The sequence below is a fragment of the Lolium perenne genome, chromosome 2, assembly GCF_019359855.2.
Source record: "Lolium perenne isolate Kyuss_39 chromosome 2, Kyuss_2.0, whole genome shotgun sequence".
Lineage (NCBI taxonomy): Eukaryota > Viridiplantae > Streptophyta > Magnoliopsida > Poales > Poaceae > Lolium > Lolium perenne.
In genome coordinates, this window is record NC_067245.2 from 304,072,890 (window position 1) to 304,144,492 (window position 71,603).

At 45.3% G+C, this 71,603-nt stretch overlaps 4 protein-coding genes and 1 long non-coding RNA gene across 10 annotated transcripts; 3 read left to right on the forward strand and 2 right to left on the reverse strand.

The window, feature by feature from the left end:
• The first annotated feature begins 34,862 nt into the window (after positions 1 to 34,862).
• Positions 34,863 to 44,521, forward strand: LOC127336982 (DNA polymerase I A, chloroplastic). The gene is made up of 12 exons (XM_051363842.2): positions 34,863 to 35,259; positions 36,105 to 36,981; positions 37,390 to 37,587; positions 37,981 to 38,648; positions 38,977 to 39,403; positions 39,542 to 39,637; positions 40,200 to 40,292; positions 40,381 to 40,575; positions 41,890 to 41,982; positions 43,318 to 43,530; positions 43,610 to 43,699; positions 43,994 to 44,521. The coding sequence occupies exons 1-12, from the start codon at positions 35,138 to 35,140 to the stop codon at positions 44,153 to 44,155; spliced, it is 3,234 nt and encodes a 1,077-aa protein (XP_051219802.1). The 5' UTR covers positions 34,863 to 35,137; the 3' UTR covers positions 44,156 to 44,521.
• Positions 44,522 to 44,873: 352 nt separating this feature from the next.
• On the reverse strand, positions 44,874 to 46,673 carry LOC127336979 (uncharacterized). 2 transcript variants are annotated; one of them, XM_071826783.1, is made up of 2 exons: positions 45,565 to 46,673; positions 44,874 to 45,185 (listed from the first exon to the last, which is right to left on the reverse strand). In XM_071826783.1, exons 1-2 carry the CDS (start codon positions 46,626 to 46,628, stop codon positions 45,179 to 45,181), a joined length of 1,071 nt encoding a protein of 356 aa, XP_071682884.1. In that variant the 5' UTR covers positions 46,629 to 46,673; the 3' UTR covers positions 44,874 to 45,178. The 2 variants fall into 2 exon arrangements, with proteins under 2 accessions (XP_071682884.1, XP_051219800.1); XM_051363840.2 differs by lacking the exon at positions 44,874 to 45,185 and adding an exon at positions 45,330 to 45,394 and having other exon boundaries at positions 45,483 to 46,673.
• A 328-nt stretch (positions 46,674 to 47,001) lies between these two features.
• LOC127336980 (homeobox protein knotted-1-like 2) lies at positions 47,002 to 49,435 on the reverse strand. Its single transcript, XM_051363841.2, has 2 exons — positions 48,935 to 49,435; positions 47,002 to 48,161 (listed from the first exon to the last, which is right to left on the reverse strand). Exons 1-2 carry the CDS (start codon positions 49,245 to 49,247, stop codon positions 48,115 to 48,117), a joined length of 360 nt encoding a protein of 119 aa, XP_051219801.1. The 5' UTR covers positions 49,248 to 49,435; the 3' UTR covers positions 47,002 to 48,114.
• A 1,992-nt stretch (positions 49,436 to 51,427) lies between these two features.
• Positions 51,428 to 52,724, forward strand: LOC127330845 (DNA damage-repair/toleration protein DRT102-like). Its single transcript, XM_051356923.2, has one exon. It carries the CDS (start codon positions 51,509 to 51,511, stop codon positions 52,448 to 52,450), a length of 942 nt encoding a protein of 313 aa, XP_051212883.1. The 5' UTR covers positions 51,428 to 51,508; the 3' UTR covers positions 52,451 to 52,724.
• A 12,477-nt stretch (positions 52,725 to 65,201) lies between these two features.
• Positions 65,202 to 69,499, forward strand: LOC127336978 (uncharacterized). Of its 5 annotated transcripts, none has more exons than XR_007873590.2 (7): positions 65,202 to 65,783; positions 65,936 to 66,521; positions 66,611 to 66,672; positions 67,342 to 67,401; positions 67,511 to 67,555; positions 67,940 to 68,132; positions 69,276 to 69,499. It is a non-coding gene; the product is annotated as an uncharacterized lncRNA (long non-coding RNA). The 5 variants fall into 5 exon arrangements; XR_007873593.2 differs by having other exon boundaries at positions 65,215 to 66,063; positions 66,438 to 66,521; XR_007873591.2 differs by having other exon boundaries at positions 65,216 to 66,063; positions 66,462 to 66,521.
• The last annotated feature ends 2,104 nt before the right edge of the window (positions 69,500 to 71,603 follow it).

Consider the following 71,603-nt stretch of genomic DNA (forward strand, 5'->3'; position numbering starts at 1 on the left):
ATGATCGAATCGGTTCTTATAGGGCATGGGAATGCCACGCTAACTGCTAGCAGTAGCGGCGCTTTCTCTGGGTTTATGCCAGTTTTCTTACTGCAAATTAAGCATATCCCTTGTATGGCATGTTTATTTATAGAGTTCCGAACAATGGTAGTTTGTGGGAATTTTACGGGTTTAGATTCATAAAAGAATTTTCCCTAGCTATGAGACCCTCTGGATTGTAGGAATTTCACAGGTTTAGATTCATAAAAGAATTTTCCCTATGAGACCTATAACCTTTACGCTAATAGATCATTGCAGAAAGATAGACGGAATGCAATATTTGTTAACGAGGTTTAGTAACAGACCTTTTTTCCATTTACTCTTTTTTGAGATCTTTTCCTATGAAAGCTTTGCAAATGGAAATCACAAAAACCTCGTAACTATGTTGTCACTGCGGTCATGTTCGCACCCAAAACGGTGTTTGGAAATAGTCTACTCTATAGGTTACACTAGAAGGACAGTGATTTGAGAGAGGTTTGAAATAACTAAAACCAAAGAGCTAAACAAGAACAAAGTAAACTAAAAATAAAAGTAAACGAGATGAATTGTACTTGTAGGATTAAATAGAATAAAAGACGGTGTTTAGGCTTTTAGTCTCACTATTACTAGAGGGGCAACTATATAGCCATCTATTCCAAATACACAAGATAATATTTTAGATAAATAAACGATCACCTCTTAATGGTTTCCTGTTGTCACAAGGCGTTGACTACTTTTAGGCTCACGTTGTCACTACGAAAGTCAATAATACACTCCGGCCCAAAGGATCACATGAACTCATCTACCTCCTCTTTGGCATGTGAAGGTAGAGTAAATAATAGATGAAACACAAAGTCTAATATTGCACACTAGATCATACCTCAACCTATAACTGAATCAATTAATTAATCAAACATAGATGAATAGAAATACAAATAGTAATTCATGGAGATCATCATGTTCAATATTACAAATACAAAATCTAAAACAAGGGAGAGTGAGAGGTGGAGACGCCGTTGAATGATGCACACGGTGAAATGGGGACATCTCCTTCTCCTTCTCTTGTTTGCATCTTGTGGAGGTGTTGGAGGAGATATTGATCTTGAGGTGTGCGGCGGCTATGGAGGTGACGGAGCAGCAGGGCTCCGCCCCGGAGGCGTGTGAGGCGTGTTCCCCTCTTTAAATAGGCATTCTGGAGTTCGGTTCCGCGAACCGATAGAGCTCGGGCCGAATATACCCATAGGGCCTTCACAAATGTTATTCCGTTTGACGAAACAAAGCAACGGAGCCCAGTACGATAGTATGGTACGAGCGGAGTCTGTACCGATGGTTGCTATTCGCTCTGTACTTTCTGTATTTTGTTCGTCATTTCTGCATACGGACTCCAGTTGAGGTATTTTCGGCTCGTTGGACTCGTATGGACGAGGGATACGACACCATGACCTTATATCTTAAATATAAGATGGTGGAAATATCACTTTTCCCACACCTCATATGGCTTAGTTTGGTGCATGTAACTCTCCCATATTATATCTTCTTGGTCACTTTTGCCTTCCTTTATCATAGTTGTCCATAACACATGCACACATGTCAAAGACAAAAGGAAAAGTAATAAAATCCTACTAAAACTACTAATTGTGCAAATTTCATATGAAAGTGAATAAGGACTTGTAGTCATGCATAATAGGCATAGTTGTAGCTAGATGGAGCATGAGATGAGTAACACTATGATTGTTTTGTATGCTGAAATATGCATCATATTTGGACTCATGAGGTAACAACAATGGAGACACGAGGATGTATTCACATGGTTCCTTCCTTTTGAGGGAAAGTACGTCTACATAAGACATATGTGGCGCCACGAAGGCTATGACCACAACAAATGCCTCACCTTATTCTCCGGTGAAAGAATCACAAAGGTTAGTTCACGCTCCACTAACGGTGGCTTTGAAAGCGGCGACCAAAACATTTGCAAATAAGGTTGCTGTAAGGGTACATTGCCCCTATGTGTGGTTTTGGTAATTAATGACAACCCCTATGGACTAATGTTTTCATTGAGTTTATATGAAGGAATATTCCATAGGTACTACTTGTACTCCATGTGTTGGATTCAAGTATGGATGCCATGAAGATAAAGGTATACCTTACCTTGTGTATTGGCATCAAGATCATCGGTATGAAGATATATATGTGATATGATCAAGAAGAAGAAATTAAGATGGAGTTCTTATGTGGAACTCAATATTAGCCATGCTCTATCTTATGTGAGTATGAGAAGATACAAGGTTGAGTTGGGCAAGTTCAAGATGAGCATCTCAAGTGAATCACATGCTTGAAGCTTGCCATCCATTTGGTGATAATGGACTTGTGAAGATGTGCATCAATGGAGCTTTCCCATCATAGTGTATGGGGGAGCATTTGTGAGCCTTCACGAAGCAACATTGGTCAAGTGAGGCATTTCGGCTTGAGTGAAGCTTGAAGAGTTATCATCAAGATCAAGCGGGATGCGCAAGGCAAAGGTATGACCTTGCTAGATTTTCCTTTTACCGGTCTCAAGGTGGATGTTGGGAGACCGGATTATAGGATAGATAGCCGCACTATTAAGAGGGGCTTTCGGTTGAGTAACTTGATCACATCGTCTTAGAGAGCTCAATCCTTTGCATACTTTGCATATCCTTATTGCTTCTTGGTGTTTCTCTATGTGAGGTTCTTGAGCTTGTTGCTAGCTTTACAACAAGCCCAAGTTCATCGAAAACGGAGTCCGCATGCATCTTCTTTTGCGTTTTCGAGTTTGGACGTCTTCACCGTTTCTTGACGGTGGGAGACTCCCTCTCTAAAATCTTCTAAAATGTTCTGTGAGGAGTCTCCATATTTCCAACAAAATTGGTTCTTTTTTGGGGTTCTATTCGTCGTTATCTTTCCAACAAAATTGGTTTCATGACAATCGGAGTTCGGGAGCATTAGTTATTAAAGAAAAGGAGAAAGCATATAAAAAGAATAAAGAAAAAGAAAAGGAAAAAGGGGAGGGGCTGCCGGCCCACCCGGCCGAAACCGGCCCGGGCGCTGACGCCGACCGGGCGGCATACTGTGCCGCTCCCGCCCTCATCCGGCCCAGGCTCCGGTTGCCTACCGGGCCGCCGGCGCTGCCCCGGCCAGGCCGGCCTCCCAGCCGGCTGGGCCTCACTCGCCCCCGCGTGGCCCACCTGCCCCACGCGCCTCCTGATGTCTACGTTCCCCCTCCTTTCCTGTAGACAGTGTTGGGCCTCCAAGAGCAGAGGTTTGTAGAACAGCAGCAAGTTTTCCCTTAAGTGGATCACCCAAGGTTTATCGAACTCAGGGAGGAAGAGGTCAAAGATATCCCTCTCATGCAACCCTGCAACCACAAAGCAAGAAGTCTCTTGTGTCCCCAACACACCTAATAGGTGCACTAGTTCGGCGAAGAGATAGTGAAATACAGGTGGTATGAATATATATGAGCGGTAGCAACGGTGCCGAGAAAATAGCTTGCTAGCGTGTAGTTGATGGTGGTAGTATTGCAGCAGTAGTAACACGGTAAAACAAGAAACAAGCGTAGTAACGCAAGAAACAAGTAAACAAGCAGCGATAGCAGTATTTAGGAACAAGGCCTAGGGATTACACTTTCACTAGTGGACACTCTCAACATTGATCACATAACAGAATAGATAAATGCATACTCTACACTCTTGTTGGATGATGAACGCATTGCGTAGGATTACACGAACCCTCAATGCCGGAGTTAACAAGCTCCACAATTTGTTCATATTTAAGTAACCTTATAGTGTAAGATAGATCAAAAGACTAAACCAAGTACTAGCATAGCATGCACACTGTCACCTTCATGCATATGTAGGAGGAATAGATCACATCAATATTATCATAGCAATAGTTAACTTCGCAATCTACAAGAGATCATGATCATAGCATAAACCAAGTACTAACACGGTGCACACACTGTCACCTTTACACACGTGCAGGAGGAATAGAACTACTTTAATAACATTGCTAGAGTAGCACATAGATAGTAGTGATACAAACTCATATGAATCTCAATCATGTAAAGCAGCTCATGAGATTATTGTATTGAGGTACATGGGAGAGAGATGAACCACATAGCTACCGGTACAGCCCCGAGCCTCGATGGAGAACTACTCCCTTCTCATGGGAGCAGCAGCGGTGATGAAGATGGCGGTGGAGATGGCAGCGGTGTCGATGGAGAAGCCTTCCGGGGGCACTTCCCCGCTCTGGCAGGGTGGCGGAACAGAGACTCCTGTCCCCCAGATCTTGGCTTCGCGATGGCGGCGGCTCTGGAAGGTTTCTGTGGTTTTCGTCCAACGTATCAGGGTTTTCGCGACGGAGGCTTTAAATAGGCGAAGAGGCGGCGCAGGAGGGCTTCTGGGGGGCCCACACCATATGGCGGCGCGGCCAGGGCCTGGGCCGCGCCGGCCTATGGTCTGGGGGCCCAGTGCCCCCTCCCTGGTGGCTCTCGGGTGTTCTGGATGCTTCCGGGCAAAATAGGAACCTGGGCGTTGATTTCGTCCGATTCCGAGAATATTTCGTTACTAGGATTTCTGAAACCAAAAACAGCAGAAAACAGGAACTGGCACTTCGGCATCTTGTTAATAGGTTAGTTCCAGAAAATGCACGAATATGACATAAAGTGTGCATAAAACATGTAGATAACATCAATAATGTGGCATGGAATATAAGAAATTATCGATACGTCGGAGACGTATCAGCATCCCCAAGCTTAGTTCTGCTCGTCCCGAGCAGGTAAAACGATAACACAGATAATTTCTGGAGTGACATGCCATCATAACCTTGATCATACTATTTGTAAAGCATATGTAGTGAATGCAGCGATCAAAACAATGTACATGACATGAGTAAACAAGTGAATCATAAAGCAAAGACTTTTCATGAATAGTACTTTCAAGGCAAGCATCAATAAGTCTTGCATAAGAGTTAACTCATAAAGCAATAATTCAAAGTAAAAGCATTGAAGCAACACAAAAGAAGATTAAGTTTCAGCGGTTGCTTTCAACTTGTAACATGTATATCTCATGGATATTGTCAACATTGAGTAATATAATAAGTGCAATAAGCAAGTATGTAGGAATCAATGCACAGTTCACACAAGTGTTTGCTTCTTGAGGTGGAGAGAAATAGGTGAACTGACTCAACATTGAAAGTAAAAGAATGGTCCTCCATAGAGGAAAAGCATCGATTGCTATATTTGTGCTAGAGCTTTGATTTTGAAAACATGAAACAATTTTGTCAACGGTAGTAATAAAGCATATGTATCATGTAAATTATATCTTACAAGTTGCAAGCCTCATGCATAGTGTACTAATAGTGCCCGCACCTTGTCCTAATTAGCTTGGACTACCGGATCATCACAATGCACATGTTTTGACCAAGTGTCACAAAGGGGTACCTCTATGCCGCCTGTACAAAGGTCTAAGGAGAAAGCTCGCATTGGATTTTTCGCTATTGATTATTCTTCAACTTAGACATCCATACCGGGACAACATAGACAACAGATAATGGACTCCTCTTTTATGCATAAGCATGTAACAACAATTAATAATTTTCTCATTTGAGATTGAGGATATTTGTCCAAAACTGAAACTTCCACCATGGATCATGGCTTTAGTTAGCGGCCCAATGTTCTTCTCTAACAATATGCATGCTTAACCATAAGGTGGTAGATCTCTCTTACTTCAGACAAGACGGACATGCATAGCAACTCACATGAAATTCAACAATGAATAGTTGATGGCGTCCCCAGTGAACATGGTTATCGCACAACAAGCAACTTAATAAGAGATAAAGTGCATAAGTACATATTCAATACCACAATAGTTTTTAAGCTATTTGTCCCATGAGCTATATATTGCAAAGGTGAATGATGGAATTTTAAAGGTAGCACTCAAGCAATTTATTTTGGAATGGCGGAAAATACCATGTAGTAGGTAGGTATGGTGGACACAAATGGCATAGTGGTTGGCTCAAGTATTTTGGATGCATGAGAAGTAATCCCTCTCGATACAAGGTTTAGGCTAGCAAGGCTTATTTGAAACAAACACAAGGATGAACCGGTGCAGCAAAACTCACATAAAAGACATATTGAAAACATTATAAGACTCTACACCGTCTTCCTTGTTGTTCAAACTCAATACTAGAAATTATCTAGACCTTAGAGAAACCAAATATGCAAACCAAATTTTAGCATGCTCTATGTATTTCTTCATTACTAGGTGCAAAGTATATGATGCAAGAGCTTAAACATGAGCACAACAATTGCCAAGTATCATATTATCCAAGACATTTTAGCAATTACTACATGTATCATTTTCCAATTCCAACCATATAACAATTTAACGAAGAAGAAACTTCGCCATGAATATTATGAGTAAAGCCTAAGGACATACTTGTCCATATGCAACAGCGGAGCGTGTCTCTCTCCCACACAATGAATGCTAGGATCCATTTTATTCAAACAAAACAAAAACAAACCGACGCTCCAAGCAAAGTACATAAGCTGTGATGGAATAAAAATATAGTTTCAGGGGAGGAACCTGATAATGTTTTCGATGAAGAAGGGGATGCCTTGGGCATCCCCAAGCTTAGACGCTTGAGTCTTCTTGAAATATGCAGGGATGAACCACCGGGGAATCCCCAAGCTTAGAGCTTTCACTCTCCTTGATCATAGTATATCATCCTCCTCTCTTGACCCTTGAAAACTTCCTCCACACCAAACTCGAAACAAACTCATTAGAGGGTTAGTGCATAATCAAAAACTCACATGTTCAGAGGTGACACAATCATTCTTAACACTTCTGGACATTGCCCAAAGCTACTGGAAGGTAATGGAACAAAGAAATCCATCCCACATAGCAAAAGAAACAATGCGAAATAAAAGGCAGAATCTGTCAAAACAGAACAGTCCGTAAAGACGAATTTTAAAATGGCACCAGACTTGCTCAGATGAAAATTCTCAAATTGAATGAAAGTTGCGTACATATCTGAGGATCACTCATGTAAATTGGCATAATTTTCTGAGTTACCTACAGAGAATTAGGCCCAGATTCGTGACAGCAAGAAAACAGTTTCTGCGCAGTAATTCAAATCTAGTATTGACTTTACTATCAAAGACTTTACTTGGCACAACAAAACACAAAACTAAGATAAGAAGAGGTTGCTACAGTAGTAAACAACTTCCAAGACACAAATATAAAACAAAGTACTGTAGCAAAATAACACATGGGTTATCTCCCAAGAAGTTCTTTCTTTATAGCCATTAAGATGGGCTCAGCAGTTTTAATGATGCACTCATAAGAAATAGTAGTTGAAGCGAAAGAGAGCATCCAGAGGCAAATTCAAAACACATTTAAGTCTAACATGCTTTCTATGCATAGGAATCTTGTAAATAAACAAGTTCATGAAAAGCAAAGTAACAAGCATAGGAAGATAAAACAAGTATAGCTTCAAAAATTTCAGCACATAGAGAGGTGTTTTAGTAACATGAAATTTTTTGCAACCATATTTTTCTCTCTCATAATAGCTTTCAGTAGTGTCATGATGTCTACGTTCCCCCTCCTTTCCTGTAGACAGTGTTGGGCCTCCAAGAGCAGAGGTTTGTAGAACAACAGCAAGTTTTCCCTTAAGTGGATCACCCAAGGTTTATCGAACTCAGGGAGGAAGAGGTCAAAGATATCCCTCTCATGCAACCCTGCAACCACAAAGCAAGAAGTCTCTTGTGTCCCCAACACACCTAATAGGTGCACTAGTTCGGCGAAGAGATAGTGAAATACAGGTGGTATAAATAAGTATGAGCAGTAGCAACGGTGCCAGAAAATAGCTTCTTTGGCGTGTAGTTGATGGTGGTAGTATTGCAGCGATAGTAGTAACGCAGTTGAAACAAAGAAACAAGCAGTAACGCAGCAGTATTTAGGAACAAGGCCTAGGGATTAGACTTTCACTAGTGGACACTCTCAACATTGATCACATAACAGAATAGATAAATGCATACTCTACACTTTTGTTGGATGATGAACGCATTGCGTAGGATTACACGAACCCTCAATGCCGGAGTTAACAAGCTCCACAATTTGTTCATATTTAAGTAACCTTATAGTGTAAGATAGATCAACATAACCAAATAGATCACATCAATACCATCATAATGATAATTAACTCCACAATCTACAAGAGATCACGATCATAGCCTACGACAAGAACCACACGGTGCACACACTAGTCACCTTTACACACGTGCAGGAGGAATAGAACTACTTTAATAACATCACTAGAGTAGCACATAGATGAATTGTGATACAAAACTCATATGAATCTCAATCATGTAAAGCAGCTCATGAGATCATTGTATTGAAGTACATGGAGAGAGATTAACCACATAGCTACCGGTACAGCCCCGAGCCTCGATGGAGAACTACTCCCTCCTCATGGGAGCAGCAGCGGTGATGAAGATGGCGGTGGAGATGGCAGCGGTGTCGATGGAGAAGCCTTCCGGGGGCACTTCCCCGTCCCGGCGGCGTGCCGGAACAGAGAGTCCTGTCCCCCAGATCTTGGCTTCGCGATGGCGGCGGCTCTGGAAGGGTTCTGTGGGTTTCGTCGAACGCCTCAGGGTTTTCGATCCAGGGGCTTTATATAGGCGAAGAGGCGGCGCAGGAGGGCTGACAGGGGGGCCACACTATAGGGCGGCGCGGCCCCCCCTCTGGCCGCGCCAGCCTGTGGTTTGGTGGGCTGTGGCCCCCTCGACTTCTCTCGGTGTGTTACGGATGCTTCCGGGATTCTAAGATCTTTGGCGTTGATTTCGTCCGATTCCGAGAATATTTCGTTACTAGGATTTCTGAAACCAAAAACAGCGAAAACAGAACCGGCACTTCGGCATCTTGTTAATAGGTTAGTTCCAGAAAATGCACGAATATGACATAAAGTGTGCATAAAACATGTAGATAACATCAATAATGTGGCATGGAACATAAGAAATTATCGATACGTCGGAGACGTATCAGCATCCCCAAGCTTAGTTCTGCTCGTCCCGAGCAGGTAAAACGATAACAAAGATAATTTCTGGAGTGACATGCCATCATAAACTTGATCATATTGTAAACATATGTAATGAATGCAGCGATCAAAACAATGGTAATGACATGAGTAAACAACTGAATCATAAAGCAAAGACTTTTCATGAATAGCACTTCAAGACAAGCATCAATAAGTCTTGCATAAGAGTTAACTCATAAAGCAATAATTCATAGTAGAGACATTGAAGCAACACAATGGAAGATTAAGTTTCAGCGGTTGCTTTCAACTTATAACATGTATATCTCATGGATAGTTGTCAATGCAAAGCAATATAACAAATGCAATAAGCAAGTATGTAAGAATCAATGCACAGTTCACACAAGTGTTTGCTTCTTGAGGTGGAGAGAAATAGGTGAACTGACTCAACATTGAAAGTAAAAGAATGGTCCTCCATAGAGGAAAGCATCGATTGCTATATTTGTGCTAGAGCTTTGATTTTGAAAACATGAAACAATTTTGTCAACGGTAGTAATAAAGCATATGCATCATGTAAATTATATCTTATAAGTTGCAAGCCTCATGCATAGTGTACTAATAGTGCCCGCACCTTGTCCTAATTAGCTTGGACTACCTGGATTATCACCGCAATACATATGCTTTAACCAAGTATCACAAAGGGGTACCTCTATGCACTTTGTACAAAGGTCTAAGGAGAAAGCTCGCATTTGGATTTCTCGCTTTTGATTATTATCAACTTAGACATCCATACCGGGACAACATAGACAACAGATAATGGACTCCTCTTTTAATGCTTTAAGCATTCAACAATAATTAATTCTTTTCTCATTAGAGATTTGAGGATGTTTGTCCAAAACTGAAACTTCCATCATGGATCATGGCTTTAGTTAGCGGCCCAATGTTCTTCTCTAACAATATGCATGCTCAAACCATTCAACTCAGTGTAGATCGCCCTTACTTCAGACAAGACGAACATGCATAGCAACTCACATGAAATTCAACAATGAAAAGTTGATGGCGTCCCCAGTAAACATGGTTATCGCACAACAAGCAACTTAATAAGAGATAAAGTGCATAATTACATATTCAATACCACAATAGTTTTTAAGCTATTTGTCCCATGAGCTATATATTGCAAAGGTGAATGATGGAATTTTAAAGGTAGCACTCAAGCAATTTACTTTGGAATGGCGGAAAATACCATGTAGTAGGTAGGTATGGTGGACACAAATGGCATAGTGGTTGGCTCAAGTATTTTGGATGCATGAGAAGTATTCCCTCTCGATACAAGGTTTAGGCTAGCAAGGCTTATTTGAAACAAACACAAGGATGAACCGGTGCAGCAAAACTCACATAAAAGACATATTGAAAACATTATAAGACTCTACACCGTCTTCCTTGTTGTTCAAACTCAATACTAGAAATTATCTAGACCTTAGAGAAACCAAATATGCAAACCAAATTTTAGCATGCTCTATGTATTTCTTCATTAATGGGTGCAAAGCATATGATGCAAGAGCTTAAACATGAGCACAACAATTGCCAAGTATCACATTACCCAAGACATTAATAGCAATTACTACATGTATCATTTTCCAATTCCAACCATATAACAATTTAACGAAGGAGAAACTTCGCCATGAATACTATGAGTAGAAACCAAGGACATACTTGTCCATATGCTACAGCGGAGCGTGTCTCTCTCTCCCATAAAGTGAATGCTAGGATCCATTTTATTCAAACAAAACAAAAAACAAAAACAAACCGACGCTCCAAGAAAAAGCACATAAGATGTGATGGAATAAAAATATAGTTTCAGGGGAGGAACCTGATAATGTTGTCGATGAAGAAGGGGATGCCTTGGGCATCCCCAAGCTTAGACGCTTGAGTCTTCTTGATATATGCAGGGGTGAACCACCGGGGCATCCCCAAGCTTAGAGCTTTCACTCTCCTTGATCATGTTGCATCATACTCCTCTCTTGATCCTTGAAAACTTCCTCCACACCAAACTCGAAACAACTCATTAGAGGGTTAGTGCACAATATAAATTGACATATTCAGAGGTGACACAATCATTGTTAACACTTCTGGACATTGCATAATGCTACTGGACATTAGTGGATCAAAGAAATTCATCCAACATAGCAAAAGAGGCAACGCGAAATAAAAGGCAGAATCTGTCAAAACAGAACAGTTCGTATTGACGAATTTTAAAATGGCACCAGACTTGCTCAAATGAAAATGCCCAAATTGAATGAAAGTTGCGTACATATCTGAGGATCATGCACGTAAATTGGCTTAATTTTCTGAGCTACCTACAGGGAGGTGGACCCAGATTCGTGACAGCAAAGAAATCTGGAACTGTGCAGTAATCCAAATCTAGTACTTACTTTTCTATCAACGGCTTAACTTGGCACAACAAAACACAAAACTAAGATAAGGAGAGGTTGCTACAGTAGTAAACAACTTCCAAGACACAAATATAAGACAAAGTACTGTAGCAAAATAATACATGGGTTATCTCCCAAGAAGTTCTTTTCTTTATAGCCATTAAGATGGGCTCAGCAGTTTTAATGATGCACTCGCAAGAAATAGTATTTGAAGCAAAAGAGAGCATCAAGAGGCAAATACAAAACACATTTAAGTCTAACATGCTTCCTATGCAAAGGAATCTTGTAAATAAACAAGTTCATGAAGAGCAAAGTAACAAGCATAGGAAGATAAAACAAGTGTAGCTTGAAAAATTTCAGCACATAGAGAGGTATTTTAGTAACATGAAAATTTCTACAACCATATTTTCCTCTCTCATAATAACTTTCAGTAGCATCATGAGCAAACTCAACAATATAGCTATCACATAAAGCATTCTTATCATGAGTCTCATGCATAAAATTGTTACTCTCCACATAAGCATAATCAATTTTATTAGTAATAGTGGGAGCAAATTCAACAAAGTAGCTATCATTATTATTCTCATCATCAAATATAGGAGGCATATTGTAATCATAATCAAATGTATCCTCCATAACAGGTGGTACCAAAAGACTACTATCATTATAATCATCATAAATAGGAGGCAAAGTATCATCAAAGAAAATTTTCTCCTCAATTCTTGGGGGACTAAAAAGATCATGCTCATCAAAGCCAGCTTCCCCAAGCTTAGAATTTTCCATATCATTAGCAACAATGGTGTTCAAAGCGTTCATACTAATATCATTGCTACTAGCATGCAAATAAGATTCCATAGGTTTTTTAATTTTCGCATTAAACCATTCATGTCTTGACTCAGGAAATAGAATAAAAAGCTCACAGATGTTTTCCATTATGCCTTACTAGTGTAAACAAGAAACAAAAAGTTGCAATTGCAGGATCTAAAGGAAATAGCTTCGAGTACTTACACAATGGCGCCAGAAAAATACTTTACCTGGAACCGAAGTATGAGTGCCTTTTACCTTTCCTCCCCGGCAACGGCGCCAGAAAATAGCTTGATGTCTACGTTCCCCCTCCTTTCCTGTAGACAGTGTTGGGCCTCCAAGAGCAGAGGTTTGTAGAACAGCAGCAAGTTTTCCCTTAAGTGGATCACCCAAGGTTTATCGAACTCAGGGAGGAAGAGGTCAAAGATATCCCTCTCATGCAACCCTGCAACCACAAAGCAAGAAGTCTCTTGTGTCCCCAACACACCTAATAGGTGCACTAGTTCGGCGAAGAGATAGTGAAATACAGGTGGTATAAATAAGTATGAGCAGTAGCAACGGTGCCAGAAAATAGCTTGCTGGCGTGTAGTTGATGGTGGTAGTATTGCAGCAGTAGTAACGCAGTGAAACAGTAAACAAGCAGTAGTAACGCAGCATTATTTAGGAACAAGGCCTAGGGATTAGACTTTCACTAGTGGACACTCTCAACATTGATCACATAACAGAATAGATAAATGCATACTCTACACTTTTGTTGGATGATGAACGCATTGCGTAGGATTACACGAACCCTCAATGCCGGAGTTAACAAGCTCCACAATTTGTTCATATTTAAGTAACCTTATAGTGTAAGATAGATCAACATAACCAAATAGATCACATCAATACCATCATAATGATAATTAACTCCACAATCTACAAGAGATCACGATCATAGCCTACGACAAGAACCACACGGTGCACACACTAGTCACCTTTACACACGTGCACGAGGAATAGAACTACTTTAATAACATCACTAGAGTAGCACATAGATGAATTGTGATACAAAACTCATATGAATCTCAATCATGTAAAGCAGCTCATGAGATCATTGTATTGAAGTACATGGAGAGAGATTAACCACATAGCTACCGGTACAGCCCCGAGCCTCGATGGAGAACTACTCCCTCCTCATGGGAGCAGCAGCGGTGATGAAGATGGCGGTGGAGATGGCAGCGGTGTCGATGGAGAAGCCTTCCGGGGGCACTTCCCCGTCCCGGCGGCGTGCCGGAACAGAGAGTCCTGTCCCCCAGATCTTGGCTTCGCGATGGCGGCGGCTCTGGAAGGTTTCTGTGGGTTTCGTCGAACGCCTCAGGGTTTTCGATCCAGGGGCTTTATATAGGCGAAGAGGCGGCGCAGGAGGGCTGACAGGGGGGCCACACTATAGGGCGGCGCGGCCCCCCCTCTGGCCGCGCCAGCCTATAGTTTGGTGGGCCTGTGGCCCCCCTCTGACTTCTCTGGTGTGTTCTGGATGCTTCCGGGGATTCTAAGATCTTTGGCGTTGATTTCGTCCGATTCCGAGAATATTTCGTTACTAGGATTTCTGAAACCAAAAACAGCAGAAAACAGGAACTGGCACTTCGGCATCTTGTTAATAGGTTAGTTCCAGAAAATGCACGAATATGACATAAAGTGTGCATAAAACATGTAGATAACATCAATAATATGGCATGGAACATAAGAAATTATCGATACGTCGGAGACGTATCATGTCATGAGCAAACTCAACAATATAACTATCACATAAAGCATTCTTATCATGAGTCTCATGCATAGAATTATTACTACTCCCAACATAAGCATAGTTATTCTTATTAATTGTAGTAGGAGCAAGTTCAACAAAGTAGCTATCATTATTATTCTCATCAAGTGTAGGAGGCATAGTATTATCATCATAAAAATTACTCTCCATAGTAGGCGGCACTAAAAGACCAATATCATTATAATCATCATAAATAGGAGGCAAAGTATCATCAAAGAAAATTTTTTCCTCAATGCTTGGGGGACTAAAAATATCATGCTCATCAAAGCCACCTTCCCCAAGCTTAGAATTTTCCATATTATTAGCAACAATGGTGTTCAAAGCGTTCATACTAATATCATTGCTACTAGCATGCAAATAAGATTCCATGGGTTTTTTAATTATCGCATTAAACCATTCATGTCTTGACTCAGGAAATAGAATAAAAAGCTCACAGATGTTGTCCATTATGCCTTACTAGTGTAAACAAGAAACAAAAAGATGCAATTGCAGGATCTAAAGGAAATAGCTTCGAGTAATTACAACGCCGGAAAATAGCTTAGTAGCCGAGATACGGAGTGTGAGTACCTTTTACCTTTCCTCCCCGGCAACGGCGCCAGAAAATTAGCTTGATGTCTACGTTCCCCCTCCTTTCCTGTAGACAGTGTTGGGCCTCCAAGAGCAGAGGTTTGTAGAACAGCAGCAAGTTTTCCCTTAAGTGGATCACCCAAGGTTTATCGAACTCAGGGAGGAAGAGGTCAAAGATATCCCTCTCATGCAACCCTGCAACCACAAAGCAAGAAGTCTCTTGTGTCCCCAACACACCTAATAGGTGCACTAGTTCGGCGAAGAGATAGTGAAATACAGGTGGTATGAATATATATGAGCAGTAGCAACGGTGCCAGAAAATAGCTTGCTAGCGTGTAGTTGATGGTGGTAGTATTGCAGCAGTAGTAACACAGTAAAACAGTAAACAAGCAGTAGTAACGCAGTAAAACAGTAAACAAGCAGCGATAGCAGTATTTAGGAACAAGGCCTAGGGATTACACTTTCACTAGTGGACACTCTCAACATTGATCACATAACAGAATAGATAAATGCATACTCTACACTCTTGTTGGATGATGAACGCATTGCGTAGGATTACACGAACCCTCAATGCCGGAGTTAACAAGCTCCACAATTTGTTCATATTTAAGTAACCTTATAGTGTAAGATAGATCAAAAGACTAAACCAAGTACTAGCATAGCATGCACACTGTCACCTTCATGCATATGTAGGAGGAATAGATCACATCAATATTATCATAGAAATAGTTAACTTCGCAATCTACAAGAGATCATGATCATAGCATAAACCAAGTACTAACACGGTGCACACACTGTCACCTTTACACACGTGCAGGAGGAATAGAACTACTTTAATAACATTGCTAGAGTAGCACATAGATAGTAGTGATACAAACTCATATGAATCTCAATCATGTAAAGCAGCTCATGAGATTATTGTATTGAGGTACATGGGAGAGAGATGAACCACATAGCTACCGGTACAGCCCCGAGCCTCGATGGAGAACTACTCCCTTCTCATGGGAGCAGCAGCGGTGATGAAGATGGCGGTGGAGATGGCAGCGGTGTCGATGGAGAAGCCTTCCGGGGGCACTTCCCCGCTCCGGCAGGGTGCCGGAACAGAGACTCCTGTCCCCCAGATCTTGGCTTCGCGATGGCGGCGGCTCTGGAAGGTTTCTGTGGTTTTCGTCCAACGTATCAGGGTTTTCGCGACGGAGGCTTTAAATAGGCGAAGAGACGGCGCAGGAGGGCTTCTGGGGGGCCCACACCATATGGCGGCGCGGCCAGGGCCTGGGCCGCGCCGGCCTATGGTCTGGGGGCCCAGTGCCCCCTCCCTGGTGGCTCTCGGGTGTTCTGGATGCTTCCGGGCAAAATAGGAACCTGGGCGTTGATTTCGTCCGATTCCGAGAATATTTCGTTACTAGGATTTCTGAAACCAAAAACAGCAGAAAACGAGGCGGCACTTCGGCATCTTGTTAATAGGTTAGTTCCAGAAAATGCACGAATATGACATAAAGTGTGCATAAAACATGTAGATAACATCAATAATGTGGCATGGAATATAAGAAATTATCGATACGTCGGAGACGTATCACCTCCCAAGCCTATCTGCCGCCCGTGCGTGCTCGCCGCCCCGTCCGGTCGGTGGGCCGGCCCGACCGGACGCCTGGCCGGCCTCCTCAGCAGCTCACCCGGTCAGCCGGCTGCCAGGCCGGCTGGGCCACTTTTTGGCCCGTTTTTCTACCTATTTCTTTTGTCTTTTTCCCCCAACGGTTTTATTTGCCCCCATGCTATAAATAGCTCTTTTTCCACCTTGAGCTAGTTAGTTCTTCCCCTTTCTTCACCTCCTGTCGTTGCCTAATCGACGGTACCCCGGAGGAGGGATCCTCATGAGGGGGAGAAAAGGTAGGGGCCATAGGGCGGAGTGCACACGGGACGGTGGTACGCGAGTTACCCAGCTTCGGAACACCTGCACGATGACAGGGCCTACTGCTGCTTGTCTGGTATTATTATCCGGGCGCTTTCGCGTTGTTACAATGAGTTGTGGTTGTGCCTCTAGGGCTCCCGGGATCCGGCTTATAAAGGCGCACGGATCTAGGGTTTACATGGAGAGTCCTAGCCGGATTACAGATAGCCTAGCTACGGTACAATATCTTGCCGTGCACGTCACGGATCCGCCTACCATACACGTCGTACTGGATCCGGGTTCCTCATGGGCCTCCCTGGATCCGGGTCACTCCTAGGTCGGTACGGATCCGGCCTGCTGATCCTGGGCTGGACTTCTTCCTTCATGATCAACAGCAACTGGGCCGCCCGATGGGCCACATGCCTCATCACCATCTGTGGGCCACCCGGGCTTGCCGGATCTAGGCACTGTCGATGGTACACCCATGAAGTATACCCACAACGGTAGCCCCCGAGTTCTCCGAGTTTCCCCTGAGTCTCCGTCTTCTTTGGTCCATCATGATCTCCGGCAAACGTTGGTAACGCGGAGAAACTTGAAGAGCTCCAACTTTGCATTTTCTTCTTTTTCCAACTTATAGCCGGAAAATGCTCCCATCCCGAGGGACTTCATCCATCGACGTTCCAAAGAACATTTCCGGGTTACTCCCTGCTTGAACGAAAGCCAATCTTATCTTCACAGAATCACCCGGAATCTTAAAAGACTCTAACGGTTTCGGAAATCCTTCATCTTCAGATCATGCTTAACAACGGAAGTTCCGTATTTCCCGCGCACAACTTCCTCATTTCCCGCACTAAAGTTTCGCAGATGCAAATCTTCAACCGGAATTTTCGGGAGTGCATTGTTAAGTCACCTCCACGTCGTTTTACCGCATTTGACCTAAACACGTGTCATCCATCCAACGGTGCGACCGTTCAGTTTCCACCGTTGGATCCGGATCCCGAATCTCCGAGCGCAGCCTATAAATACCCCGCGGCCGGTAAAAATTCATTCTTTCACCCCCTCTCACCACATCGTCTTCCTCCTCGCGCCGCGCCGCCCGCCAGATCTTGATTCCGGCGAACTTCGCCGGTGAACTTCGAGTGCCGCCGAACCAAGGCTTCCCTCGCTCCAAGATTCTCACGTTTGAACGGGAAACTTGCTCCGCCGCCGATTCGTGGTCACGCGGGCCGATTTCCTTCAAGTTCGGCGACCTCATCTTCCGCCGGAGCTCCGTCGCACCACCGCGCCATTAGCGGTAAGTACGCGGACTTGTAGAAGACAACCTAGTGTAGAAGATAGGCTTAGTGATCCGGGTACTCGGACACTTTGTATGGGTGCAGCCGGAAGCATGCCACTCGAATCGTCACTTTGCACTTTGGTAGCTCTTCGAGTAGCCCGGATCCCAACCAAATAGAACCCATATGCCCGGATCCTATATCATTCCTGCCACCGTATGTTTCCGACATCGGACTAGCTCAACCTTTTTCCGCATCTTCCCGGCCACCGCTCCAAGCCGGATCCCTACCCTCCAAGAGCTCCAAGAAGAACTCGAGGGACAAGCTCGGATGGCCGCAAAGGTGCAGGAGGCGGAAAACAAGAGGGCGTCCAAGGCCCGGATCCGTGAAGGAGAACGAGGTCAATGGTGGCCTTGCGCAACCACCGACGTGGAGCTTAGAGAGCTCCAGAACGAGGGAATGATCTCCACACACTGGAGTTTCGTTCGTGACTCCGACGCCCCCAAGCCGAGCGGAGAAGTTGTCATGACCAAGGCTTGGGTGGAACGCGGTCTTTCACTCCCTTGTTCGGAATTTTTCCTCTCCATCCTCAACACCTACGGGCTCCAGCCCCACAACATTTGCCCCAATTCATACCTTCTCTTGTCCAACTTCGTGACTCTCTGCGAAGGACATCTTGGGATCCGGCCAGATGTCAAGTTGTGGCAATTCTTTTTCCGAGTGAAGAAAGAAACTAAGGACAAAGCAATGGTGAACTGCGGAAGCATGACGTTTATGCTCCGCCCTAATCGTATGTATCCTCCCCACGATTCACACGAGTCCGTCCCGTCTTGGGAACGCCGGATGGTTCTACGAGAAGAATGCTCTGTTCCGGATGTCCACGAAGGCCTTCCCCGATTCGTCAACGAACCTCCGGAAGAACTTGCAAGCTGGAGCTTCGTCCCTCCACTCGCCACGACTCCAACCTTGGAGAAAGCTGCGCGGAGAATCTCTGGCTAGTCCACGACGGACTTACCGGAGCCCAGCTTACACTTAGCTGGTTTTCCCGGAGAATCCAGCCCCTTCGCTACAACGCGCGGTTGATGTGCTCTTACACCGGGGCGGATGATCTTCTCCGGGTTACCCGCCATGATCTTCGGCTGACTCTCCGAAAAGAAGACTCAAGACGCTGGTGAAGATTCCGAGGGGCCAACAGGTCCCGGAACTGTTCAAGGATATCTACACGAACGATCAGTGTCCTCCGGTAAGCTTCGTTCTTTCCGTTGCTTCAAACTTCACAAGGATAACTCTAACTTCTGTTCATTTTCCTTCCAGCTCAATACTTTGGCGGAGGACAACTTCCGCACCATCATTCGCGTCCCCGTTACCGGCGACACGGCGGAGGAGGCTCGGAAGACGACGAGGAGGAAGAGGACCAGGCACCCCGCAAGGCGGCTCCTCGACCTACAAAGCGTCCCCGCGCCAAGGCTCCCGGCTCAAGCCGGAGCTAGCGGCGAGGCCTCCGCCAAGAAGCCAAAGACGACGAAACCACCTCCGCTTGACTCAAGGAAGGCGGAGCGTGCGCGTCTACGGATGCTCTCGACGGCTGGCCGGGGCACACGCCCCATCATTCCCGGTGCCCCGTGAGTTTCCGAGCATGATGCGATTTTTACTTAGCGAAATTATTTCTTGTCTAAACCCTTTCACTTGTTTGCAGGAATCCGAAAACCGCGCCACGCGGACCACCAGCCAGGAGCCCATCACGAAGTACATGAAGAAATCTCCGGCTGTTGGTCCCTCTACTCGATTCCACCCGGCGCTTCCCACCCAACTCCTCAACCGTCGCCTCCTCGGGCTGACCCATCTCCCCCGCTTTGCCGCAAACACTCCACCGGAGATAATTCCGGTTAGCGGCGGGCACACGGAGGAAGAAGATCCCAAGGCCAAAAGCCCTGCCCAAGAAGAGGCGGAAACACAAGGCCAAGGAGATGCGGAAGTCACTTCCGAGAAGGCTGGAGAGGGCGGCGGCGACATAGTCGTTTTTCCGAAGAACTTCGGAGATCCGGCGGACACCACTTCCACCCCCAAGGCGTATGCCACCAAGTTTTTTAACAAGCTGACCGAGGCGGAGAAGTGGGAACTTGAACAAGACCTGCTCAACGCCATGCTGAACAACGCACAGGGGAAGCCGGATTCCGGGACATCGGAGATCCGGGACTTCAAGAAAAACATTGGCCGGTTCTGCGATCAACTTATCTGCAAGCAAAAGGTACTCCCCGGTAGCCCCCAAGCATGTAGGCGGAAACTCAAAAAGTAGTTAGCGCTTAAATGCTTAGAGAAAAATTACTTCCGGGAAAGTTATTAAGAATGGACCAGTAGCCCCCAAGCATTATGGCGGAAAAGTTCCGGCAATGATGCTTTATAAGAAACCACTGCTACGGGCGGAATTTTTACTCCTGCACTTGTTTAAATTTTACAGAACAAGCGGCGCTGCACTACGAGCTGCACAAGAACATTGCCACTGCAGCGCCGCGTTACTACGAGTCGGGCGGAAAATATCCGGACCACGAAGGATGAGAATGCGGAGCTGGCTAAACAAGCGCGTACGCCCAAGGTTGGTTTCCACCTTCTTCGTTATTAACCAAATTCCGACTTCAAATTTGTCGTTAACGTATATTATTATAGGCGCATCCTCCTCCCTTGCAACAGCTTCGATCGAACTTGAGAACCTGCGCTCCTCGTACCAAGAATTGGAGACGAAGCTAAAGGAGGCGGAACTTAAGAGGGAGCAGGCCGAAAAGCAGGTGGCGGAGAAAAACTCCGAGCATATCGGGGAGAAGGGCGAGCTGGAGCTGAAAAAGAATGCGACGGCGAGACCATCGGGAGGCAGCAAAAGGAGCTCAACGGACTCCGGAAATTCATGGAGACAGCGGAGCAAAGACTGGGACTTGCTCAATGAGAACATCTTGGGTATGATATCGGAACCTTGTCAAGATATTTGCTCCGATTCTTTTTTACTTTGCGCTCAAATTGCATGCCTATATCCTGATTATCTTTTTATGTAGAGCCGCTTGGGTACCGGAACAGCGCCGGAATTTGTTCCCACGAGACGATCTTACGCAACTCGCGGGTGATGACTGCAAGGATCTCATCTCCGCCTCCCGCAAAATATGCCATAATTTGAACATCAAAAGGAGCCGCACTTGTGACGTGCGCAAGCTTATTGGTAAGATGGACGTTCTGCCGAGCTGGTGATTGATCTACAAGCATCTTCAGCCCGAGGCGCAGCTGCAATGGCCTTGACCATGTGCCTAGCACATACTCCGGGTCTTGATCTTGATGAAGTGACCACGGGCGTTCCTCCGGATGCGGACGTCGGCGAGCTGCTGGATGCAGTGAGCGGCTACGACACCCGCATCGCGCGCAGGATCCGGCACGAGGAATTCTACGACAAGGTCGTCCTCGCCGCCGACGAGGCCTTAGAAGCGGAACTTTTGAAGGATCTCGACGCCCGGGCGCGACCTGCGGAATCCGGAGCCGAGTTTACTGGACCAGCTCCAAGGATGCGCCCCAAGAAGAACCCAAGACCAGCACCTGCTTCCGAAGAAAAGGAAAGTGAAGAAGACGTATCTTCTCCGGCCGAAGGCGCCAAGGAACAAGATCCAGAGGGCAAAACTTCTCCGGCTAAGGGGGAGTGAGAACTTTTATTCCTGCGGGAAAAGCAATGCATCATTTTGGCCCCAGCGAGGGTTTGTAATAAGACTTTAAATTCTTAAGTAGCTAGGAACGAAACAATTATGCATGGGGCGGAAACACTTATCCTGCTATCCGTTAAATATTGTGTGCATGTTTCGTTTTATGTCGGAAAGCAAGTGCTGACTTCGTTATTTTCCGGCTTGCTCGCTTGACCTTCCACGAGCCGGAAAACCTTAGCCGGAAACGCTCGCCGCGGCGACGAAGCCCAATGGCAGTCCGTCCATAACCGTGGAAACAAGCCCCCGAGGCATAGGTGCCGGAAATCGCTACTAGGAATCCACGAGTTCGCAACAGATAACAACTTTATCGGAAAACTTAAGCTTACGTCCTAAAGGACGATTTTGAAAATCACAACTTTCATACACGCCTAGGCGGAAAAATCCAGCTCTGCGGTTTTAGTTGGAAAAAACATACACGATCTAAAATGAACAAGTAAAGGAGGTAAAAGACTCAAAAGAGTGAACCAGAAGCTTTATTTCATTGATCATGTATAACTATTACAGAGTTTAGAACTCGGAAAATATATGCTAAGTGTAGAAAGGACGTAGCTGTGCGATATTCCAAGGGCGATCTGTTTCATCGTAGATGTCATCCGGATCCTCACGCTTGCGTTTCCGGTGCCAGTTAGCGAGTCTATCCCTTAACTCGCGGAAATCGACAAGGTAGTACGACCCGTTATGAAGCACTTTGCTAACGACGAAGGGTCCTTCCCATGGAGATTGCAGCTTATGGTCTTTCACTGTCGAAGGCGGAGGACCAGGTCTCCTGCCATAAAGGAGCGTTTCCGAACTCGACGACCGTGATAACGTCGGAGCTTTTGCGATAGATGGCGGATCTACGATCTGCTAAGTTCCGAGCTTCCTCGATCAGGTCCACGAGATAGCTGTCTTGCCTCGTCATTGTTTCTTCATTGTAGGCGGAAACTCGCGGTGAATCGTGGATGATGTCGGAGGAAGTACGGCTTCGGATCCGTATACCAGGAAAAAGGGGTAAACCCTGTTGATACGGTAGGGGTAGTTCGTAAACTCCACAGAACAGCCTCCAACTCATCAGCCCAAGCTCCGGCTGCTCGTCGCAGACGGTCCTTCAAGGCGTGGTTTAATTCCTGATAATATTAGGCCGTTAGCCCTTTCAACCTGACCATTGGACCGTGGATGAGCCACGAGATGCGAGGTCCGATCGTATCCCCATTGTCTCACAATAATCCCTCAATTCTCCTTGAGCAAAGTTCGTGCCATTATCTCGTGATTATCTTTGTGCGGGATGCCGAATCTCATCACGAGGCTGCAGATGAATTTTAGTGCCGTAGCACCGTCGGCTTTTCTCACCGGCTTAGCCTCGATCCATTTCTGAACTTGTCAACAGCGACAGGGAGGTACTCAAAACCGCCGGAGATGATTTTTTTAACTTACCAACCATATCAAGCCCCAGACCGCAAATGGCCAGGTGATAGGTATGGTCTTCAGCTCTTGGGCTGGAGCGTTTGGTTGAGTAGCGTAGTCTTGACAACCTCGGCAGGTCTTGACTATTTTATCAGCGTCTTCTTTAGGCGTAAGCCGATAGAAACCTAACAGAAAAGCTTTTGCAACGAGTGATGCGGGAGCGGCGTGATGCCCGCAGTCCCTGCGTGGATCTCTACGAGGATTTCAATGCCATCTTGATTGGAGACGCATTTAAGAAATACCCCTGCCGCACTTCGTTTGTAGAGCTGTCCATCAACTATTGTGTAGGTTCGTGCTCGCTTTGACGATACGTCGTGCGAGGACCTCGTCCTCTGGCAACTTCGATCGATGAGGTAGTCCAGGAAAGGCTGGGTCCAGGCCGGAATGATAGCCATCACTTCCCTAGCCGGAGACACCGCCACCTCTGGGTTTTCCGGGTTAGCGCCCTTAGCGAGGGTATCCGGAGATGCTCCAGGAAAATGCCGAGGCGGAATTGGTTTCTGCCGGATCCGAGCTTGGATAGCATGTCCGCCGCTGTGTTATCGTCTCTCTGACGTACTTGACTTCGTATCCGAGGAAGCTCTTGGCAATCTCGTCAACTTCGTCTCGTAGGCCGCCATGACGGAATTTACGGCGTTCCAGGTTCCGGCTACTTGTTGTGCCACCAGGTCGGAATCTCCATGACATATGATGTGCTTGATCCCTATTTCCTTAGCGATGCGCAGACCGTGTAGTAGAGCCTCATATTCCGCCATGTTGTTGGTAGCTTCGAAGTGGATGCGAGGAACATACTGCAATTCTTCTCCGGTAGGGGACTTCAGGGTGACTCCGGCTCTGAGCCTTGATGCTGCTTGGATCCGTCGAAGTGCATGACCCATGTTTACGGTTCGGCTCCGGACTTGCATCCGGAGCTTGTCCAATCTGCAACGAAATCTGCGAACACGAGATTTTACCGCAGTCCTTGGCTTGTAAGCGATGTCGAAGGCGGATAATTCGATGCCCCATTTAGCCGTACGTCTGTTGCGTCGGCGTTGTTGAGAATTGTTGACAGCGGAGCCTTGCTCACGAATTCTTGGATGCTCTTGGAAATAATGCCTCAACTTCCGGCTGCCTAGGAACACGCCATAAGCTAGCTTACGAAAGTGAGGATATCTCTGTTTTGATTCCGTCGGCACCTCGCCGATGTAGTAGACAGGTCTCTGGACGTCATATTCATGACCTTCTTCCTTTCGCTCCACCACGATGACGAGGTGACGACTTTGTTGGTAGCTGCCAGGTAAAGGAGCATTGGCTCTGACTCTGCTGGAGCTGCCAAGATAGGCGGGGAGGTGAGTATCTCCTTCAACCCTCGAAGAGCTGCATCAGCTGCGTCGTCCCAGACAAATTTGTCTGTTTTCTTCAGCAGCTTGTACAGAGGTAGTGCCTTCTCGCCAAGACGGGTGACAAACCTGCGATTGCTGCAACACAACCAGTTAGTCGTTGCACATCTTTGAGACAAGTTGGCCTTTTGATGCACGGGATTGCCTTGATCTTTTCCGGGTTAACCTCAACCCCTCAGTGAGAGACTATGAAGCCAAGGAGTTTTCGGTCTGGCACGCCAAAGACCCACTTCAGCGGAGTCAACATCATCTTGTACCTGCGGAGGTTGTCGAAGGTTTACGTGAGATCGCTGATCAAGTCGGATCCTTTCCGGGTCATGACCGCGATGTCGTCGACGTAAGCGTGCACGTTCGGCCAATTTGGTCCTTCAGCACCGCCGCATCGTACGTTGGTAAGTAGCACCTGCATTTTTCAAACCAAAAGGCATAGTAACATAGCAGTAAGTACCAAAGGGGGTAATGAATGAAGTCGCCTTTTGGTCGGATTCCTTCATCCGGATACTGATGATACCGGAATACGCATCAAGAAAACACGAAGTTCCGCCGCCGTCGAATCAATGACTTGGTCAATGCGCGGCAAGGGGAACGGATCCTTCGGGCAATGTTTGTTCAAGCCGAGTAATCGATGCACATTCTTAGTATTTCGGTGTTCTTTTTGGGTACAAGGACGGGATTCGCGACCCAATCGGTATGGATAACTTCTATTACAAAACCTGCTTCTAGTAACTTTGCTAGTTCCATTCCTATGGCGCGGCGCTTCTTATCTCCAAAGCGTCGCATAGCTTGCTTCACCGGTTTGGCCCCGGATTTATGTTGAGGTAGTGCTCGGCGAGTTCCCTAGGTACTCCGGACATGTCGAGAAGGTTGCCATGCGAAGATATCCATGTTAGCGCGGAGGAACTCGACGAGCGCGCTTTCCTATTTGGGGTCCATGTTGGCTCCGATCGAAACCTGCTTGGAAGAGTCACCTGGGATGAGGTCGTGCTTCTTGGTTTCTATCGCGGGCTTGAAGGAGGTTTTCTGCTCGGAGATTTGCTTCTTGGTGGTCTGCATCTCGGTCGGATCCACCGCGGCTCTGTAGCCTTTCGGCTCTTCTCCGGATATCACGGACTCTGCGAAGGCGGCTTCGCCTAACTCGCACTCATGAGCCTTTTTGTAGTCTCCGGATACGGTAATCATACCTTTAGGACCGGAATCTTGAGCTTGTTGTAGATGTAGCACGCTCTTGCGTGGAACTTGTGGTAGGTGGGCCTGCCGAAGATGACGTGGTAGGAGCTCTTGAAGGGCACAACTTCAAACGTGATCTTCTCTTCGCGGAAATTATGAACATCGCCAAAAGCCACGGGAAGTGTGATGCTGCCGAGGGAGTTCGCCTTCTTACCGGAACCACGCCATGAAACTCGGTGGTCTTGTGTTTGAGCTGTTCCTTGGTGAGGTTCATCCGCTCTAGAGTCTCCGGTACATGATGTTCGGGCTAGCTCCACCATCCATGAGGCACTTGGAGAAGTCATACCCATCGATGCGGGGACTTACAACCAAGGCGTAGCATTCCTTCGGCACAATTGCGGGATGATCCTTCCGATCAAATGTGCACGGGATTTCCGACCACTGACGTCTTGCGGCACGGCGGAACTATGGCGTTCGGGATCCGGGTAGCTGACTTGGAGGCGCGTCTTGTTGGGGTTCCGAGGAAAGTGTGGTAGGCCCCCACGCTCTTATTGTCGAATGGGTTGGATTTTCCTGCGGATCCTGTCTTGGGATCCGGCGAGTTATCATCCTCATCCATCGCCTCGGAACTATCATCCTCTTTGTCCTTATTCTTGCCCTTGCCACCTTTGCCGCGAGGGCGGTGCTTCCGGGCGCGCTTGTATCCGGCATCCGGGTCGTTCTTTAGATCATTGACCCACTTGCGGTTGCGGTTGGTATGGGTGGACTTCCACGTAACCGGATCCGGATGGGCCGAGCGGGGCATGTCTCTGTACTCCTCATAGGTTTGCGGTGCGCGGGATCCGGCAGCGGTGACCTCGGAGGTATGCTTTGCGACCCTGCCGGCTCCGCCTCCGCGTCCGCGTCCTCTTCCGCCTCCTGGACCTCCGCGTTGAAACGCCATGGCGACCATCTCGGATCCGCCACTCTTCCGGTCATCGGGGTTCTTGCGCTTATGGCTGCTGCTGCCGCCGTTGTCACGGTTCTTCTTTTGTTGGTGCGGGGATTCTTTGTGGGCTGCGAGATCACCGCTGCGTCGTCGTCGGCGGCGGTGTGATCGCTAGCGATGGTGATCATGTCATCCAACGTCGGTTGATTTGCATTGACCATGCGGGTTAGCTTGTGTCGCAGCAATCCTCCTCGTTGCAAGCCCCCAATGAAGGCGTGCATTGCCGTGCGGTTGTCAACGTTCTCGCACTCGTTTACGCATGCCAACCATCGGGTAAGGAAATTCCTTGATGTTTCGCCCTTCTTACGGATGCAAGCACTGTGGGTCGCTTGTTGTGGCAGGTCTCTTGTAGGTGCCCCTGAAGTGTTTCTCAAAAGCGTTCTTCAGGTCGAACCAGCAAAAGATGGAGTTCTTCTCGAGGTCGGCCGAGCCGGATCCGGGCTGGACCTACAAGGTACAAGCTGGAGCATGCGGCGAGGCGATGTTAGGGGTTCCTCCGGCGAAGGTTATGACATTGTAGTAATCCTCAATCCAGGTATCCGGCCTTTCGGTGCCATCATAATGCTTCAGATTTCCGGGTAGCTTGAGGTTCATCCTTGGCTTTGGTTCCTCTCGAATCATCCTGCCAAAGCACTTCGGGCCAATGTAGTCGGTTACGTACTCGTTAAGGCGGTCCCGCGCGTCGCGCGAGCCGTGGCGAGGAGACTTTGAGCGAGAGCGAGATCTCCGGCCATTGCCTCCGCCTCCACCTCTGCCGCCACCGCTAGGTGGTGGGGAGGGAGACCTGCGAGGTGGGCGGTCTGACTTCTTGCTTCCGCCATCTGAATCTCCTCGGCCTTCCTGGTGCCGACTCCGGCTCTGTGGCTGCCTTCGCCTTGGCGCCGGCTGCCTGGTCGTTCCGGTGAGGCTCGGGTCACGGCTCCGACGAGGCTACGGGTCCCGGCTCCGACGAGGTTACGGATCGCGGTTCCGGCGAGGCTACGGACCGCGGTCTTCATTCCGACTCCTCCTGGGCTCGGGCTCATGAACATTGTTACGATTCGGCGAGGTTCCGGCGAGCGCTCCCTGTTCTGTTTCTTGGCGGCACGTTGTCGCGGATAACAAGCGCACCATGCCCTACGGGCCTGGTGTTTCCGGCTGGACTACGGCGGCGAGGGGGTCGCGGGTAACCGTTGGGTGGAGGTGAGGGGTTGCGGTATTTGCCTCTTCCGGAGTACATCGCGTCCTTTCCCTTCCTTGGATCCGACGGAGGCGTCTGTGACGGAACGGGGATCGGATTTGGGTGCTCCCTTGCCCTTCTTACTGCGCTCCGACGATCCGGTGTGCGATTCATCGTCCTTCTGCGCGGTAGATACACGATTATCCGGATTGGATTCCAACCTCGCGCGAAGTATCTGCCTTGTTCTGCTGCATTCTTTGAGCGACAAGTGTGCGGAGATAGTTGATATCAACTTCTTCGTCCTTCTTCTTCAGCAATTCCGCAGCTTTACGCATGTTGTCCTTTGGAGTTTCCAGTGGTGGTGATCTGCGGGCGTGTTGAAGGGTATTCTGCGAGGCGGAATTGCTTCTCTAACAATTCGATCGGCCTCCGCTGCGCATAGGTCATCTTTACCTCCCACTCAGCCCTCATGCTCTTGACCTGCTCGAGTGTGGCAGCAATCTCGCGGTCTGTCTCTCGAAGTTTTCCGTCCAGTGCATGATCTGCCCTTCCTATCCTTAACGCAGCTTCGGTATCGGCGAGCCTCTTGGCCGTGGCCAGCATTTCCTTCTGGCGGTCTCTAGGGCCTCCCGGATCTGCGGCGTCGCCCGGGGTTATAGGTGTGTTAAGAACTGCTCGCGCGGCCACCTCCTCTCGCGACAAGATTTCCTCCGAGGGAGAATCCCTTTGGGGTCGCACTCGAGACATTGGAGATCCTTGATGGGATGGTTGGGGGTCGATTGGCTGACTTGGTCTCCGGATCCGGTTTGTCCCAGTGCTACCGTTGCGAGAACCTGCTTGGGCTGGGCGGAGTCGACTTCAGGCTGATCGCCGTATCCGTACTCCCTTATCTTGCGAACGAAGTCATCGGATTCCGTGGACGGGGTGTCGCCGGAAATTGGGCTCGGATTGCCCAAAATCGACTCTTCAACCGGAGCTTCGCTTTCTCCGACAAGCTGAGCCTGATCCGGATCTGCGCCGCTTTCGGTGCCTCTACTGCTCGGGACCAACTCCGTCTTCTTGAGGGGCGGTTCCGGCGGTATGGGCCAAGAAGTGTACGAAGTGGCACCTCTGCTTTTCTAACACCCGGGAAACCCGGGCGGATGCATTGGTCTTCCACCTTTGTTTCTGCTCGGGGCGGATTGGGTGGGCTTTGAAATTTCCAGATCCGAGGCGGAATCTTCCTTGGGAAGCTCTGCATCTCAGATCGGATCTTCGCGACAGCGTCCGGCTCTGCGGCGGTCGCGTCTGCGTTACTTACCGGTGGGTTTCCGTCGGAATCGACGGTTTCCCCGATGAAGATGTGAATGCCGCCAATTGGGACGATGGAGAGCTTGACGGGGTTTGTCCTAGCCGGAATCCAGCACTCATCCGGAGGGACGATCGGCAGATTTCCGGCGTAAAGGACGCGCCCCACAGCGATGGTGTCGTCGTAGCTTCCCATGGCGGAACCCTCCCGGTTCCGGCCTCCAGACGCCACAGGCCCCACGGTGGGCGCCAACTGTCGTTGCCTAATCGACGGTACCCCGGAGGAGGGATCCTCATGAGGGGGAGAAAAGGTAGGGGCCATAGGGCGGAGTGCACACGGGACGGTGGTACGCGAGTTACCCAGCTTCGGAACACCTGCACGATGACAGGGCCTACTGCTGCTTATGCAGTATTATGCAGGCGCTTTCGCGTTGTTACAATGAGTTGTGGTTGTGCCTCTAGGGCTCCCGGGATCCGGCTTATAAAGGCGCACGGATCTAGGGTTTACATGGAGAGTCCTAGCCGGATTACAGATAGCCTAGCTACGGTACAATATCTTGCCGTGCACGTCACGGATCCGCCTACCATACACGTCGTACTGGATCCGGGTTCCTCATGGGCCTCCCTGGATCCGGGTCACTCCTAGGTCGGTACGGATCCGGCCTGCTGATCCTGGGCTGGACTTCTTCCTTCATGATCAACAGCAACTGGGCCGCCCGATGGGCCACATGCCTCATCACCATCTGTGGGCCACCCGGGCTTGCCGGATCTAGGCACTGTCGATGGTACACCCATGAAGTATACCCACAACACCTCCATTGTTGCTCTTGGAAGAACTTGCTCTCCCCTTTGATTCCTCCCATAGTTCTTGCTAATTCTTGAGGGATCTAAGAGAGGAGATCTAGATCTACACTTCCACCAATCCATTTCTTCTCTAAGTGAGAGGAACTCTTGGGATCTAGATCTTGGAGTCTTTTGTTGACTTTCCCCATTGTTCTTCCTCTCCAATCTCATCCTAGCATTTGTTGTTTGGGTGGGATTTGAGAGTGAAGGATTTGAACACCTCTAGTGTTCTTGCTTTGCATCATTGCATAGTGTTGAGCTCTCCACCACGATTAGTTTGAGTGAGAGACCGTGAGCTTGTTACTCTTGGAGGGAAACCTCCTAGTTGGCTTGGCGGTTGGTGCTCCGGTGATCTCTTCAAGAAGATTGTGAAGAGGCCCGGGCTTCTCCTTCGTGGAGCTTGTGAAGTGGTTGTGGAGCTTGCCATCTCCGGAGCGGAGGAAAAGCTAACCATAAGGAAAGGGCCATTATCCTTCGTGGGTGTGGTTCGGAGAATAGGGTGAGCCTTCGTGGCGCGGGGAATCCTTCGTGGGACCTCCACTCCTCCAAACGTGACGTACCTTGTTGCAAAGCAAGGGAACACGGGAATACATCCTCGTCTCCGCGTGCCTCGGTTATTTCTATACCCGAGCTCTCTTTCCTTGTGATATCCATCGTGCTTGAAGTACATATATCTTGCTATCACTTGTGCTACATATATCTTGTGCCTATCTTGCTTAGCTCTAGTTGCCATTGTTACACTTAGTTGAGCTTAGCATATTTAGGGTTTGTGCTTGTAAACTAAACATTAGTTTAATTCCGCATTCTTACAAGACAAATCCGCAAGAGTTTGTAATTGCCTATTCACCCCCCCCCTCTAGGCGACATCTCGATCTTTCAGTTGCAGATAATTTCCACAACTCAACTGGAGGCTCACAACACGACCAATAAGGTCTACACCACAATGGTTGAGTTTCTAAGATGGCCTCTTCCGTCTAGGGCTCCAAGGAACCCAAGTAACAAAGATCCACTAGGGATTGCAAAGGGAATCAAGTTTTATGTGGTGAATATATAAATCTAGGTCTTCTCTCCCAAATACCAAAGTGTAAGGAGTTCGGGTGGCTAGGGAGAGAGATCTAGGGAAAGAAAGCTCAACAACAATGGATAAGAGAGGCTATAAAAGATGTAATTTACACTTGGAAGAAGACCCCCTTAAATAGGCTCCATTAATTTCCAACTGTTGCATACAAAATTTTGCTGACTGGTAGTACCGCTTGGGGTGGGGTGGGGGTAGTACCGCTGCAAGGTTACTGCCGGATTGAAAAAGAAACCACAATGCGGTAGTACAGGTCCAGTACCGATTATATCTATCAAAATAAATACGATTGTTATTTCCGAACCAGTACCGCAACAAGTTTCGAGCGCCAACAAAATCCTCAAGCGGTAGCAGGGTGGTACTACGACTGGCACTACCGCTCCTTGAGAGGAGCAGTTGTACTGGCGTGGAGGTAGTTCCGGTACCCTCATACCGTTAGGCTAGACACTGGTAGTCGCCTCCAAGAGGATAGCGGTACCACTGCTGGCCACACCGGTACTACTGGTCCTACAGAAAAATCGTGAGTAAGTTAGAAATAGGTTGAAACTCGACCATGTTTTAGGAGGGCTTTGGAGGTGCATTTGATTTCGCGTACATGAACTTGATCCCACCCCATACCTTCCTTAGCAAACCCCCTCTTGATAGTACGGATTTTCCTACGACTTAATGAAGAAAACCCCGAAAACTCCGCATTCTCCTCAACCTTTTTGAGGGGCAATGAAACGTCTTGTGTCATCATGCGAGAGTAGATATTAAGTTGATGCACATGATTAATCAATAATTGTGTTGTCATCAACACCAACATACTAAGGGAGGGAAATGCTTTTTTCACATGTTCTATTCACTTTAGTTAGTTCCAAAGGTTTTTGTTATTTACTTTGTATTTCTTATTTTCGTGTTTGTTGCAACATCATTTTTATTTGTATATTTGCATGCTTGTTTTTTGTAATTGCATGGTACAAAAGTGAGAAAAACTTCTATAATTTAAATGACATAGGACCTATGAAACTCCCTCGATATAATTGTCCATTCACAAAAGAAAAATAAAGGAACATAATAATTGTAACCACACAACAACTTCATTGCACAAAATTTTAAGCATAATTCTAACACAAAATGATCCACACTTCTTCCCACAAAAGTACACATGTGGATTTTCTCAATATCTCTTCTCAAAATTTAGAAGGTATGTTTTTTTTTGAAACATGCACATAATTAACTGATCATCTATGTACAAAGATAGTCTGCTTTCCTACTTCTAACGATTGTAGTTGGTGGTGAGTTTACTTACACTACCTACCTACGCTTACATGTGGAACCTATTGCAATAATCGAATATTGGGTTATCAGTTAAATGATGTACAATAGTCTCCCTACTTATACCGTCGAACGAACCCTAGTAGCATGACACAAAGTGTGAACAATGTTTATTAAATTACACCACACTTTTTTTCACCCCGACGTCTCCTCAGTGGCCGATTTTCCTCCTAAATCTCCGGCAACAACAATAGGCCCATAGGTTGAATGATCAAGCTAGATGTGCATAACCAAAGTGACTATCGGTTGAATGGGAAGGCTAGAGGTGCACACACAAAATAACGATTTGTTAAAGGAAAAAAATAGCGCGCTATAACAAAATAGCGTGGGTCTAAAAATACGCTATTAGCATGCTATAGCGTGCTATTAACGCGAATAGCGCGCTATAGCGCCGAAATAGCGTAGCGTCGGCTCTGCAGATATGCTATAGCGTGCTATTAGCGTTAGAATAGCGCGCTATTTTTTTCCATGTCATTTGTTACATTTGGATGTGAGGCAAGTAGCAATAATTTATTCACAAAATGTGTCCAATGTCCATCAGAACTTGGATTAGTTATTCAAGAATCGTGCCCTTCGTTAGTTCATGTTCACTATTTATAATATGTTGACGAGTGTCGAGGTTTCTCACTAACATCAGATGGAAGGAATATTTTGAAAGTGGGTTTCTCTAAACAACAATTAACCTCCTGTTAGTTGTAAATTGGCATCAACACGAAGAATCTGCATGTAACCCCACTTTAGGATGCGATGTCGCGCCGGCTTTGGGAGAGACAACTACAGTTCCATGATACTGCAATAGGAGATACATGTGTAGTTTTGAGGTGTTGTGTCTATAAGACATTATTGGCGTCTTACAAAATTGTCTTAGCTTCACAGACTACGAAGTATGTAATTATTATGGACCAAATGACTTGCTTCTTCAAGTAATGTTTCTCCAAATGGAACCTATTTTATCCCCAAATGAAGCTATAAATTTGATTATTTAACAAAAATAATACATTATCTAGTGATCCTTTTGTGTGATTTTAAAATGATTTATTAAGCTATAAGCTCACAAGGTTCTGCAGTTTCAGACTCTTGGATATATATGAACAAACAGACATAAATGTAATGTAAGTTGTGTGATTTTAATTTTTGTTTTGATAGGATTGTTACATAATGTTGCATTTAGCATAACTAAAATTGGGTGAAACTCAACATATTTCTAATGTTGTACAACCAAAACCAGAGTGAAGGGTAAGGAGATTGAGTGGGATAAACTAATGTTTTTTTCTAGGTTTGTTAGCACATATTGATTTGTTAGAATTCAATGCAACACATGCATGGGTAATTTACTAGTGTATATAAAATATGGAAACAAAGGATTGTTGTTTTTTATACTAGCAAATTGGTGACCTTTTTTTCGTACATTGTAAATATGTACCAACAATTGGTGATGTTTAGGCTATCTATAAGTATGATTTGTTGATATTGATTCCATCTATAAGAGGTCACACATAGCCTCGCCTCAGGACATGATGTCACCAACTTTGTGTGTGACAACTATAGTTCCATGTTACTGTAATATGAGATGCATGGGTGGTTTTGAGGTGACGTGTCTATAAAACATGCTTCATAAAATTACCGGCAATAGAGTATGTAATTATTATGCATCATAGGCTTTGTTCTTCAAATTCGTTTTCTGCGAATGGAACCTATTTTATCCTCAAATGAAGCCATAAATTTGGTTATTTAACAAAAAAAATACATTATTTAGTGATCCATCCATGTGATTTATAAATGATTTATTATGTTGTAAGCTCACAAGGTTCTGCAATTTCATACTCTTGGATATACATGAACAAACAAACACACATGTAATGTAAGTGGTGTGATTTTAATTTTTCTTTTGATATGATTGTTACATAATGTTGCATTTAACATAACTAAAATTGGGTGAAACTCAACATATTTATATTGTTGTACAACCAAATCCAGATTGAACGGTAAGGAGATTGAGTGGGATAAACTACTAACTTTTTCTTGGTTTGTTAGCACATATTGATTTATTCTGAATTCGATGCAACACATGCATGGGTAATTTACTAGTGTATATAAAATATGAAAACAAAGGATTGGTGTTTTTATACTAGCGATTTTGCGATATTTTTCCCTACATTGTATATATGTACCCGCAATTGGTGATGTTTAGGCTACCTTTAAGTACGATTTGTTGGTGTTTATTCCGTCTACCACCCAACGCCACACATCTTTCTCAGCTCAATGTAAACCGAGTTGTCAATATTTATACAAATTTGCCTAGGATATATTGCAATGATACTTCTATAGCGAACCTCGTGGCATCCATCTACTAAGACAACAACCATCTAGAAGTACCACAATTTCTTCACTACTAACTCAAATATAAAATCGGTAAATTGCCAATCAGCTACCACACCCACCATCAAAAGAACATGGCACCCTCCACCATCCACCACTAAACTAATGCCCAAAGCCATCCACTAATTAAACCACCATCTAGAAAACCATATTTCCCATCACAAACACCTCAAGGGTCGAGAACACACACAAAACAAAACAACAACATCGTGAGACATTTTGGGTGCGACGAGCGTGTGCACCAAGGAAAAAGAAACACGGCAGCAACGGTGACGGTGTCCAGCCAGATACGCTACGGGATTCCGCTGCCGTAAACCCTGCCTGCCTCCCTCCCTATCCCCCCCAAACCCCAGCCGCTCGCTCGCTCGCCTCATGCTCGCCCGCGCCGCCGCCGCCGCCGCCTGCCCCGACCCCTAGCCGCGGTTGCCCAGCACGGCGCCCTGCGGCTTCGGCTGCGGCGGCGGGGGAGCGGGAAGGGTCGGAGGAGGAGGCAGCGGGGAGCGGCTCAGGCGGCTCGTGCACTCCGTCGCCATGGCCCCGCCGCCGCCCGCGCCCGCGCAGCTCCGCAGGTGCCCCTGCTCCGCCGCCCTCCCCTTCCACCGCCGCCTCCCCCGCCGCCGCTCCGTCGCCTCGCCCTTCCTCGGCAGCGGAAGGTCGTAGCCGCCCTCCCGTGCACTTTGCATTTTCGTACTAGTATTTATTTAATTTTCTCGGTAAAGCTTGTGCTTATTGGCTGTATGCTTGTGCCGTGGTGGTTGAGTTAATCATTGGGCTCGACATGCTTAGGGTGATTCAATTAGGTGCTGTGTCAGATTAACCCGTTGCTGGTGTCGATAGCGATGTCCCTGTGCGATTACTGATTGTAGTGTGTTTCTGCTGGAAGGGTTAGTGTGCCACTGTGTCATGTCATCTTCCGGGTGAACACTAGTAGTTCTGTAGCCTGTATGCATGAGCTTGAGCTATTGCATATTCTCCCCTGGGGGTGACGTTTGTGCTATTTTTGTTTCAGCTATCGAGCTGTTGCATCTGCCCCTCTGGACTGACATTTGAGCTACTCTTTTTGATGCATCACGTTGGTGTTCTGTGCCTAACGTCGGAAATGGTTAGGGTCATTGGATTGGGTGCTGTGTTGGATTAACCCATTGCTGGTGTCGATAGTGACGTCCATGTGTGATGATTACTGATTGTATTGTGTTTCTGCTGGAAGGATTAGTGTGCCTCCGTGCCATGTCATCTTCAGGGTGAACACTAATAGTTTCTAAGAATCAATCCGGAAATGAGTGAGGCAGTGAGCTAGCATTTGGCACTCCTAGCTGTACATTTTTTTTGCAGCCACATGTATGAGCTTGAGCTATTGCATCTGCCCCCCTGGGGTGATGTTTGAGCTATTTACTTACTGTTTGAGCTATCGAGCTGTTGCATCTAATTTTGAGCTACTAATTTTGATGCATTGTGTTGGTGTTCTGTCCCTAACACCGGAAATGGTTATGACTGGCAGGCAGGGATACTCTCACAGTCCAGGTCTCCGAACGGGGGATAGTAAAGGCCTCATGCCTGGACTTAGTTTCAAGTGGCAGGCGCAAATCAACACGCAAATTAAACAAAGCGATGCGCGTGAATGGTTGGAGGAGAGCAAGAGGCTATGTTCTATCAGAATCACCAACAACGTCCTGAATCATGTTTATAATGGTTCCTTGGAAGATTGCAGTGTAAGAGAAAGAATGGCTACCAACTCTGTTGCAAAGAGACACGGCAGTGTGGAATTGGCAAAGAATCATGTCATGAGTCCTACCGCAAGTGCTGCGTCAGCAGTAACCAGCGCTGTTAGTGATGAAATTGAACCTCTGAACAGGTCTATTCGCTCTGAAGTGGGGATCCGCTGGCCTAATGGTTCCAATATTGATGCTTCTCTGGCAGAGATTTCCGATGCCAAACAGACCCTGCAGTTTGATGGCAAGGCTAGAGATGGTTATGGTGAAGTTGAGCATGAATGCACAGCCAAGACAACGGTCAATGATGACATTAAACCACTGAACATGCCTAGTGGTTCTCAAGTGGAGATCCAGTCGCCTAATGGTTCCAAGATTGATGCTTCTCTGCCAAAGATTCGTAAAGTAAAAAAGAGCCCTCGATCTGCTTCTGCTGACAAGCCCGTAGATGGTCATAATGATGCTGAGAATGAATGCACAGACAAGACAATGGTACAGCCTTCTCCAGCTAAAGCTCCCTTGTCTGAAGAAGCTAAAGAAGCACGGAAGGCTCTTGCTACCATCTACGACAAAGTTCTGGTGGTTGACACTGTCGAGTCAGCTAGGAGTGTTGTTCAGTTACTTACCACCAAGTACAAGAGCTTTATTCATGCATGTGACACAGAGGTAATGCATGCAAATTATTTTGTGACTAGAAAGGGGTTATCTTCACATTTATGTGTCATTGCTTGTTGCCTAATATTAACATTTTTTATTTGAACAGTAGATAATGATTTTACCTGAAACTGCCCCCTTTACTATGAGGTGTCATGGTTCTACGTATAGTCCCACAACCCACTGCCTATGCAGTTATGCTGCTTCTCAGTTCTAACTATCCACGCCAAACAAGGGCAAAAGTCAGACTAATAGGTGCCCTCATTAATAATAAACATCATTAGTTGGTGCCCACTATCACCTTGATTTAATGATATATAATATTGCTCGAAATTGAGTTATGTTAAAAAGTTCTTACATTTTGAGCACATCATGATTTCTAGCGAGCGTCATGATTCATGGTTGTACAATGCTATGCAGGTAGCAAATATTGATGTTAAACAAGAGACACCAGTTGGCCATGGAGATATCACATGCTTTAGCATCTATTCTGCCAGCTCTGACGCTGAAGCTGATTTTGGAAATGGTAAAACATGCATTTGGGTTGATGTACTGGATGGTGAAAAAGATGTCCTCATGGAGTTTGTCCCCTTTTTTGAAGACCCGTTGATCCGGAAGGTGCATCTTTCTTTCTTGCTTGCTTTTTTTTCTGATGCAAGGAAATAAATTCAGGCTTGTTTGCTCTTCTTTATGTGCCTTATGCAGTACACATGCAACAAATAACAAGATCATCATTGCATGTTTGCAACTACAGAAATAGTTCAGAACATGTGTGACTGCATCACGATCAGCTGTTTAAGCTATGTTCTACAAGCGTGCAACTTCATGGATTACAGATGCTTTTATTAAATGTTATTTTTTTCGCCTCACTCTAGAGTCTAGACTAATATTACTTCTTTTTGTCGTTCTTAGCTAACTCTACTATTTCTATGGACTTATAGGATTACTAATCTACATTGTTAGCTAATTCTTTATAGTTTTCTAAAGAAGCATCTCGTTTTCCTCATCTAGGTTTGGCACAACTATAGTTTTGATAACCATGTTATTGAGAACTACGGGATCAAAGTTGCTGGATTTCATGCCGATACAATGCATCTTGCACGGCTTTGGGACTCTTCAAGAAGATTGGACGGAGGATATTCACTTGAAGGACTCACAAATGATAACCGAGTCATGGGAGTTGTCCCAAAGGAGCTACAAAAGATTGGAAAGAGATCAATGAAAACCATCTTTGGAAGGAAAAAGATTAAAAAGGATGGTACCGAAGGAAAAATAACTACCATGGAGTCTGTTGAGACTTTGCAGAGAGAGGACAGAGAGCTGTGGATCAGCTATTCCTCTTTAGATTCAATGAGTACTTTGAGGCTTTACGAAAGCTTGAAAAGCAAGCTTGAAAAAAAGCACTGGACTTTTGATGGTTGCCCCAGAGGTTCATTGTATGATTTCTATGAGGAGTATTGGCGTCCTTTTGGTGCCATTCTTGTAAAAATGGAAACAGCTGGAATGCTTGTCGACCGTGCTTACCTGGCAGAGATTGAAAAAGTTGCTGTTGCACAACGAAAAGTAGCTGCTGATAAGTTTCAGAAATGGGCGTCTAAACATTGCCCTGATGCAAAGTACATGAATGTCAATAGTGATACCCAGATTCGGCAGCTCTTCTTTGGTGGCATAGAGAATAGGTACAATTATCACTCTGTTTTCGTTCCTTTTAATATTAATTTGGTTTTGACATATACATGATGCTATGCTTTCTCGGAAGATATCTGACATAAGTATCTTTGTCAGGATGTAGTTAAATTAGGTACTTATCCATGCTCTAGCCAGTTTATCCATTAGACATGATTAGCACTTCACAGAAGTGTTCGATTAGGTATGAGCTGTGCGTGTTTAAAATTACCGAGAAGAAAAAGAGATAGACTTGATGTGTCTACCTTTTCTACCTAGTCTAGACATTATTTGCATGCAACTCCTAGAGAATTGATTTGTTCTTATTTAATCTTTCTGCAGGCGCACCCCTGGTGATTTTTTGCCAAAGAGTAGAACTCTTAAAGTGCCAAATGATGATAACACAGTTACAACGGGAAAGAAGGCTCCAAAATATCGTACAATTGAACTTTTCAGCATTGTAGAAGATCTGGAACCTGAGATATTCACTGCAAGCGGTTGGCCTTCAGTCAGTGGGGATGCACTGAGAAATTTGGCTGGGAAACTGAAAACTGATCTTGCTTACACAATGGACGTTACAGAGGATGATGAATATGTGAGTGATTCAGAAAATTTTGCGGATGATGTAGAAGATATTTCCGCATACGGGACTGCATACAAAGCATTTGGAGGAGGAAACAAAGGAAAGGAAGCATGTTATGCCATTGCAGCTCTCTGTGAGATCTGTTCTATTGATTCGTTGATATCCAACTTTATTCTTCCCTTACAGGTGAGCTGGCTCCACTTGCTGATTGCTGTAGTTGTCCCTCTTCACTGTGCCAGTTTCGTTCTAGTGGCTACCGTCAACTATTATGGCCTTACTTTTCTATCTGGTTCTTAATCTTAAATATCTTGCTTGTTCACATAGGGAAATCGTATATCCTGTAAGGAGGGAAGGATCCACTGCTCATTAAATATCAACACAGAAACTGGGCGTTTGTCAGCAAGGGCGCCAAATTTACAGGTTACTATCTTTTGCGTTTTGTCAGGGGAGTTTTTGCATGCCTGTGTTAATATAATGTTGTTCTCGAGGTTGAGACTTAGCTTTTGTCTATTTGCATCTGATATAGAAGTAAACTTTCAGAATAGTATGTAATATTTGAAGTTCATGCATGGTTATGGAGTTCAAATGGTGTCAGTTTCTGATACTCCAATGTTCGCTTGGGCAAGCACTGTAAAACTTAGATGTTGTTAATTACCGAGGGCCTGATGTACAGATGGATGCACATGCACATCTTTATTCATTAAAGTTTACTAAACACTTGCTAAATAAAACTTATCTAATTGAGCTTGCTCAGTGGTCATTGGGCCCTTTTTATTCATTAATTGAGCGCTATCAAAAGCAAGCATGTGTATTCAATGAATGTAATGGCTCAGTAATAATCTGATCATGCTGCATCATTTGTCATATTGATGAGATGGTTTTAAATGCTGTACAATCTGGGCCAGTTATTGTAGATCTTGGTATTGTTTTCGATATACCACCAAAATAACTTATTGAACTCTTGACAATTCCTTCATGGCAGAATCAACCTGCACTTGAAAAGGACCGGTACAAAATCCGTCAAGCTTTTGTTGCAGCTCCGGGGAACTCTCTTATTGTTGCTGATTATGGTCAGGTATGCTAGTAACACTCAAGAAAGATTACTGAATGTTTCTAAACTGATATGATTAAAAAGAAAAATGACATACTTCTGTTTCCTGCAGCTGGAGCTCAGGATCCTGGCACATCTTGCTAATTGTAGAAGTATGTTAGATGCTTTCAAAGCTGGTGGTGACTTCCATTCCCGGACAGCCATGAATATGTACCAGCATATTCGTGATGCTGTTGAGGAAGAGAGAGTGCTTCTTGAGTGGGATCCTCAACCTGGTCAAGAGAAACCCCCCGTGCCGATGTTGAAGGTAAATCCAGTTTCAATAATATTTCTAGAAGTTATTGTGACATCATTTTGAAATTTTTCACTTTTAGACCCAACTCTAAAATTGTTTTCAAGTTTGAAAAATGAAGTTGTCCTAGAATCCACGGTGGAAAAGTAGATGTTGTTTCTTAAGCTTACGTATAACAATGATCAGGCATGTCCCATTATTGTTTTCATTCCCTCCACTTTCCATATCATTCAGTAGTATTCTGACTACCCTATTTCAGAGTGTGGAGGTTCGAGTCCTCTTCAAGGCATAATATGGACAATGCTCATTCAATCAGCATTCCCCATAGCAGTATTCCGAAAATCTGCGCCTGGCGCTCTCCTCTATGTTCTGAGGTCCTTAACCATCGCCCTGAGAAAAGTAGACAGTAAAAGCCAAAATAGGCTAAATATAGCCTGAACAATCCTAAAAATCCCTCGAAGGAGATAATAAAGAACCCAAAGCAAATGGTATCCTACTGCAAGGGTGGTCTTAAGAATCCAAAAGAGGTTGCTCAGAAGAGCTAGATGTATTCCAACCGCTATTACTCTCGCGTAAAGACTTCTTTTTACGTGACAGGAAAAAATGACTACGAATTCCCCCTTTTGTTTGTGAATATCCTGCGGAGTTTGCTATAATTAGTCTCACCTTTAGGATGATATTTTGTGACTGGTCAATTCCTCTACTATTAAGTTGGTATATTTCTTTGTGAACACTCTTATCCTCTGTTCTTAGATTCCATGCCTCTGTCTTACTTCGAGGCTTGTTTTTCACTTCTCATTTTTGGGGTTGGACAAGTGTCACATCTGTTTGGACCCCGAACTTAGCTTTACTTTCGAATGAATGTTTATTTTATGTATGATGTGTTTTTTTTATAGCAACCGGCAGGAGCACTGCCTTTTTCATTAAGAAGAGGGAATTCTGTACAGGGAGGGCCTTTTTTTAGGGGGGGGGGGGGACATTCCGAGGAAACCCCAAGATAGGAAAAGTACCACTCAGTCGTTTGGAGCCGCTGCCAGGGCAGTTACCCCAAAGGCCAAAGCACGCTGCCTAATGTCCTCATTCGCAGTGTATCTTAAATAAAAAACTTAGCTTCAGTAGTATCTTAATGTCACATGTATATTTCCCCTCAGTTTTTTTTTTTTTTTGAATTGTATCTTCAATTGATTACTCTAATTGTGTTAACTTCAATCTGTTTCAGTTCACATGATGCTCTATTTAATGTTCTGTGCATTTCTTTGGAACTAGATCCAGGAAATGTAAATATTATTTTACTTGTGAACTAAGTTTGATGTTTTACTTGTGATTTAGGATGCCTTTGGTGCTGAGAGAAGGAAAGCTAAGATGCTCAATTTCTCCATCGCATATGGAAAAACAGCTAATGGGCTTGCTCGGGATTGGAAGGTACAAATTTGACAAATACACCTCTTCAGTTAATCAAGGTTCAAAAAAGCGCTGAGCGCTAAGCGAGCGGTGAGGCTCAGCCTGCTCAAGCGTTCAGGGTAGAAGCGTACAGACCCATCAGCATCGCTTGAGTTGCTGATCAGTACCGGTGGCACCGACCCATCAGCATCTGGATCGGCATCCATTATACAGTACCTACAAACAAGATTGCAAGATTATCTTAGCACTAGCAGCAGCTAACAACTAACTTAAGCAGTACCAACAGTCAACTAATCAGTAAATTCAGTACAACTAATCTAACTTGATTAGCCCAGCAGCTGAGAAGCAACAGCACACATCAGGCAGCAGCACAGCAACAGAGCAACCTAAGCAGTACACGCATGACCAGCAGAGAGCACGCAGTAGCAGATCAAGCCATCGAGGCATCTGTCCAGCAGTCCAGCCAAAAGTCGATTACTAGCACTAGCATACAGACACACTAGTCTAGAAAACTAGAAAAGAAAGGGGATAGGGAAATACAGACCTGATGTGCGCGGTAGCCGATGGCCGGCGTCGAGGACGAGCTCGATCTGGGGGCCTGGGGCTTTTGGGCACCTGGCCGGAGAGGAGATGAAGGGGGCTGCTTGGAGGAGAGGAGCCGACGTCATGGTGGCCTGGAGGAAGAGGCGGAGGGCGGCGGAGGAGGTCCTTCACCGGCGGCGGATGAGGAGCTGCAGCGGGTCAGGCGTAGCACGAGAAGCTGCGCCGCCTCTCTCTCTCCCTATATGGACGGGGGAATGGTTGATTGGAGTGCCAGGCAACCCTAATTGCGCCGTTTCCCTCCCACCTAGCCCTAAAATTTCCCGATTCCTGCCGGCTACCATAGACGCTCGAGCTCTGCTTTTCTTTCGCCTTCTATCGCTTCTGCGCGCTGAAGCGCACGCTCATCGCTTAATCGGGCCGCCTTTTCCGCTTCTCGCTTAATGTTACGCTTAGGCCTGAAACAGAGCGATACCCTTCCGCTATGCTCGCTTTTGCGCTTAAGCGCGACAAAGCGTACGCTTTTTTGAACGTTGCAGTTAATAGCAAGACCTTGAACTTCGGTGCAAACTTTGTTCTGTTACCAGTTTGGACTTCGGACTAGGTTCATACTGATCAGCTAGAAACTGGAAATTGTGATTAGTCATGTTCATTATATTCACTAGTGATACTCTTTAACATTTCAATGATTTTAATAGTTATCTCATTAACATATCACAGCTATAAATTCTCTCTCATTAATGGAACAGAACCATGGTCTTTTCTTCTTAGCTTTCCAGAAAGTATCACCCAAGTTGTAACCTGTTTCCTTCACAGGTAAAACTTAAGGAAGCACATGATACACTGGATCTCTGGTACAGAGATAGACAAGAAGTTTTGGAATGGCAAACGAAACAGAAAGAATTAGCACATGAGAAGTCTGAGGTATATACATTGCTTGGACGATCACGCCGTTTCCCCAACATGGCCTATTTGGCTAATAATCAAAAGAAGCACATCGAGCGTGCTGCTATAAATGCTCCTGTACAGGTAAATCTTGTCTAGTTCAAAAAAGAAAGTGGTCAAGCTTAATGTCGATACTAAATCTGTAGTTTTTGTAACACCGCAGGGAAGTGCAGCAGATGTTGCCATGTGTGCAATGCTTGAGATAGAGAGGAATAATCGTCTGAAGGAGCTTGGTTGGACCCTCCTATTGCAGGTATATATGCTTGTAAGCTTTTGTAGCACTGGAGGGTTTTCACCAGTTCAGTTTTCCTTTGATGCGGAAAAATAATAATTTGCACGGATGTTATGCCTCTGCCACCACTCCACTGTTGTTATTTTTTCTAGTCAAACTGGAGAACCGTCCATGATTTCAATAAAGGTGTCTTCTTGCGATTTTGAGTTCATTGACTGCAAGTCTGCAAGTGCACATGGAACACCTAGTTGGTTTTTATCTTTAAATGCGACATCTAGTTTCAAACCTAGCCGAACTAACAGATCCACCTTTCAGGTGCACGATGAAGTGATACTGGAAGGACCTTCAGAGTCGGCTGAGGTAGCCAAGGCGATAGTGGTCGAGTGCATGTCTAAGCCCTTCTACGGCACCAACATCTTGACGGTTGACCTGGCTGTTGATGCAAAATGTGCACAGAATTGGTACGCAGCCAAGTAGACTCCCGTTCTCCCCAGCATGGCGTAGTTGTGCCCCAGAAGTGCATCTACTCCAGTCAATTTTGGTCCGTTTTGAGCTGGTGTCAACTGCTTGGCCTATGTGCGGCATGCAGCAGCGAAGGCACTGTGTACACTACCAGTTAGGTTGAATAGCTGGACTATCCACACCCCTCTTAGTATGACTGAAGGTAGAGGAAAGTAGGAAAGACTTGGCATGCATATTGTCTATATGATTTCCTTAGTATGCAAATGTGTATTAGGTTAGATGAACTATTCTGCTAATGTGTATAACACGTCCATTGAGCTATAACTTGTTTGATCATTCCTGAAATGCAGCTCAGGATAAGCTTTCCCTCTAGGGATCTTCCATCTTTTGCATAATTTTTTTAGATGGTTTCTTGTCTTGATTTGCAAGCACTGCTTGCATCCAATTCCAGGCATGGCACGGCCGGTCCTAGCCTCATCTACACAAAAACAATGACATTAGCAGTGCACTTGGAGAGTCATGTTGGACCATGAATCCATGATAACTCTTCCTCCCGGCCTCTCTGGCAGGCTGTGTACCGTCTCATTCTTGCCACCATTCGCCATCTTTCATCTTTATTATCAAGCTTAACAATAGGACAGCTGGATCATAGATACTTCGCAGCAGCGAAAGGTGCAGAAACAAAGTCTTGATAACTTGGTAAAGATGCAGAGAAAAACGACGAAAAAGGGAAATTCACAATAGTCATGAACGGCAATTAACAGTTGGGTAATGTTATGCTTGTCAGTCATATAGCACTTTTTTTTTTTTGAAATAACCCTGGTTCCATTAAAAATGCAACCAATAGTTCAGTACGGGTCCGACCAGTCAGCATGTTCAGGTCCAGGTGATCGGCAGCAATTACCCACGCCGATGGTCCAACAGCACCAACAGCATCAGGTTGTCGTGCAACAGGCTCGAATCAGTCCTTGCACAGCAGTTTCCAGCTTCTGATGGTCGACGAAAGCTTGCTTAACATCAGTTTGACACATGACCATCTTAACCCCTAAAAACACATCTCATTACGAACTGTCATATAGCACCTATTTCTGTATCAAAACCAACCGTATATGACTCACCAACATATCTTCATACAAAACTGTGAAACAACAGATCAGACAAATGTCAGAATCGACAATGTCGATAGTGATTCAGTTAACAACACAAGATGGTGATCAGTCATAAGCTGTATGTTGCAAACTCATCCATACAACACTGTAAAACATAACAGATGGCACAAATATCAGAATCAACAATGTCGATGGTGATTCAGTCAATAACACAAGATGGGTAATTCAGTCACCTAGTTTATTTGTGTCTGTCCTTGAGATTCAAGATAGAGCTCTAGGAGTTGAGGAACATCTTGTTTGTATCTGTGTATGTACCTCTCCAAGAAGACGGCCTCCGGCAGCCTCACTACGGTGGCCAGGCTCGTCTTGCGGAGGACGATGCCTCTGGACCGCAGGGCCTGGAGGGCGCGGAGGCGCGGAGCCATGCGCTTGTCGACGCTGAATGTGAGCAGCACGGGGTTGTTGACGACGCACCCGAGGCCGCATTCCGTGCTCAGGAACTCCACCTTGCGCCGCAGCACCTCCTGGGAGCTGAACACGAAGCAGGGCGCGCGGCGGAACATGTCGGCGAACTGGTCGTCGGTGCACCCGAAGCCTGTCGTGACGACCGCCTTCTTGGTCTCGAAGGCGTGCACGCCGACGTTGTGGAGCGCGAAGAGGCACCACGGGTACATCCCGGAGGTGGGCGGGAGAGCCGCGGCGCAGGCCTCGTCGACGCGGGCGACGAGCGCCTTGAGCTTGTCGGGCGATTGCATGATGATGGTGGGCTGCAGGCGGACGAGGGCGGTGAGGCGGGCCTCGGGCAGGCCGACGGCGCGGAGCGTGGCGAGGTTCTTGAGGAGCAGGTCGACGGAGTACTTGAGCAGCCAGGCCTTGGCGAGCCATTTCATCAGCAAGGTGGTGGAGCCGAGGAGGTCGAGCCAGAGGAGGACCCTGGGGAGGAGGTTGGAGTGGACGCCGTAGGTGAGCGCGGAGGGGAAGAGCGCGAAGAGGCGGGCGGCGTCGGCGCGGCTGAGGCCGAGCGCGCGGAGGGCGGTGAACTTGGGGGCGAGGGTGGCGTCCACGTCGCTGAGGAGCAGCGCGGGCTTGTGGGACACGATGGCGCGCACCTGCGCCTTGCCGAGGCCCTGCGAGCGGAGGAAGGCGAGCACGGCGTCCGGCCTGTCGGCGGTGGCGAGGCTCGAGAACCGAGGGGCGGCTTTGGCGGCCGCCTCCGGCGAGAGGCCGCAGGTGGAGACGAGGTACTCTTCTGCCATGAAGTGCGGCTTGGAGGAGGTGGAGAAGCGGAGGTGGCCGGGGGAGTCGGGGATGGGGAGTGGGAGGAGCCGGGGTGGAAAGGGGACGGTCGCCAGGCGGCGGGCGAGACGCCGCAGCGCCATGGATGCGGCGGACGGACGGTGGCAGAGCTGTAAACCTGAACGATCTTGAATTCGTAAACGTCCATTGGAAACGGCTTCTATCCAGATACGCCTTCTAGAGCCCTTAGTGATAACAAATTGAAAAAAAAAAACGCAATCTGACCGCACGAAGCCTTCATCAATAGAATCATCTTGGAAGAAGAAAGAGTTCAAAAGCATCTAAGATTTGCATTTTAGACTTTTTTTTCGAGGGTACGTTAATAGCGTATAAAATCTTTATAGAAGATAGCAAAAAATCATTTACAAGATCGCCAGCCCCATCTGCTAACAGATGTGCCGGTTTCCTCCAACCCACACACACCACCTAAGCCTACTCTCGTGATATCGTCTCACTCCCTCCTTGCCTCGCCGTCCTCCTTGATATCGTCTCCACCAGCTGATGGACGCTAAGCTACTGTGTCTGGTTGTTGAACGCGCGCGCGTTCCTTTGCTTCCACAACGACCAAGCAATTAGGAGGGCGGCGTACCGAAGCCCCATCTATCCTTTGGAGTCACCAAAACCCTCGCGGCACTCCACCAATCCTCCAGATTGCTTTCTTGCGTTGGCTCCATGATGCTCAGCCCTGCAGCAATCAAGCACTCGAAACAAGTCTGCCTCGCATATGGACATTGCACTAGGATGTGCTCCACCGTATCCTCCTCTTGCAAGCACGTGAAGCATGTCAATGTTTGATCTTGCAACCCATGCCGATGTCTTCTATTGCAGAAGACAACAGCTAGCTCATGTATCTCTACAGTATATTATTTGCTATTTTAAATATATATATGGTATTAATTATAAAAAACTATGGCACCGAGGTGAGGCGAGTGCATGACCATGATGCAAAGGGAGGTCATCCATGAAGGCATGTAGCATCGAGATCTCATCTATGTTGGAAAGCCGAGATGGCATTGCAACAATATCTGCAAGAAAATCAAGTCTGTTGGATGGTAGTAAACACACGGACATAGACGTGTGACTGAGTGACTCAACATCATCTTTCTCTAGAGGTACGTCCTTGCACCATGAGACCCTTCCTCCAAGTTAAAAGGTCCACCAGAACCAAAGCTCCATATATCCAGTCACACAAACATCCATCGTCCCTAGAGGTCGTTGGAAACCCTCGCCGCAGGCTTTCAGTGGCGATTTGGGAAATTTGTGAAGGGGTTTGCCTTATATATATGTGTGTGGTGCCATTTCGGCCATAAATATGTAGTACCCAGATGCATTAGTTAGCAGGAGGATCCACAAACTACGGGAGTACATCCGAAGGGGCTTGCAGGTTTTAATGCAAATGAGAAAGGCCTATAAAAACCTAGAGCTAAAAGTAATTTTTGTGTTTGGTTGTGCTTGCAATGACCCAAACGAAGTAGAAGCTCCCACTTCAGGCTAAACAAGCAGACCCGCATGGGGGAGGCCTGCTAGGCTTGACCGTTGTGGCTACGTGAGCACATGAATTGACAGTTCCTATGAAGTTGACAGTTTCGATGGCTCTTGAACCAACACACTTGCACCTGGAACAAAAATTCTACAGTAAGCATCATTTTTCAATTGTCAGCAGAGCTAGAATTGTTGTGTAAAACTGTAAATATGGCCAAACTACTACATAACTAATATATCTGATTCTATTTAGTTTAAACACACAAGTACTATAGTATAGCTGAATCTAAATAATTTGAACACACAAGTACTGAATTCAGAGTACATAGTGACAGAAAAGGAAATCTCAATCGTGCACTACACTAGTAATCAACATGCCAGTAAAGATGTGCTCCCTAACTCCAAGTATAGATTGAAACGTAAAGAAATGTTCACATGAGCAATCTATTTGTGATATCAAGTGCAATTAATTACCAGTCCAGTAAGCATACAATGCAAGTTCCAGTTTGGCAAGTTGCACATTCATGTGGACAGTAAAACTAGTAACTGGTAGCACAGAGAAAATAACAACATAAACTAAGAATCAAACAGCAAGTTTCGAGCCCGTTTCCATGTCAGAAGTGCACTTTCCTTAACGATGTGCATTGTAACTGATATGAGCAATATAGGAGTCCATTTAATAAATGTCCCCTACACATATTACTTTCAGTTCTAGATATATGCAGTTAAAACTTGAAAAACCCAATACCAGAAACACCATGTGAGCAACCAATTCTAAGTACAGTTGACATAGAAAGATAGCTATTACAATTCCGAGCAACCAAATCCGTTGTGCGGACTGCGAAATTTTGAGCACAAAGTAATCAGAACTCGAGGAGCAGGACAAGTCGGAAATCCATTCGGGTACCTCGGTGGAGTGAGTGGAAACGGTGGCTGCGTCGATGGAAGGGGCGGAGATGCCGGCGGCGTAGGTTGGAGGGGCCACCCACAATCTCGATTGCAGCGACGAGTGGGGGCGGCCTGGCCGCGATCTGCGAGTCGATGCGGGGAAGCTGGGCGCCGGGGGTGGCGACGCGGAAGCAGGCGACGTGGTCCTCCAGCAGCCGCTCGTGAAGCGGGTGGGCCGCGACGGCCTTCTTCTCCCTCTCCGCGCTGTCGTTGCTCCCGCTCTGGGAGAAGCTAGGTTTTGGCGAGGAGGTTGCGGCCGGCGCGACGTCCATCGCGAGGCCGTGGTCGTGGTCGCGGGTGGGAAGAAGAGACACGGGGGAGAATATGGATGGCGCTGGCCGGTTACATGTCACCGGTGCTGGAGGAGACAGGGCGCGGCGGCGCTAGGGTTTCGAGAAGGGGAGGAGCTCCTCCATGGCTCGAGCGAGGATGTGGGGTGAGGTCGCGGTGGGAAAACGGGCAAATTCTAGGCACCGAAAAGTCAACTCGACCGCGAATTCTAGGCAGGTCATGGACATGTTGCATTTTCACCCCTTGAAAATGATAAATTAACCCGCAATCCGCTCGGGAAGACGAGAGCTGGCTGCCCTCGCTCGGGAGACGGGAGGAGGCGACACGCCCGCACGATCTCAACCCGTCTCGTGTTTTATTTTTTGCCCTGTTTTATTTTGTTAAGTGTAATAATTATAATTAGTAGATCTACGTGTAACTATAGGATTCTTTCCATCTAAAATGGGTTCTTTTTTAAAGAGAAGGCTCGAAAGCCCAGCTTTGAATTAACAAAGCCATCAACCGGCCAGGGATTACACAAGGCCCTCCGAATCACACAGCACTACACCACACCGCACACACTACGGCCGAAAGATACAAGGGAGCACTCTGAGAAGCTTACAACACTACGCTACAGCACAAGCACACGACTTGCAGAAGCGAAGACCACCGCTCCACGCCACCGAGGACGCCAAACCAGCGGGGCGCGACGAGTCACTGCCATGTGCAGAGAGGAAGCCTTGAGCGAGGAGAAGAACCCGGGACAAAGAGCACCAAACCTTCCTGTTCTCATGCCGAAGAGGGCCCCTACCCTCTCGCCATGGCTCGGAGGCGTCGAACCATCGGACATGAGAGAAGCTCACCCGAGAGCTGGAGAAGAGTTGGGCTCGAGAGCCAAGGACCTCCTGGAGCACGACCGCCATGACAAGAAGAGCACACCTCATCGGCCACACTGCCGCCGCCCTTGAGCAACCTAGAGCAGCAGGAAAGCCACCGGACACAACAGCAGATCACAGGCAGTGGCCATCGAGGCCCAAAGCACCCACCTTCGACTCCCCACCCGAACCACACATCTCCCCAGGCGACGCCTCCAAGGAGGTCACGGCGCAGCACGTCGACATCGCCCAATCGAGGGATTTTGGACTTTCGTCCGGGAGATGGGTCGGGGGTGGAAAGAGGGGTCGCAACGTCGCCTCCAAGGAGGAACCCGGCACCCGAGGGCGTCGACAACGCCGGGCCGGACCAGCCAGCCTAGGGTTTCCCCTGACCCAAACAGTCCACCAGCACCCCAAGCCCATAGCCGGCGGCGGCGCCACCAACAGCCGGAGCGGGCGGGGGAGAGGGGCAGGAGCACATACCACAGATCTTGACGCAGAGGACCGCGCCGCCGTCGACGCCCGCCGCCGCCTCACCTCCCGCGAGGTCGAGGACCAACACCAGAGCCGCCCGCCATGGCGCCCGCCGCAGGGCCCCATAGCCACACCTTCAGAGGCCGCTGCCTCAGATCCCGAGCCCCCCCCGGGGAAGCCGCCGGAGAGACCGCCCGCGAAGGAGAGGTCCGTCGAGCCGCCGCCCCGATCTTGGCGAGCCCCGCGCGGATTTCCTCCATCTAGCAGCCGCGGGAGGAGCGAGGGCTCAGATCCCCGCCGCCCCCTTCATCGGCGACGCGGCCTTCGGCCGGCGTCACCTCTGGGGGCGACGAGGAGGGGAGGGGGGAGGAGGGGAGGTCGGGTGGCGGCGCCGGTAGGGTTTCGCCCCCTCGGTCGCCTGGAGGGGGCGACGCGAGGGGAACGATTCGAGGAGCTCTCTAAAATGGGTTCTTGAAATAGTTTGACTATTTTTTTAGTGTTTAATAACTAATAATAAAATGAGGCACTTAGAAGTGCCATAAAACGTATATATCTATTGAGGCACTTAGAGAAGTGCCACAAAAGATATACAATTAGGGGCACTTGGTTAAAGTGCCTTTAATTGACACCTATTAGCCGCACTTTAACAAGTGCCTCGAGGAAAAGTACCTCTAAATCTATACCGTGTTGTTGTAGTGTTTGTTGCGAATCCCACTTATGGTCGTTTTTTTTCTGCGAATCCCACTCATGGTCATCGTCGTCTACTCGTTCGCTTTTCTTGCTTATATATACTCGGAGCCCGGTTGCCTCGGTCACTCGCTGCCAGCAACTGCTGAACTGCTCCTCTCCCTCACTTACCTACTGCTCCAGGTCCGATCTCAGGTCGACCCCTGCAAGATCAACCGCCACCACTAATGGCCTCCTCCGCTGACAACCGCCGCTTCAAGATTTTCGCGGCCGCTGACGGCTTCGTCGAGCAGCACAAGGACGCCATCGTTGCGCACCTCCGCGCCCACTCCTCCGTCGCCGAAGTCGTCGACCTCGGCGTCGATAAGTACTACTCCGCCGCTGCAGCCGTCGCCCGCAACGTCATCTCCTCATCGTCCGACCCCGCCCTCGAGGTCCGCGGCGTCGTCCTCTGCGGCACCGGCGCTGGTGTCACCATATTCGCCAACAAGTACCCCGGCGTGTACGCCACTCACTGCAGCTCGGTCGCCGACGCCGTCAACACCCGCTCCATCAACGCGTGCAACGTCCTGGCCCTCTCCGGGATGGCCACCCCGCCCGAGACGGCCGCGCTCATCGCCGACGCCTGGCTCGCCACCCCGTTTCGTGCTCCCTGCCCCGCGTCCGGGGACGCTCCCTGGCCGGAGGAGGTGCAGCAATTCTTCGACGTTGCACCTCAAGAGATGGCCTCCATCCCCCAGGGATCAGCCCCTGCCCCTGATGACTCCACCTGTGCCATCTGCTGCCTCAGGAAGGGGATGGAGTTTGAACCGTTGGATGCCATGCCCGGCGGCGAGATGCGAATTGTGCGCGAGAGCCCCACTTCGGCCTACGTCCGCTTCAAAGCTGGAAGTGTGGAGCCGGCTCACCACCACACTTTCGGCCACGACTTGGTTGTGATCAAGGGCAAGAAGAAGGTGTGGAACTTAACCAAGAACGAGAAGTATGACCTGGTTGACGGGGACTTCCTGTTCACGCCTGCCGGGGACGTGCACCGTGTGAAGTACTTGGAAGACACAGAGTTCTTCATCCGGTGGGACGGGCACTGGGACATATTCCTCGATGAAGACCTGGAAACTGCGCGCAATGCCATTGATGCCGAGCTCGGTGTGGCTGACATTGACAAGTGAGGAGGGCTTGCTGATGCGTGTGGATGTGTTATCTTGATGAGGGTTGCGATTTGTGAATGTGTTATCTTGTCCTTGCTCCTTTTTGCCATGTTTACTTCTGCAATGTCTGTTGCTGGTATGGTGTTGGATTATTGGCTAGGCTTGTGGGAGCAAAATGGTGATAATAGTGGTAGTGCCACACCTTGGTTATTCTCGTGCAATCTGAGTTTTACTGAATAAAATGCAGGTGCAAGATTTTCTTCAGACTTACGTTTCATGATCCCGACAATTATAACATTTTTTTGCGAGGAGACTATTATAACAGGTTATCAACTATGTTTCACGTCAATATTTTCAAATGTCAGTGTTAAGTGACATAAGATGATATTTTAGGCCATCGGGAGACATCGTTGGCTTAGTTTGCTTTCTGACTCAACAACCATGGACATATTAGTGGTTCTGGTCTCCATCTAAAGATTGGTGGAAAGCAACCTCTAAAATTGCAGCGACTTCCTTTGGATATTTGCCATATTGAATACGGGTGACTTAGTTTTCAGATATCGTCATCGAATCTCAGTTGCAACTATGTTGCAATTCATCATTGGCGTGAATCACGAGGCAAATTTACCGGTCATAGATATCGTCATAGATATTAGATTTTCATCCCAGAGATAGTGCCAATTCACAAAACAATGTCTTTAATAAGACCATTGCTAGACACAACGAATTAAGGTCTGGTCTTAGATTTTAAAACTCAAAGGTCACACTATGAAGTTCTCCTTTGATACTGCCACCACTTGCATACCGCTGAATCACCAAGCAAATTTCCCATTTTCGCAAAGACCTGAACCATCATTACTAGTTCTGAGCTCTCGGCTTTCATGAGATTCTCCGCCGCTAACTTCATCATGGAACAAAACATCTCCCAAGATGGCAATATATAGCAGATTTTGGCGCTGCTCCCTCCTGAAACAAAATGGTTAGAAAAAACATGGGTGCACACGACCAAATCCCATCCAATCAAGCAATTTCCAGGCATGATGCGCCAATGGAGTTTGTCGGCGGAGCCTTCTAGAACCCACCACTCCGGCAAGATCAAAGGAGACAAGCATCAATCAGATCTTCGTCTTGGCGCAAGAAGAACACTAGGAACACCACCATTATTCAGGGGAGCCAGCAGCCCCCACGCCACCACTCGTCGACCGACCCCCTCCGGGAGAAGAGGAGGTAAGCGAATGCATGAACCACGCACTCGCGCCGCCAACTGGACTTCGCCCCGAGCAAGATGCCAGCACGGCGTTGCAGTGAGGCCGACAGCTTGCAACGCGCCACCTCCCCACACATCTTCGAACGACTGGCGGCCACAACGAAGATAGATCTAGGTGGGAGCCTAGACCTACAGCTGCCGCGGCGCCCCATGCCTAGACGTCGAAGGGAAACCCCCGCCGCCACGAAAGAGCGTTGCCCTATCACCATGAGCGCGAACTCCACCTCGCGCAGGCGGCGACGTCTCGGCGCCGTCCCCAGCCTCCACCGACGATCCACCACTGCGATCCTTCGGCCCCGAGGCTCTGCCCGCGGTGTTTTATTCTTTCCTCGATCATATTTTTATAAGTTATCATTTATTTGTTGTTCACCAGTGGTCAAATTTTCAGCTCTTTGTTATTCAGAGTGCACTTTATTCGTCACCAGTTGTCAAAATTCTGTTACTGCCTTAATAATGGATTCTCGTATAGGTCCTTGATTTGGCTCCACTGCTAAGCAGCAACATCCAGTTGTAACATGGCAGCTTGTACTGCATTATGCATTCGACACATAAACTGCCATGTCAGGTTAATAGTCTGCTTATATTTTGTACTATAAATTATACACACATAAGAAACTTTCTCTGATGCTAACAATTGTAGGATAACGTTGCATAGAAAACAAAAAATTTTCCTATCGCGAACACGTAATCCAAGCCAAGATGCAATCTAGAAGACGGTAGCAACGAGGGGATGATCAAGACTAACCCTTGAAGAGATTCCAAAGCCTATAAGAGTAGGCTCTTATTGCTGCGGTAGACTATCACTTGCCGCTTGCAAAAGCGCGTAGAAGATCTTGATCACGATCGGTTCCGGCGCCACGAACGGGCATCACCTCCGTACTCGGTCACACGTTCGGTTGTTGATGAAGACGACGTCCACCTCCCCGTTCCAGCGGGCAGCGGAAGTAGTAGCTCCTCTTGAATCCGACAGCACGACGGCGTGGTATCGGTGGTGGTGGAGAAATCCGGCGGAGCTTCGCTTAAGCGTGCGGGATGTGGTGGAGGAGAGAGACCGCTAGGGTTTGGGGAGAGAGGGGGGTTGGGCGCCGGCCCTCTAAGGGGTGCGGCCAAGGCTGAGCCAAAGAGTGGCTGCCCCCCTCCCTCTCCTCCTCATTATATAGGTGGAAGCCCCAAGAGTTCTAGTCCAAGTCTTCGAATAAGACCCCAACACTAAAACCTCCCATATGTGGGAAACCTACTCAAGGAGGGAGTCCCACTCAAGGTGGGACTCCCACCTTTCCTTGAGGTGGGGTGGCCGGCCACCTCTAGGTGGAGCCCACCTGGGACTCCTCCTTTAGGGTTTGGCTGGTCAAGCTTGTGGAGTCCTTCCGGGACTCCACCTTCCATAGTGCGTTTCTTCCGGACTTTTCTAGAACCTTCTAGAACCTGCCATAAATGCACCGGATCATTTCCAAACTTGGAATATGACTTCCTATATATGAATCTTATTCTCCGGACCATTCCGGAACTCCTCGTGATGTCCGGGATCTCATCCGGGACTCCGAACAAATATTCGAACTCCATTCCATATTCAAGTTCTACCATTTCAACATCCAACTTTAAGTGTGTCACCCTACGGTTCGTGAACTATGCGGACATGGTTGAGTACTCACTCCGACCAATAACCAATAGCGGGATCTGGAGATCCATAATGGCTCCCACATATTCAACGATGACTTTAGTGATCGAATGAACCATCCACATACAATACCAATTCCCTTTGTCACGCGATATTTTACTTGTCCGAGGTTTGATCTTCGGTATCACTCTATACCTTGTTCAACCTCGTCTCCTGACAAGTACTCTTTACTCGTACCGTGGTATGTGGTCTCTTATGAACTCATTCATATGCTTGCAAGACATTAGACGACATTCCACCGAGAGGGCCCAGAGTATATCTATCCGTCATCGGGATGGACAAATCCCACCGTTGATCCATGTGCCTCAACTCATACTTTACGGATACTTAATCCCACCTTTATAGCCACCCATTTACGCAGTGGTGTTTGGTGTAATCAAAGTACCTTTAGGTACAAGTGATTTACATGATCTCATGGTCATAAGGACTAGGTAACTATGTATCGAAAGCTTATAGCAAATAACTTAATGACGAGATCTTATGCTACGCTTAATTGGGTGTGTCCATTATATCATTCATACAATGACATAACCTTGTTATTAATAACATCCAATGTTCATGATTATGAAACTAATCATCCATTAATCAACAAGCTAGTTAAGAGGCATACTAGGGACTTCTTTGTTTGTCTACATATCACACATGTACTAATGTTTCGGTTAATACAATTATAGCATGATATATAAACATTTATTATAAACATAAAGATATAAATAATAACCATTTTATTATTGCCTCTAGGGCATATCTCCTTCAGTCTCCCACTTGCACTAGAGTCAATAATCTAGTTTACATTTGTAAAGATATAACACCTTGGCCTTATGGTGCTTTATCATGTATTGCTCACGGGAGAGGTTTTTAGTCAACGGATCTGACACGCTCAGAAACGTATGTATTTTGTAATTCATTTGCGTCTCAACGCATCACTCATTTCCAAATGAGTTGGCATTAAATATGTTTGATCTTATGGTGGAACCTTAATTCCGCGGTCTGAAATAAGTCACTAATATTGTCACATACAATATAGCTTCAAAGTTCTGACACTATCGAAACTACACCAAGTTCTCAAAGAACTTCTTGACTCAACATCCTCGAGTCATTTGTCAAAACAAATGACATACTCGCCTTCGTTTTGTAGAATCCATCACAATATTTAGAACTCTTCTAAATCTAACATAGACAACTTCTAGTTCATTGTGCTACCTTTAAAACAACACTTAGTCTAATTTGAGATTGAAATTCTATTTTGATATGTGACAAAATAAATATCGGTGTAACACCTTACAGCGATTTGTTTGTCATTTCTTCATACAAAAATATATATGTAAATCCTTAGTTCTTCTAAAGTACTCAAGGATATTCTTACTGTCGTCCTATGATCATCTTATGAATCATTCCGGTATATGCTCATAACATTTTAGAGCACAAGATATCTGATTTTGTACATTTTATTTGTGATCTAAAATCACTCATGTATTTTTACTCATCGAGTGTCAGATACACTCAAGTCTTGTTAAACCTTCACATGACAAGAACATTTTCTTAATATTTCTATATTGAACTATTTCAATATCCATTCTATGTACTTCGACTTAAACTTATTATGTGTTTCAATCTATCTTCATAGATCTTGACACTAAATATGTTTTAGTCCATATCCTTTCATTGAAGTTAATTTTCAATGAAACCTTTTAATCAAGTATGTAATTACATTATTTATAACCAACTATATGTCTTCTACATAAGTATTATAAATATGTCTCAGCGCTCCCACTTAATTTCTTGCAAATGCAAGCCTCTTCATCGTCTCGATGAAATCAAAAACTCTTTGACTATTTCATCCAAGGTGAAGATTCAAACTCCGCGATACTTACTTCATCCAATTGAAGTTCGTATACCTATCTAGTATTTCACGGACCAGCAAAACTCTTGGTTTGTATCTAGTATACACCTTTAATATACACTTCTGTTAAGTAGTGTATTTTGCCATCCTACTAACATATCTCATAAAAGAAATATGTAGTGATTACTAGAATAATCCACATAGACTATAAGCATTGCTACGGAAGATCTAATCTTATCGTAGTCAACTCTTTGAACTTTGTCGTAAACAACTTTTCAATAAGTTGAGCTTCTTCAAGGATATTTCATCCAAGTCCATCAATTTCATAGATCCATTTACTTTCAAAAAGTATTCATCTATCTTGGATTTTATGGCGTATAGCCATTTTAACGAAGTCGTGGCCCATCATAACTTCTTTGTTTGTAGTTGGTTTATCATTGTTCAAAATCAATCCTTTGTCCACAAATCATTTATTTGATCACAAAGTAAACCATACCTACAAGGTTCAATATGTACTTCGATCTCCATGGCTAAAACACTTTGTAGTCATGAGAGCCATGATCGCCGTGGCCGCTTCCGAAACCAATTCCGCTGCTGCGCTACTCGGATCATTAGGCGTAGGTTCAAAAACCTTAACAAATTATATTGTCCTCCCCCACAAATACGTCACTCGAAACAATTTCTCGGAAATAAGAAACATGGACAAACACTTTTGTCTTTGTCTCGTAGGAAGAATTCCCAATTAAATCTCTCGGGATAACCAACAAAGACATTCATCCGATTTTGGTTGACTATTAGGGTTTACACCCATGCCATAACTTGTATGGTGTCATTTCAACGGATCATGATGATGCTCTATTCAGTGTAAAAGCGGTAGTCACTAAAGCATAATCCACAAAAATATAATGGCATCAATATTTTATCTCATCATTGATCCAACAAAATTTGGATATATCTCTTGGATACTTCATCATCACTATGATACTCCAAGAAACGTAAGTTGTAGAACAATTTCATAACTCTCTTAGATGTTCGCTAAAACTCGTAATTCAAATATTTCCACCATGATCCAATCATAGATATTTGATTTCTATTACGATGATTTCCACTTCATACTGAAATTTATTTGAATCCATTCAAATGTTTCAAACTTCTTCCTTATTGAATATATCCACATATATATACTCAATTCATTGTTGAAAGTTTTCATGAAGTAGAAGAATCTCCCGCACACAACTATGCCTGATGAACCACATACATCATCATGTATTTTTCCACTAAGTTAGTTGTCCGTTCTACTTTTGGCCTATGAACGGTATTTTAATCATTCTCTTTAGAAAAGATTTGCAAGCGCCAAATGATTCAAAAATCAAATGACTCCAAAAATCCATTTGCATGGAGTTCCTTCATGCGTTCCTTTCTAACATGACCTAAATGGCGGTTCCACAAATAAGTGGAATTCAAATCATTTGCCTTATGGCATTTTAGCGTCGGTGTTATGTATGTGTGTTTCACCATTAAGATTTATAATAATTTATCCATCGTATATGGAGTAATGTCATAATTTGAACAACTCATTGTTTTCATTTGACCAGAGCAAAATAACAATTATTAAGTTCTTTATTATAAATTCTAAGGGCTAGATAGAATGCTAACGACGAACATAATAACACTTTATTTTGTTCCATGCGAACATTCTTATCATATTCCTTGTCGATCACTTAGGCCATTGTATTCTTGTATTGCGTTGTTTTGTATGACACTTCATACCAACCAATATAGTACTAATACCCAAGAATTTCATAGTGTGACTTAAATAGAAATACAACCATAACATGTATATCATTTATATACACCTGAGCTAGACTTTCTAGTCTTTTCTTTTTCTTTTGCCAAAATATCTTTTGCGCTTTCTCTTTTAGCTTTCCTCATTATTCAGAAAAACATATCAACTTCAATAACTTCTCGGTTTGTTGGTCAAATACCAATAACCTTGAGGTTCTTACTTTGAAGTTGATCATCATATGACAAGTGTTCCAGATTTCACTATTAGTAACTTTGTAATATGATGAACAATTTCACTCATAATTTTATCCATCATATCATGACGACTTTCCGAGACCATGTCTGTACATGCTAGGCTCGTAAAGTTTTAACCTTGGTATTTGCATGTGCAAATCTAGCTTGCACCCGTTGTATGCACTCGTAGAATCTATCACACCCGATCATCACGTGATGCTTCGAAACGACGAGTCTTAATAACGGTGCATATTAAGGATGGTCACTTCATGGATATGCGAATATTGTTAGTGCCCCAATAGTTGGAGGATTGTGACGCCTGGCGTCTTCAACCTTCATACATTCCCATAAAACTTATGAGTTTATGTAGTCTCACCAAATTATATTCTATTATCTTGTAATAAGGTCTTAGATATCACATATATCTCATACCTTGATTATTTCTGAAAACTAAATTTTCAGCTCCTTACTTTTCAAACAAATTTGAACTTCAAGTTTGACGGAGACAAGATAACTTTAGGTACTAATTGAAAACATAGCTCTTTGAATCAACAATGTGAGGTTTACTAAAAGTTTGCAATAGGACTTAATCAATTCTTGATTCTTTAACAATACGGTACCAATCCGTAAAGTTTCTTGTCAGATTTTAACAGTATTTCTATCTCAATAACAAGACTAGCGCATGGTAGAAAACGGATGCCAATACTACAAAATTAATTCAAAATACTACTCAGACTATGTTTATGATAATTAGTTCATGTTTTAATCTAATTACTAATGAACTCCCACTTAATACAACATCCCTCATAGTTGTTAAGTGGTACACGATCCAAATCCACTACACCAAAACCGATCATCACGTGAGATGATGTAGCTTCAATGGTGAACATCAACATGTTGATCATATCATCCATATGACTCGTGTTCAACCTTTTGGTTTCCGTTGTCCCGAGGCCATGTCTATACATGCTAGGCTCGTCAAGCAAACCCAAGTATTCCGCGTGTGCAACATGGCTTACACCCGTTGTATGTGAATCGTTGAATCTATCACATCCGATCATCACGAGATGCTTTGAAACGACGAACTGTTACAACGGTGCATACGAGGGGAGAACACTTTATTATCTTGATATTAATGTGAGGGATCATCTTATAATGCTACCGTCGCGATCTAAGCAAAATAAGATGCATAAAGGATTAACATCACATGCAGTTCATATGTGATATGATATGGCCCTTTTGTCTTTGCGCCTTTGATCTTCATCTCCAAAGCACGGACATGATCTCCATCATCAACGGGCATGATCTCCATCATTGTCGGCGTAGCGTCAAGGTTCATGGCGCCGTCTTCATGGTTGTTCACCTCATGTAGCAACTATTACAACTACTTTGAAATACTACTCAACATGAAAATTAAAGACAACCATAAGGCTCCTGCCGGTTGCCACAATACAATAATGATCATCTCATACATATTCATCATCATATCATGGCCATATCACATCACCAAACCCTGCAAAAACAAGTTAGACGTCTCTAATTTGGTTTGCATATTTTACGTGGTTTAGGGTTTTCGTGTAAGATCTAATCTACCTACGAACATGAACCACAACGGTGATACTAGTGTTGTCAATAGAAGAGTAAGTTGAATCTTCACTATAGTAGGAGAGACAGACACCCGCAAAGCCTCTTATGCAATACAAGTTGCATGTCGAACGAGGAACAAGTCTCATGAACGCGGTCATGTAAAGTTAGTCCGAGCCGCTTCATCCCACTATGCCACAAAGATGCAAAGTACTCAAACTAAAGACAACAAGAGCATCAACGCCCACAAAACCATTGTGTTCTACTCGTGCAACCATCTATGCATAAACCTGGCTCTGATACCACTGTAGGATAACGTTGCATAGAAAACAAAAAATTTTCCTATCGCGAACACGTAATCCAAGCCAAGATGCAATCTAGAAGACGGTAGCAACGAGGGGATGATCAAGACTAACCCTTGAAGAGATTCCAAAGCCTATAAGAGTAGGCTCTTATTGCTGCGGTAGACTATCACTTGCCGCTTGCAAAAGCGCGTAGAAGATCTTGATCACGATCGGTTCCGGCGCCACGAACGGGCAGCACCTCCGTACTCGGTCACACGTTCGGTTGTTGATGAAGACGACGTCCACCTCCCTGTTCCAGCGGGCAGCGGAAGTAGTAGCTCCTCTTGAATCCGACAGCACGACGGCGTGGTATCGGTGGTGGTGGAGAAATCCGGTGGAGCTTCGCTTAAGCGTGCGGGATGTGGTGGAGGAGAGAGACCGCTAGGGTTTGGGGAGAGAGGGGGGTTGGGCGCCGGCCCTCTAAGGGGTGCGGCCAAGGCTGAGCCAAAGAGTGGCTGCCCCCCTCCCTCTCCTCCTCATTATATAGGTGGAAGCCCCAAGAGTTCTAGTCCAAGTCTTCGAATAAGACCCCAACACTAAAACCTCCCATATGTGGGAAACCTACTCAAGGAGGGAGTCCCACTCAAGGTGGGACTCCCACCTTTCCTTGAGGTGGGGTGGCCGGCCACCTCTAGGTGGAGCCCACCTGGGACTCCTCCTTTAGGGTTTGGCTGGTCAAGCTTGTGGAGTCCTTCCGGGACTCCACCTTCCATAGTGCGTTTCTTCCGGACTTTTCTAGAACCTTCTAGAACCTGCCATAAATGCACCGGATCATTTCCAAACTTGGAATATGACTTCCTATATATGAATCTTATTCTCCGGACCATTCCGGAACACCTCGTGATGTCCGGGATCTCATCCGGGACTCCGAACAAATATTCGAACTCCATTCCATATTCAAGTTCTACCATTTCAACATCCAACTTTAAGTGTGTCACCCTACGGTTCGTGAACTATGCGGACATGGTTGAGTACTCACTCCGACCAATAACCAATAGCGGGATCTGGAGATCCATAATGGCTCCCACATATTCAACGATGACTTTAGTGATCGAATGAACCATCCACATACAATACCAATTCCCTTTGTCACGCGATATTTTACTTGTCCGAGGTTTGATCTTCGGTATCACTCTATACCTTGTTCAACCTCGTCTCCTGACAAGTACTCTTTACTCGTACCGTGGTATGTGGTCTCTTATGAACTCATTCATATGCTTGCAAGACATTAGACGACATTCCACCGAGAGGGCCCAGAGTATATCTATCCGTCATCGGGATGGACAAATCCCACTGTTGATCCATGTGCCTCAACTCATACTTTCCGGATACTTAATCCCACCTTTATAGCCACCCATTTACGCAGTGGTGTTTGGTGTAATCAAAGTACCTTTCCGGTACAAGTGATTTACATGATCTCATGGTCATAAGGACTAGGTAACTATGTATCGAAAGCTTATAGCAAATAACTTAATGACGAGATCTTATGCTACGCTTAATTGGGTGTGTCCATTATATCATTCATACAATGACATAACCTTGTTATTAATAACATCCAATGTTCATGATTATGAAACTAATCATCCATTAATCAACAAGCTAGTTAAGAGGCATACTAGGGACTTCTTTGTTTGTCTACATATCACACATGTACTAATGTTTCGGTTAATACAATTATAGCATGATATATAAACATTTATTATAAACATAAATATATAAATAATAACCATTTTATTATTGCCTCTAGGGCATATCTCCTTCAACAATTTGGTTCCTAAGGCACATGCCATAGACAAGATGATCCATGCTTTAGATCAGACTTCTCACACTTTTAGTAGCACCTACTGGCTACTGGCACTTCCCATTTTTATATTATATGTACAACTATCCGGATATGGTTTTTCTGCTACCGAGCTCATGCTCCCGCTCCAATAAAAAATTCTGAAAAAATAGCAAATAAATCAAGAAAATCTGAATTTTCTGTACAATGAACAACTTGTGTTATAATAGCATGCCAAAAATCTCCCACAAAAGATATATGTTCTGATCTGCGTAAAAAAACAAATCTAATTGTTGCAAACAACAAATCCAAATGCTCCAAGCAGCACCAAATTTTGTTATTTTTGCATAGACCACCAAACATGTCGTTTCTCACCACAAAGTTGCTTCCAGTTAGAACACATTCTGTTCGTTGTAAAAAAACAGATTTTTTAAATTTTGTTTTGCTATATTTTGCAAAAAGAAATATTGAAACAGGAGCATATGAGCTCGGGTTTAAAAGTGCATTTCTGATTCTTCAGGTCTTTCTTTCATACGCATTTTTTTCTATGTAAACCACTTATTGCTATTTCTTGATACAAAACTGAATTCAATTGTACTTGCTCCTCACATAACTTGGGCTGACTGTAGATCTCAGAAATTCTGTACACTGAATTGATCACTTTTCCATGCTCTAAAGCAATACACGTAAATCTAGATAGATTCTATGCCTTTTCAGATTTTTCCGATAAACAAAATATATTAATATCACGATGATACCAATTACACCTAGCCTCTGCAACAACGTAATACGTTAATAACATCACGAATGCACACAACCAAAAAAGAAGATGCTAAAAAGGAGGAAAAATCACATTACAATGTTGCAGTCCTGGCAGCAGCAGCACAACCTAAGTTCTCCAAAAGCGACGCCTCCAACAAAGAAACAATGCACAAGTATCATCGTCGCCCAATCGTAGATCTTGGGTTTTCAACCCTCAAGATATTCCCGGCACTTAAAAGTATGCCTTCTTAAACAAGGTCATTGCTAGGTATAATCAATTAACACCATACCTTAGATTTTCATTCTAAAAGATAAAACTTTGAACTTCAGATGCATTATGGCCCCCATTACGTATCATTGCTATGAATCTCGAAACTCTAAGCAAGTTCCTCATCGACACAAAGGCCCGAATCACCATTACTAGTCCACCAATCTCAACTTCCATGACATTCTCCCTTCTCCGTCTCTCACTTCACCATAGAACCAAACATGTCTCATGAAGGCAACAGATAGCAAAACTTCTCATCACTCACTCCTGAACCAAATGGTCGAAAAAATACGGGACGCACGACCAAATCCCACCCGATCAAGCATACTTCAGGCATAACACGCGCGTGGAAGTTCGCCGACGGAACCTTTCACGACACTTCGGCCAAGATCAAGGAGAACATGCATCAGGAAGATCTTCATCTTATCCCAAGAGGAACCCTAGAACCACCGCCTTTATTCAGGCCAGCCCCCCACGCAGCCGCCTTTATTCAGGCCAAGTCACCACGCAACCGGCAATTCCGGCCACCTGACCCACCGGAAAATACCGGCAGAACGAGGCAACCCTGACCGCCACGCCTGCCAGTTGACAGGATCATCGAATTGAAAATGCCGGCCTGCTTCCAGGATGAGAAGGGAGGCATGATGTGTGCGGAAGGTGGAGTCAGCCTAGAGTGCCTTGGCAAGACACTCTCTCTCGACAAGAATATGTGGCTTTGCTTGTTCTTCCCAGGTGATCTACCATCAGCGGAACAATATCAAAGCATGCATCTACAATCACAATTCACTGGTAGATACCATCAACCGCTCCTCCAGTTGGTCACATGTTAAGTGGCCACTTTGATCGCCTACAATCACAGTTCTCTGCTAGATAGCATCAACTGCTCCTCCACCTGATCATGTTAAACAACCACTTTGATATCCTCCAACTGATCAGGTGTTAAGCAACCACTTTGAACACATACAGTCACAGTTCTCGTCAACCGCTCCTCCAATTGATCACATGTTAAGCGACCACTTTGATCTGTAAACTCATGACCTCCAACTCTTTCAGTGTTACAGGTGTCACCTGGCCATATGTTTGCACTCCATTCACTTGTCGAAGGGCATAACTCAGAAGTTCTGCTACGAAGAGAGCAGAAACCACATATCTACACTACTTAAAAAGAACGAAGGTGTTCCTTATTCTGCCAAAACCCTAATACGGCTAAAACTTTCGTCGTACCTTCGTCGCTCCACCTCTCCCGAATGCGCCGACAAGTGGGCCAGTCCCCACAATTCTCTCTCCCGACAAGAATTCCTCCACCCTCTCCCTCTCTCGTCGGCTAGGGTTCCATCCTCCGCCGCCGCTCCCTTGCCTCTCCGCGCCGCGCCATCGTTGACCTCAAAATCGGGATCCCCGCGCCACGCCATGGAAGCCCCATCACCTGAAGACCGAGCTCCGCATCTTCGTGCCCGACTCCGCATCTTCTCCGCCGCCGCTCTGCGCCCTCTCTCCCATGCTCGTCGCGAGCCGCCGCTGCTTTTCCCTCCCTCTATCCCTGCCCGCCACCTCTCCCCTCTCACTCCATGCCCCTGCAGATCATTGTCTTGTCTCGTCGCCCTTCTTCATCGTCGACAGCGTCGCCACAAAGGAGGAGGGGGTCAGGATGAGGAAAAGAGGGGTAGCCGCCGAGAGGGACACGTTGTTCAGTTCGTCCCACAACTGCAGGCGAAGCAGGGGCAGTGCTCTCCGCCCGCCGTTGTGACGGACCTCGGGTGAGCCTCGAGTTCGACTTCCGGCGACACCCGCCCCAAAGTATCTTCCCCGGTAAGATCTGTAGGTACCTACCGCCATACATTCTTATCCGCAACGCCGTATCCCTCTGCCATTTGGGGGGGGGGGGGGGATTGATTGCCTCCGAGGGCAACAGAAGGAGGTCTTCACATATCACCAGCCTCTTCTTCATTGATCGATGCTAGGGGTGGGTGTAGCAGAATATTTGTTGCAACCAAAATCCAGAAGGAGGATGGACAAGCTCGTTACACAAGTGCCAACAGTAGATGTGCCTGCACTATAGAAAATAGGGCAACTGCTCTAATCTTCCTAGGTATGTGCATCTCTACTTTCTTATCCAAATCTGACTGCTTAAGAATTCCTCAATAATACAGAGTTCTGCCCGATGCTCACTTTTTTCTCTACACTTTACAAAAATTTATGTAGCATATACCAAGGTAAAGGTTTTGTTTTCACTATAGAAATGCTATTGTTCGCTGCTTCAGATACAACAAATTCTAGAATAATTATTCGTACATATATCACAGTCTGGAATGATTTTGTTTAGTGGTATAATGTGGCGTTCTAATTTATCATGTGTCATTGAACTTAGTTGCACCATTTCCATTTCGGTGCGGCTTATACAACATGTGTACTAAGAGATGGCACCTTTTTGTCCTCATTTTGTCTTTGCGTTTGCTAAACCAGCTATGATTTGGTTTCTTACGTCAGATGAACATGTTCGCTTTTCATTTACAAGTCATTCGAACTATCAAGGTCTAATCTGAACTGGTGAGAAAGAAAGTAGTAACTGCTTATAAAATGTGGTTTTTATTGTTGGTTTGGAATCCTATTCTCATGAAAAGTGTTTACTTGGTCAGGTTTAATAGTATTGCTGCTGGAGTGGTTTTGTTTCTTTGGATTTCAGCATCTACTGACATTGGTAAGTACCTTGCACTTGTCCTTGTTTGATTAATTAGGCAATCCTCTGGATTTCCGGTGCCATGTTTTTGTGTACTAGGTGCATTTATTTGCTTGGTTATAGTGGTGTCTCAAACTTTCTGCTTAAATATAGTATTTCTTTTCTTGATGCCTTCACTGGTTGTGAATTTGTTAGCTTCCCTCAATAGGGTGGATAATGAATTAATACTTGTGACCTTGTGATGTAGTGCTCAACAAGATGTTTAGACACAGTAGACTAGCATAGTATATAATATATACATCAATGTATGGTTAAGTCTGACCAAGGTTATTGTGACATCTGAATCCCGTGCCATAGGTCATAGGTGGTTGTTGCCGGTGGAAAATAGGATAACCTTTATTCTTTTGGTATACTGGAAGTAACATGTAAAATTATTCTTGGCCCATTTCAGTCTGAGCTTATCCCACGTGCCTTTTAGGGTAAAGAACAGACAAAATTAGTTCTTATATACCTTGGAAGGCTCTCCTCAATTACTATTGGGTAATAGCTTATAAAATTCATACTAGGTGCATCACCCAATAAATTCACAGCGAATTTCAACCTTGCTTGTAGAAAATTTACGTTACTATACTTGTAATGACATTATTTCAGCATTGGGAAATGATATCTGGACTTTTGTCGAGCTTGCAGCTTGATTAGGGTCAGTGTTACAAGTGCATTTGGTGGCTGGGGAAAGGAGCAGAAATCTTGGTTGGTTTATCTTGAAGCTGTTTTGAGTTTGTCAGTATTGCATACTCCTGCCAGTGTATGCTTGCTTAAGATGATTTCTCTTCTGTGTTTTGCCTTGGTGATGTTGCAGTTAGCGTGAAAAATGGCCACCTCAGATTCAGAGATGTCTGTCAAGGTATCTAATCTACTTGATTGCTCAGTTCTAGATTGGTTGTTAGTACAATTTGGTTCTTATACTTTGACTTATGAAGTTTCGACTATCAAGAATCATGCCAATCTATATCAGTCAAGGTGTAACTGAACATTTTTTTTCCATAATACTATGTTGTATATGCAAACTTGTCCTTTAAGGTGCAGTGATTTATTCTTTAATTCAGGACAATTTCACTGAGTTAATTAAAATCTTGTTTTTTCATGAAAAGTTATACTGTAACACAAATTGACTTTAGTGGTAAATAATATATATCGATGCGAACACTTTCCTTAATGATCAAATAATTTGCATATGATCGATTAAGTATCTGGACAAATCAGCTCTTAAAGAATCCTTAGTCTTCAGGGTATACAGAAATTAGCTCTCTCTCTCGTCATCGGCTCGTTGGAGGAGAATGGGATGGGGAACCACGCTGGGATGCAGAGAAGCGGGAGCTGGCGGAGGCGCTTGTTGAACAGGAGGGTGGCCACGAACACCCATGGTAGCCTGCTTTGCGCAGTCGGAAGGAGTTGCCAACGAGGACCAACGTGCCTCTCAAGTAAGGACTCAACTTTCCCCTCTCTTTCTTCAGTGATTTTGGTCAAAATAATTTGCGGGCACGATCTGGTGCTGGTTTTGGCGTGAGCAACTATGATTTGGGGCCAGATCCGTCGGTGGATTGTTGGATTAGGAGGGATTTCAGGGTGGATTGTGGAAAAATTACGTTGCTATAAAAACTTGCAGCAATTACCTGCCACAATCAAGGCCATTTTTTCTTTCGAATGAATCGGATTTGGGTCAGCATTTAAGTATTTTTTAAGATAATTAGTACGTGCTCATATTTGGCAGGAGTTGCTCTCGAAAAAGTTGTTTTTTTGTCAAATGGGTTCTTCTCTGGTGTCGTAGTGCCGGCACTGTTTATGATCTATGAACCAGTACATATTCTGTGCATTTTGATTGACACATGGTAGCTGAATTAGAATTAGTAATGAAGCTCAGACTGTAACCCGCCAAGTCTCAAAACAGGAAGCATTTCCGAGGGATGAAAGTAATTCATGATGCTATCTAGAACTTACGAACTTAGCATAGCCTTTGTTCTAATTTAAACATGGGCACCATTTATTTTCTCGAAGACTGAGCTTATCACTTCAAGATCTATGAATCTATAATCATTACCCAACTTCAGGTTCTTTCTATGTTCGTTTCAGCTTTGAAAAATAGTTGTTCTCTATTTGAGCTACTAACTCGAGTCCTTGCTATGTTCGTTTCATGTATTGCTCGACAGTACTGCTTAATGTTCCATTGCTTAGTGACATGCTCTGTATCTACTTATCTACATTTTAGAATCATTTGCGTGTCCCATTATAATGACTGATATTTGTTTCCTTGACTACATAATCGAAGTTGGTTTAAATTATTGGCTTGATTACAAAATCTGTGGCGATAGCAGTTGTGTCACCACACACCACTTGTAGCTGATTTTCTCTCCCTCAAGAATGGTATTAACAGTGTGCCTGCCTGATACCACAAAAGGTGTTTTCTCTTTGGTTACTTTAAAATATGTCAATTAGTTTTCATTTTGGTTCATGCTCATGCTACATATGTATGCTGCTCTGATATGAATTGCACATAATTCATTTTCCTGATCCATTTTGATGTTATGTGTGATGATAATATTGGACCCTTGATCGGCTCATTTCAGGTGTGAAAGAGCGCCAACACCATCTGCCTACTCTATGCTACTGATGCCCTTCCGAGCAACTGGAGCATTAAACATGTATTTCCATGGTTTTCCTGATCGCTTATAATTGGTGACAACGCAGTATGGCTCCAGTTCAAAGTGTATCATCCTGGATATGTTTAGATTATTGTCAGATGTAGTAGAAAATTTAAATGATGGATAAATAAGAGGTTCAGTTTCTTCTTTTCCTACTGCATTTTGCATGCTAATAATCAGCCCGTATAGATATAGTGGTGGGAGGACTACTCCCATATATGAGTATTGGACTTTTTCTGGTTAGTATGTTCAGTTGCTCCAGCAAAACTATGCAAGTTTCTTTGGTTGGTGTTAAGTGGTTGTGCTAATGTAGTATATGTCTATTACATTTTAACTTAATTCTACCTGGAGTTTTGTATACATTTGTTGTAGGCTTGCAACTTAGTTGCATCCTTTGGGGCAATGAGTCACGCACACACTGATTGTCACCGCCGCGCCTGTCCTCCCGCTGGATGCATCCTCCCTGTCGACGATGCAGTCGCACGGGTCTAGCGCAGCCGGACGCCGATAATAGGCTTACAGTTCACCGTCGTTCTTGATTCAGGCCTTTGATCAGTGGATGTTGTGTTGGTAGTCGCCGGCTAGGTCGCCCGGTCGCCCCGCTTCTGCATCTGTTAGTCGGCATATACTACCAAACCATGGAGATGGATAATGCCGGCTTCCTGCCAGACCTACATCACTGCAATAATTTCCATCCGGTTTTGTTTTGTATTGCAAATTTCCGTATATTGATGACATCAATTTTTCAGCAATGCATTGTTTGTCCTACAAGCTAATATTTCTTTTGTGGTGTGACCTCATATTTTGAGCCCTGGAAAGAACAAGATCCAATCATAAATGATGGCTTAGTTGGATCAAGATCATAAACTAAGGTAAATCAATACCCTTAGCAAGCTATTTTCTCCTTTTCTTTTCCATATTGCAATATTCGTACATACATGTATTTCCACTGTCTAGATAGTTTGTGCTTTTTTCCTTCCATCGTTTGTTCATATATGATAGTTCTGATTATGAAAGGATATAAAAGTCAATATCCCCATTTTTGAGCTGTTGCAACAACCTACGTTTTGTAATTCAGGATTCAATTCATGAATTTGCAAACATAACATGTACCTACAGAAGTATGGAACACATCATCAGGCCAAGCGCTCTACCTAAATGGAGACCTACCTAAGCGGAGACCGATCTGTAGTTTTGAAAAGTAGAGCGTATTGGCAATCTCCTGAGTCCAGTTAGCCGACTTTGAGATGAGTTGAGAGATAATAATTAAACAAGAGTAGCTAGGCTACTGTAAGAACCTGCCTTAGATTCCTTGAAATACAAAACGGTAGGAAAAATTAAAATGGTTTTTATGGGAGGCATACCAAACTGGGACTTCTAAAGTACAATGGTGTACCTAAAAATACAACAACAGTATCTTTAAAAAAATGTTTCCTGAAGTCTTCCAGAGCACATAAGAAAATTCAAGTTAAATCCTTAAGGTACTACTCCAGTTACAAAATAGAGAAGTCAAATGTGAGAACTTTGGCTACGACTGGTCCAAGTTACCACTATTTGACAGTACATTTCAAGTTACCACTATTTGCACCAACTACTGAAAACATCTAAAATAATAAATTATTTTAATCAGCTTTAGCTCAAACAGTGTCTACTATTTGAAGCAATCACAGAACAAGATCAAATGTAAGTATTTTCTATGTGATGGATCATATGACAAGAAGCTACTACGTATTACTGGAAATTCAGGATTAGTGTGAAAGCATGTACCTAGCCCGACCAATGGCAGGAACCATGAAAAGCTTTGAACCGGAAAAATTGGAGTCTGACATATTTGTAGTTCATGATAAACCAATTGGTAAAATAATAGTAATATATATCCATGCATACTTACTTTTCGCTACCCGTCGAAATAGTTAGTTATTTTCAGCAACGAAGGCTATTTTTCTTGGAGAGCGTACAAGTCCTGAATTTATAATTTGATAATATTTGGCGAGAGCTGATCCAACGTGGTATTATTAATAATAATTTTTTATTTTATGAATTTGTATTCTGATGTTTATGTATTTCATTGAAAGGTGTATGCTGCTTAGTTTCCAGTTGAGTTCTCCATTTTGGCGAGAGCTGATCCAACGCTGCTAATGATTTGTCTCATGGAGAACCCATTGATTTTGTCTTCTCCATCATGTTATACTACTATATGACATGAGACATCAAATTGTTATATATGACAGGAAACATCAAATTGCTGGAGAT

Coding starts and splice junctions, on each gene's coding strand:
- LOC127336982 (XM_051363842.2), top strand. CDS start 35,138: ATGGCCCCGCCGCCGCCCGCGCCCGCGCAGCTCCGCAGGTGCCCCTGC. Junction 35,260..36,104: donor CCCTTCCTCGGCAGCGGAAG/GTCGTAGCCGCC, acceptor TATGACTGGCAG/GCAGGGATACTCTCACAGTC. Junction 39,404..39,541: donor ACTTTATTCTTCCCTTACAG/GTGAGCTGGCTC, acceptor TTGTTCACATAG/GGAAATCGTATATCCTGTAA.
- LOC127336979 (XM_051363840.2), bottom strand. CDS start 46,628: ATGGCGCTGCGGCGTCTCGCCCGCCGCCTGGCGACCGTCCCCTTTCCA.
- LOC127336980 (XM_051363841.2), bottom strand. CDS start 49,247: ATGGACGTCGCGCCGGCCGCAACCTCCTCGCCAAAACCTAGCTTCTCC. Junction 48,162..48,934: donor TTTCCACTCACTCCACCGAG/GTACCCGAATGG, acceptor TTTTTGTTCCAG/GTGCAAGTGTGTTGGTTCAA.
- LOC127330845 (XM_051356923.2), top strand. CDS start 51,509: ATGGCCTCCTCCGCTGACAACCGCCGCTTCAAGATTTTCGCGGCCGCT.